A 72,089-nucleotide genomic window follows, 5' to 3' on the forward strand; every position below is an offset into this window, starting at 1 on the left:
GTAACGTTAAGGGATAAGAAATGAGCGGATCGGGCGAGGGAACAAACGCGAGTTAATGACATTTTATTTGAAATCAAGAAAAAAAATGGGGGGCATGGGCGGGACATGTAATGAGGAGAGGATAACCGACGGTCATTAAGGGTTACAGGCTGGATTCCAAGGGAAGGGAAGCGTAGCAGAGGGCGGCAGAAAGTGAGGTGGGCAGATGAGATTAAGAAGTTTGCCGGGACGACATGGCCACAATTAGTACAGGACCAAGGTAGTTGGAGAAGTATGGGAGAGGTCTTTGCCCTGCAGTGGCCGTAGCCAGGCTGCTGCTGCTGCTACTGCTGCTGCTGCTGCTGCTGCTGCTGATGATGATGATGATGATGATGATTTGAGACCTAGGCACCTTTACCTTGAAGACTGCCTCAAGCCCTTGGGCCCTGGCGGCATGTTCGGCCTGCTAGATTGCCTTCAGTTGATCTTCTGGTGCACAGCTGAGCAACGCGGTCTCCCACTGTCCTCTGGTCTTGTTTATTTTATTCGGTGTGGGTGTCCGAGGACAAGCCCAAACCATATGTTGTAGGTTCGCCCTTTCTTCACAGAATCTACATCTATACGTATAGAGGTCCGGGTAGTAGCGGTGGTAGGCCATCGGGTACGAATATGTATCTGTTTGTAAGAGGCGCGATGCCGTCGCTTGCCGTCTACTCAGGGAGGAGTGTGCCGGGGAAAAATGGGCCCTTCCCAATATATAGTGTTTGGTGATTTCATTAAAGTTGGTCATCCGGTCTCTCTCCGTTCCCAGTATTTGTTGCGTGTCACCTGCTCGGCCCGTCAGTTCTCGAGCCAGGTTGTGCGCAATTTCGTTCCCGGGAAAGGAGGAGTGTGCGGGTGCCCATATAATGTGAATGTCGCAATTTTCACGAAAGTTGTTTAAAATTCTCAGCGCTTCCTGCGAGATTCTTCATTTTGCATAGTTGTTCATGGCTGTCTTGAAGTCGCTTACTACTGTGTTAGCTTCCGTGGAGACTGCCAGTGCTAAGGCAGCCTCCTCCGCCACCTCCACCTTCCGTGTTTTTACCGTGCCACTAACTCAGCAGTCACCCTCTAGACTCGTAAGAACTATCGACATACTCTGTCTATTTGCGTACTCCGCTGCGTCCACATAGACCGCGTCCTTGGCAATACGGAATTTTTTTGTGTAGAGCTCTTGCTCTTGCGTTTCTTTGATCTTGGTGAAACTCCGGGTGCATGTTTCTGGGGATTGGGGGTACTGATAAACGTTCCCTTATTTTCCATGGTATGTCTAGCTGTACTCCGTGCTGTGCTTCGTAAGTTATTCCGATGACATCTAAGATGTGTCTCCCCGTCAAACTCTGTGTAAGCCTTTCATACTGCGCTACCCTCTGGGCCTCAATAAGTTTGTCTAGTGTGTTGCGCACGCCGAGCGCCAGGAATTTCTCATTTGACGTATTTGTCGGAAATATCAAGGCTTCCTTATACGCCCTTCTAATAATGCATTCTATGTTCGCTTTCTCCGCAGCGTAGAGCTGGAGGTAAGGGACCACCTAAACAATACGACTGATTACGAATGTTTCTAATAATCGGATGAGATTGTCCTCTTTCATTCCATAGTGCCTGTTGTATATCCGCTTTATTAGTCTGATTGTTTGTAGAACACTATTGTCAAGTAGTCTAATGGTTTCTCCGTTATGGCCATTTTCGGATATGAGGAGTATGAGTATTCTCAAGCTCTCCACTATCGGTATTGTGGTGCCTTCTACAGTGACCACAATGGCCGGCCTTTCCTTAATGCTTTTTCGACCACGGCATGTGCGTCTACAGAGCAGAAGTTCTGATTTTTGCGAGGAGCATCTCAGTCTCTTGTCTCTGATGTAGTGTTCGACCGTGTTTACTGCTGTTTGCAGGATCTCTTACACATGCCCATTGCTTCCACCCGCCACCCAAAGGTGATGACGTCCATGTATAGGCTGTGTCCGAGTCCTTCTATCTTTTCGAGTCTCGCAGGAAGACCGATCATTGCCACGTTCAATAGAAAGGGAGATAGGAGTGAACCCTACGGGGTACCCTTATAACCTAATTTGGGCACCTCCTATTTGGATTCTCCAATTGAAATCTTTGCGGTACGATCTGTCAACAAGTCTGATGCAAGCGTATGTTTTAAAGCGAAAGCTTTACTGGCCGCGCACTTGTGATTTGACCGTGGCCGGGCTCCGAGGTGGCACATGACGTCACGCCGCGTTCATCGCCACTCCGCGTTCCTCGTCGTTGCGTTCACCTCCGCTCGCTTCGCCAGCTGCGTCGCAGTCCTGATAACAAGGTCAGAGGATTGAAATGCAGAACTCGCGTGCGCCGCAACCACAGTTGAAGCGGCAGTATGGACGGCGACTATTTTGATAAACAGGAGGAGGCCTGGAATCGACATCAGAACGAGATGAAGAGGAAATGAATCCCCCAGGAAACAGACGAACAGTGCGCCGAACGACTGGCTAAACGCCGCAACATAGCTAGACAACCAGACCAACCTGGACTTGCAATGAAGATTAACCAAGGTTAACCACGCTATGCCTTAGCTTTTGCTATGGATATCCTGTCATAGCCCAGCTAAGCCACTGCCAATCTTTTACGTCCTACATCCAGCTTTTGGAAATATTGTAGTATTGCCTTGTGAGTGGCGGTGTCAAAGGCCTTACTTAGATCGAGACCTAGCATTGCCTTGGTGTCTAGAGTTTTCTCACCCGCATCTATGATCTGATATTTTAGAGCGCAGCTCTTTGGCGTCCGTTCCTGGGTTTCGCGTCGTCGTCGGCGTCGGCCTCGTAACCAGCTCCGCCCCCCTTTCATCCCCCCAGCGCTAGCAGCGACCGACTGATACCGCTGGATGCCGCTGACGCCGCTAGAGAGTCAAGATAACGTGACTGCATAGAACACCGTCGCCGCCATGCAGAAAGAGTATCAGTCAAAGGCATCAGTCAGTCGCTGCTATCTCTTCCCTCCTCCCTTTATCGTGTTGTCCGCTTGCTGCGCGCGCTTCTGCCCCCATCGTTTGCCGCTGGGTGTACACGCCGCCCCCCTCCGCTTCCGCTTACTGCTGGTTGCTCTCGACGGCGGCGATGAGCCTCCGCTTCGGCGGCGCGAACTGCAGGGTCTTCTCGGCGGCGGCGATGAGCTTCTGCTTCAGCCTCGCTTACTGCTGGTTGCTCTCGACGGCGGCAATGAGCCTCCGCTTCGGCGGCGCGAACGGCAGGGTCTTCTCGGCGGCGGCGCTTAGCCTCTGCTTCCCCCACGGCTGTGACAACCTCGCGAGGCACTTGTATAGATCTCGTCTTTGAGAATCAAGCATTGGTGTACCAAGTCGAACATATATCAGTCTATTTCTCCGACCACAAAGCTTCCTTCATGACTGTCAAGAACTGTTAGTGGAGTCTTTGTTAAAGGAATACGTGTGAAAAATAAAAAAAAAATTCTGTGATAGCGCATACATGTGTTGCTCGATTTCTTTGCCTCAATCTATCCAAAAGGTGAAACAGCTTATTTGCTGCGCTCAAATTTCGCATTAGGAAGTAACGTAATCGTCGGTGATTTTTTGTTTGAGCATAATATCCTGCGTCGATAATTTGGGTAGAAATCCAACCATGGTATGCGGGTAAAGTCCTCTATCATTCATGTATCTTGTGAGACGTGTGAGAACCACATATTTCATGAGTTTACCGACGGAGGTTGTTAGCTATATGGGCCTTAAGTTCGACAGTTGTGGTTTCTTTCCAGGCTTCGGCATTAAAATGATTTGGGCTGATTTTCATTGAATTGGAATGCCACCTTGCTCCCAGCTGTTATTCATGTAGTCCGTTAGATCTCGGATGCATGCATCGTCGAGGTTCCTAAGTGTTTTGTTGCATATTCCATCAGATCCTGGTGCAGATGTCGGGTTGAGCCTGCTAAGTTCATATCTGATTTCTGCCTCTGTAATACGGGTATCTTGATCAGGGTACTCTTTACCTAGGTAATCCGGGATACGTTCTCTTTCCGCATCTCCAACGTATATATTTTGGAGCTCTCGAAATAGCTTTTCTTCTGTACCGTCGTAGCTGTGTATAACCTTATCTATATTGTGTCTTTGTATGGTTTTTGTGCTGCCGGGGTCCAAGAGGCATCGGATAATCTTCCAGGTCTTGGACATTCCGATCTGCCTTTCCATCAAGTCGCACGTGACTTCCCACTTTTGTTGCGTCAATCTATTTGCATATATCTCAATTTCCTTCTTTAATTTCAGAATTTTTTTTCTTATTACCTATTATGTTTTTTGCTTTTTCCAACTTTTCAGCATACTACCATTCGCTTCCCACATGCGTAATAATCTAATATCCATCTCCTCTATCCCTGCCTCCTCCGGTACAGTTTTGGTAGCTCGCTTGATGCTTTCTTGTATTTTCTCGGCCCATTTCTCAATATTCGTTATAATGTCTTCCGCATCTTCTTGGCGCTGTTTGCGGAGAGAGTCCCATTCTATAAGTTTCAGTTCTCTACCGCTCTTTTTTTCTTGCACCTGCTTGTACCGTTGTGACGACGATGTAGTGGTAACTGCTTAAGCTTTCCTGCATGTTTGTCCGTTGAAAATTTCATACATTCTTCGTAAATGTGAGAGCTGGTGTGGTGTCGTTGGTTACGCTGTTTAATATTCTGGTTGGTGCCTGAGGGTCAGCTATCAGCGTTAGTCCTTCGTGATGAGCGTCTGCCCAAGGGCTTCGGTCCTTAATGTTCTCGATGCTGTATCCCCAAGCCGCGTGTGACGCATTAAAATCGCCGACCACGACTAGGGCCTGCTTGTGCGCTACTCTCAACACTTTGCCGAACAGTGGGCTGAATTTGGGCTTGTGTCGGGGTGGACCGTATATGTTAAAAATAAATAGACTTCCCTCTTCTTTACTTGAGGGGATTGTTTCAATCAGGACGTGATCTAGGCCGTGCATACCAGTATCGTGCTCGGCAGCCGAGAAGTTTTTGTGTATCAGCGTCGTGACGATTGCTTCCTCGCCGGAAGCACTGTGAGATTTATAACCCGATAATTTTGCCATCCTCCCGGTCTCCTGCAGGGCGATGAAATCTGGCGTCTTCTTACTTGTTACGAACTGTTGCGAATTTCCTCCCTTGCGACGATACCCGCGGCAGTTCCATTGCCAAATCGCGTATTGGTTACGCGGCGGCATGTTGATTTATCTGTTATTCCCCTGTGGCCTTGCTATTTTATACCGCATTCGGCATGCTATACAGTTTGATTTTTACCGGTCCTGCGCCTGCCGGGCGAATATCTTTTGGTGTGCTTTCTAGTGCCACTAGTATATTCTCTAATCCATCAAATCGTTGTTTAATCTCTTCATGCATGTTTGTGATTTGTTGCTGTAACCCATCGAACATTTCTTTAAACGTGGCCATAACCTCGCTGATTGCAAATACACTCTTTTCTTCAACCGATTCTTGCGTCCTCCTTTTGTGTGGCGGTGCTTCCCCGTTCGCTTGTGTGGGAACGGGTGTTGGAGTTCGACTAGTCGTTGACGTCGTACTGGCAGAGGGTGTGCTGCCATTTTTTTGTTGCTGAAGCTTCGTGTTTTCTGCGCTAAGCTGCTCGATCTCATCTTTAAGCGTTGCATTCTCTCGGGGAATCTGTTCCAACATGTTTCTAGTCTGTGTCATTTCCTGTTCTAGGGCGGACCCCTTAACTTTCGGCGGTTGAGTAGCAGTGCCGGAGACCGCGCTTGCCCAGCTCACCTGCGCTTTGCTCCCGTCTCTCCCTCGATTGGTTCTCGAACCGGACCTGGACCGGGAGCGTCCGCGACCGGCTTCCCCGGGTAGTCTCGGGAAGGAACCGGAGCGGTCTCTTCCATAGTTTTCCCTGCTTGTTTCTTCTTTGTCGGTGGAGGGCTGCTTGCTCGCTACAGTCGTATGGTTATTATTGTTGCTACCTCTGGTTTCTTTGTAGTTGTGGTAGTACTACTCTTACTCTTCTGCCTCTTCTCTTTCCTTCCTCCGTCGCTCCCAGCAGCATCTCCTGACCAGGTACGGCATCTTGTATCTTGCCTTGCACTACTTGCCTCCGGTGAGGTGGTCTTTGCCACAGAGTTGGCACTCCGCGTTGCAGTTGTGGTCCTGCTGTGGATTCGTGCACCCACACATCCTGCCCATCTTTTCTTCAGGGTTGCGGCATACGTCAGCCCCGTGCCCTGTTCTTCCACTTCCATAGAATATGTCGATGTGCTTTTTATACAAGGAGCATTGGATAAGCATCGCTCCATATCTCACATATCTTGGGACGTGAAAACCTTCAAATAAAACGATCACGTTGTCAGTGTTACCCATTCTCTTGGCGTGCAAGACTCCAGGATTGCGCGGCATGACCAGACTGGTCACTATGTCTTCCGGACTCTCCTCCTGGGATATTCCTCTGATGAGACCCTTGGATGTGTTATGAGGAGCTGCTCTGTAAGCACTTGCTTCGAATTCTTGTTCGCCAAGGCGGAGCTTATTGATAGCCCCATATTTCCTGACCCGGTCCTCAAAGGCGTGCTGAATACCTCCATATTTTGTTTGCTGTTTATGCATATGCTGTCTTCCTCCGCTGTCTCTTGGCCGATCCCGGCAGCATTGCGCAGGCAGCAGTAAATGCCATCCAGCTTGTAGTCCGATACCTTAAATCCGCCACCGCTGAGGTGGAGGCGTTCGAGGCGTTGGCGTTAGCGTAGACCTCCCGCCACGCGTAGCGAGAGGAAAGAATGATTGACGATCGAAAAACGGGCCACCTGGTAAAGAATGGCGTCCTGGAGGTTCTCGGCACTTGTCCTTTGATTATCAATGGATTTCTCCACAAGATGCGATTTTCCGTCGAGAATCATAAGAAAATGCGGAGCTGACGTGACGTGCATCCGCACTCCATCGCTTCTTCTTTTAGCCGGTGAGAGTCAAAATTTTTGGACGCCGAGGGGCGAGCCCTGGCCACCAGGTGAATCTCGTCGCCTGGACGCCAGTTTTAAGCTCCGGGTATTCCGGGCTTCAGGCGCCTGTTCCTGCGGCGAGCATTGACGCTAGCGAGCGAACAATCGCTGCGAAAGATGAAAAAGCGAACGCGAAGCCCAGTCAGGGCTGAAATACGCGAGGAGAAAAGCGGTGGACAGGAGCGTAGCCACGGCGAGGGGGTGGCTTATGGGGCTGCAGCACCCCCCCCCCCCGAAATTTTTTCGTGCTGTCCATGCACCGCCGACCAAAGCTCCCCGGCGCCGGAATTCATTCTGAATTTGGTCTATAATGTCTTTTTCACGCAACGGCGCAACAACGCATGGGCGCAACAACGCCCATGCACCGAGAGTTGCATAAGGCAAGCAGCCCCATCCAAGCACAATATTTCAAGGGCGTTTTGATGGCGAACGGGCTCGCCGCGGCATCTCGTCGAGGCCGCGCAATCTACGGAGCGCATGGATGTCAATTCCGAAAATTTATTGGTATAAACTTCTCATAAACTCTTGATGCGAAACGTGCATTGGCATTTCCAAAGTTGTGCTTTCGATTCTCAATTGCGGAACTTTGTTGGTTTAATGCTGTTATAAGCATTTGACGCCAAAGGTGTATTGACTTCTCTAAAGTCGTACAGCGGAACATACAACAAGGCAAGCCATATCAACACACTATCAGACAAGTTGACAAAGCATGCAGTGAGCTCCGATGAGACGAAGGGTTGTGGTGGTTCATTTGTGCCGCCATCTCACACAAAAAAAATATCACATTTTTTTTTTCGCCTACTCCAAAGCATCCATGTCAAGACACTAAGGCCCACAAAGTTAGCTACGCTCATATTTATTTTTTGTACTTTAACTTTTGTTCACGAGGAGACATTGAGCCTCCTGAATTTTTTTGTTCTCGCTACCCTACCAGCGGGGTGCCAGAGCTAGCCAGAGCGCATGCGTTTTTCTCGTGTTGCCCCGACCACCGCGCGGCGCAGTTCGTTGCGCGTTCGGTTTTCTCTGGCCGAGTGCACGTTCGCCTAGCAGAGTTTTGGACGCTTTCTAGATAGCATACGAGAAAAAGGAACAGTGGTCGCTCGCAGCCATCCCTGTGGGGAATCGACGGATTGCACCTCGTTCGCTTGAATGCAACGTTTCCGGAAAGTCTTGTCTAGCCGGTGTAGGATACCTGTAGCATGCGTATGGTTCTCGGTGGACCAAACGCCTCACGTTTTCTTCGATATTCCTTTGGTAGCCACATTAGGGGCCCAAAGTAGGTATTCGATTGTGGAGATACTTTCTTTTGCTTTTTTTTTACATTTCGGTGCCCCCGTCCCACAAAAGGAAAAAAAAAGTTGTGGCCCGGTGAAGTCTCGCTTGGTGAAAGTTCGATTTTGTTACTTCTTCTTTCGCGGAGAGGAAAGCAATGGTGCCACGGGACGTTTCACTTTCCAGATACTCTTATTATATTATTGCGATAGCAATTATACGGACACTACCGGCGCATTCCTGCCGTCGCCGTCGCGCTCTTGTTCCGTGTAAAGTCCAAGGGCGATGACATCGGGACCGCGCGCCGCATACTGTATGTGCGAGTGAAAGCGTAGGGGGGAGTGGGTGGCATGGGTTTGCCGATGATGGTGGCTCAGTCTTGTGTGCGCAAAGGAAAAAGCAGGGAGGAAGCGCGCCGTCTTCCGTCGTGCGCGATACATCGGGTCGAGTGGATGGAATAGGGGCGGAATCTAGGATTCGGGGAATCTGATTGCGCGACCTGTTTATTTGCCTTATTAGATGCATTCCACACGGTAACTTTTTCTTGGAAACGTAGATTTATTGGATACTTATACGTAGATTTAAATATGTTGTTGCGAGGTCTTGTGTATACGTGCAGCTAACTTTGTTTCCAGTGACACGTTTTTGCCCTTTTTCAATCTGTATCTTCGCATTTGCATATCCCATTGCATCTTCGCATTGGGACATTTCTAATGTACAAGGGCTAGTCAGATGAAAGTGAGTCTGCCCTCCACGCGCAATAATGGTTGGGCTGATTACCAGCGAGGTATGCGCGTAGCACCCAGGCATCTCTCGTTTACAAGAGTCACAAGCAGGTGTGAGGAAAAATGTTCTTTAATGCTCTCACACACTGGGTTGAACATGGTTGCGTGACTTAATGAACGCTCTAGAAGCTGAGCAGCGTGGCGCCGTGAGGTTTTTGACAGCTGAAGGTGTTTCCTAAGAAGAAATTAGTTGCCGTGTGGCTGCCATGTACCTTGAACATTGCATTTCATTGGCCACTGTGAAGAGCTGGAGCAAACGGTTCGGAGAAGGACTTGAAAGTTGAAAAGACGATGCAAGACCGGGCCAAAGCCACCGTGCAATCACCCCAACAAAAGTGCAAAAGTTGATGAGCTGATGAGACAAGAACGGAGGATAAGCATCGATGAACCTGCCTAGCGTGTAAACATTAATCACGGTGCTATTCACGCCATAATTCATGAACATCTCGGTTATCGGCGCTTGTACGCGCAATGGATGCCCAAGATTTTCAACCACCGCCAGAAGACGGAGAAGTTCGTCGCTGCGTTAACTCGATCATCTGATCCGGTACCACAATGAGGGTCACAACTTCTTGTCTGCAATTGTGATCGGGGACGAACCATGGTGCCACTACTACGAGCCTGAAAAACGACGGCAAAACTTACACTGGAAACATTCGAATTCACCACCCCTAAGAAAGCAAAGGTGGTCATTTCCGCCGGAAAGGTGTTGCTGACTTGTTTTTAGGTCGTCAGGAGCTATTATTGACAGAATTAGCTAAATATTGAGAGACTATCAATTCTTTCCGATATTATGAAACGCGGGATCCTACGTGTCTCCCTCAAGAACAAACGACGTGGAAAATTGACCAATGGGGTCATCTTGTTCCACGACAATGCTCGTCCCCACGTCGCTGATGTGGTTAATATAAAACTGGCGAAGTTCAAGTGTGAAACGCTGCAATATCCGCCATACAGCTAAGATCTGTCGCCTTGCGACTTCTACATTTTGGAGGAACAGAAAAAACAGTTCAAGGCAACCAGATTCTTGTCGGATGGTGACGTGAATGAGTCAGTTGCAGACTTTGTGGAGCAGCAACCCAAGGAGTTTTATGATAAGGGAATCACGGGACTCGTTAGTCAATGGGACAAATGTCTGATTGCTCATAGAAACTACCTTTAAATAAAGTACTCCGTTTCTCATATATTCGCATTGGATCACTTTCATTTGACTCGCCCTCGTATATTTTGCAGAACTACTGCTTTTTATACGTGGTCTCTGTTGCGACTGTAATTTCGGTGCAAATACTCACGATACTGGACCGGTGACAACTGCTCCAGCGTAATACACTGGAGCAAATAACATCGGCATTGAGATTTTTGACTGACCGTTGCATGTGTGCAAGAATGTAAACAAGGTTCTTGAATGACAAAGTTTCATTAAGATATTTGTCCTCAACTTGGTCATTTCATGGCCTTTACATTTTCTATATCGGCGGCATGCAATGCTTTGCTGCTTTCGATATAATATATTTGCAAAGTTCGTATGATATTTCCTTTACTTATTGAATAGACAAAAACATGGAAGCATCGATATCAGTTACTTTGGGCACAATTTTTGGCACATATAGGTATATTTTTTATAAAGAACTTAATATTTTACTTCTTCGGACAGTGCTTAGCATTCAAGAATTCGTTTACAGCATCTTTGGAAATGGCAATGCAGTTATTATTCATGTATTTTAACCCTCGACAAATTGTTTAAGAAGAAGCTTTAGCTCGGGCCCAACTTCGACGCGATCTATTCAGATATATGTGCAACGCAGAAACGATTTTCTGAGATAACTCCTGGATCGCTTCTAACTAAATTTGTTGCATTTGAGACAGAAAGTTGTATTATAGTGTCTGTTAGAAGCGGAATTTTAATTTAAGGCCTGAATTTTGTTTAAACCATCTTGAAAAATTCGGAAGTTCAAAAAATATAGAAGCACGATCTTCAGAAACTAATAGGTCTGCATCACGAACAGATATCGCCTTTCCGCAAACGGCATTTAGTATAACAGTCAAAGCGGACAAATTTGGTATGTCGGTTTGTATCTTACGTGAATTAGTTACGTTGTGCACAAAGATTCTGCAAAAGCCGTTTTTCCATAATACTAAATTTTTTTAGATTCATGTGTCACATACCAATTTCGTCCGCTGTAGGTGCACTATTAGGTGCAATTAACAGAATTGTGATATAATTTTTTCATTGTTGAGTTAGAGTTTTAAACGTGGGAGTTTCGTTTTTTGAAAATTTGTAATTTTCGCCAATTTTTAACACAGAATTGACAACCTAAATAAAAAATCTTTACACAAAGACACAGTACAATTTAAGCTTTGTTTAATGCAATAAACCTCGTCAAATTTGTTGCAGTGGCTGCCGAGAAACACGAATTCTCCTTCTGCATGTATTTAGATAGGAGCACCCGAGCTAAAGCTTCCTCCTGAGGAGGCCGAACTGCGACGTGAGCCGAACTGCAACGTGCCGCACACGACAGATTGTCTGATGGGGGCGAGCTCCACCGCTGGAAAAGTTGGCGCCACCATAGGCGAGACATGGCACGAGGAATCACGTGGACACAGCGGCCGCGTCGGCTGCTTTGAAAGCGCCGAAGCGAATTCAAAACGAAAGTATAACGTGTCACCTGCACTGCGGTTCTGATGAAGTGGTGAGCTTTTCCCGCCTTGGGTGTCTGCTTGACAACACTTGGAAAAACTAGAATAGCTAGTGGCTGCTTGGAGGCGTGCAGCATGGTAGGCTGCTGCTGGGTGCCGCAATGCCGGACGTACGCCGGGGAGCCTGGTTTCAGCCTTATTCACACGTAGCCCCAGGACAAGAAGCTGCTTGAAGCTTGGCTTGCGAAACGTGGAACCGGAAAACAGCCACCGGCTACAACTCGGGTATGCAGCAAGCACAGCCGCGAGGAAGATTTCTGATACGGCGCCGGGACTGCGTTGTTCGGTGAGTAGCAGAAAAGGAGCACTGAGACGCTCGGCCGCGCCCGCTGCCCGGCTAGTGTCATCACGGTTTGGTCTATGAACTTGTTGATGCTAGATACTGGCAAGTTCACTGGAATGGATGGGGACCGTTAAGAAGCACATTAAAAAAAAGGCGTGGAACATGGTGATGTTTGTGTTATGAATTGTTGTACTGGATTACAAAAAGGAAGCAGCGGGAAATTGCACTTTGGGAAGGCCGATAATCATACAGTGCGACGCAACTTGAGGAATAATATTGAAATGCCGAAGAATTTAGAAAAAAAATGAAAAGATTGAATCGTCGCGACAGCCCACCACACTCGCCGCACGGCGTCGAATTCTCTATAATGAAATTATTTTTGAACAGCTGTGATAGCGTCCGCGCAACAATGGTTGCTTCTGTACTGTCAAACGATCATATTATGCGGCCTAAAGCTCACGGCATGCTGCGAAAACACACTCGCAGTGAAAGCAAAACGTTGTACTCGGACATGCATGCAGACGCGTAGTCGGTCGCTGCGAATCCGTGCGATCGCTGAATTGAGGCTTCATTCTGGTATGCTCCGTTCGGTTATGCAGACAGCCCACTATAAGAACATATTTCGCTTATTTTGCTCTCAGCGTTTGCCTACCTTTCATGCAAGAAGCCGGTTCTGGAGGCTCCATTGTAGCGACCACGCTCAGTGGCGCTCAAAGTACATAGTATTCGGTAAAGAGATAGCGTCTGTAAATGATTCTGTGCTTTCAGTTGGCCCAAGATGACTATTTTGACAATAAAAACTTCACTCGTTGTGCGAGTACTTACAGAAATCTCCAGGAGGGCTGTCGCGTGGAGTTTTTATTGAGCGCCGTAAGCCAAAGCAATGAGGACGGCGCCGCGTTATCCTTAATACAACGCAAGGGAGGCGATTCTGACAGATGGCGACTCTGTAAGTCTTCGCCCCTAATATCGCTAAATTAAACCACGCATACAGCGGCGTTCAAATTTAGCATTCGGGAGTACCGTAACTGCCCATGAATTTTTTTCACAGGCACGTTAGACAGATGCCACAGACTTTTTACGGAAGTACGTCCGATGTTTCTCGTTGGCTTTTCCCTGTTTCACATTACGATACGTCGGGCATACTCGCACTGAAGAGCTAAACACATGCTTCGCTCGCGTCAGCACTTATTCTGTGTATGTTGCGGTGCAGCGTACCGGTTTCGTCACACCCACGAAGGTTGGCGTGCTCATCATTGCCGTAACAACCGCCACACATTCTTCCATAACGTTGACGGGGCTTTCACCGTAAGAAAATGGATTCTGTTCTCTACCCTTCGACGTGACGCTATGACAATGTGTATTCATCGCAAATAAAGCAATGCTGCAAATACGCTTTGCTACCAATTCACTACGTGACTGCTGGAAATCGGTTCGTGTTGCAGCATATGACAAATACGAAGATGTAATCAAAACTGCAATTCAGATTTAACAGAATTGTTAACTAACGAAAGCAGCGAAGCGCAACTCTTCTGTGTGCAATTAGCTCCGCGGGCCGCACTTCAAGTCGCGTATAAGTTGTCGTTCGTGAACAGGCACGAGTGACCCTCGGCGTGCCGTTGGCTTCATCGCTCAAAGCAGTTTTTTTTTTTTTTCTGGCGCTCCTTCGGATGACTGCTCTAATAATACTACAAGGCAGACGACTATCGAAAACCTAAAAACTGGTACTGTGATTTACGGTGGCGTATAAGATGTGGTTCTACATAAGTTTAGGAGTTTTCGGCCATTTCACTACAATATACACAATTATACATTGATTTACCTTCGCTTACTTAATATACTGAATACTTTATAGATGGCAGTCCGGTGGTTAGAGGGGTAGTAGGGATCAAGCAAGCGTGATCAAGTAGAGGCGTACAATAAGTAATTCGTACAGTAATCGTTGCCAAAGGGGCTGGGGGCTTCTTAATTAGTTTTTAGAAATGCCCAAGTCTGCGGAAATGATGCAGCATAAATATGAACAATTTGCAGTCAGTTGTTGATATTACAACTACAAAAACTCTCCGACTTGTCAATTTTTTCAGCGTTGCAGTATAATCCCCGGTTGCGGCACTGCGTACCGGGTTTGCAGATGAATTTACACATTTTTTTCGCACTTTTTTCCCCTTTGGCAGTTTGCCTGAACGTCGTAAGGGTCTTGGTGTCATTTACATCCGACAAAGCAAGATGACACGAAAAATTCGCCATCACAGCAGCGCGACCGCCACACGCATCCGACCGCTGGGTCATGCATTTGAGCAAACTTTTTGCGACATTATTGCATCCGCTACAGTGCACATGTAAAAACAACGAAATAAACGAATTGCAGAAACAACACAATGAGCGCAATTATGCGCATGATTTGACGATGCGTTATATCTGGCTGTGCAGCGAGCGTGAGGACACGTTGCTCGCTGTCATTTGCCCTTGTCAGATCTAAGTGGGCGAACTGTTTTGGCAACATTGGATACACTGTTGAAAGGAAAAAGGAGTCCAAAGAAATGGAACACGAAAACATTTGAACGCTGGACCGCAGCGTAGCAGACAGGCACGTTAACTCTACGCCACCGCTAAGTTACTTTTTTGTTGCGTGAAAATATGAGTAAGGTTATAGGGAAATTATTTACATTACATTTATACATGCACGAAGAAGGAACAAACACATGATGCGCAGTCCAATTAAAGTTCAGAAATCGGGCAAGCAAAGACAAGCGTCCAGATACGAAATCCTTTCAGAAGCGGGTTTAATGTTCAAACGACACTACGCGATTGAGCAGCGTCTTCTCAAAAGAGGCACCTAGTTGAGTGAGGTGGCTGGGCATCTCTGTCAATCATGCGGCTTTTATATTATTAATAAAGTCGTAATACCATAAACAAATCATAAGGTGTATTACTGTATGTCTATTTGCAAGGAAGGAACCGGATAGCGTACAATGTGAGAGGAAGCTCTCTTTTGACAGTTCTTTGTGAGCCATCCCAAAAAGTGCACCGACAATTACTATACTCCCTAGTGCAATATTTGAGCGCAGCTCTATACGTGCTTTCATTTCGCGATGTACGGGCTTGCGAGTTCAATCTGTCTCGTGCGGCACGTTGCAGACGGAGCGAACTGTGGCGCGACTGCGTTGCTTATCTGTAGGTCGCGAGAGGCAGCGCTTAGGTGACGCGTGGGCGCCATTCGCAGCAGCACCGCGGACACACCTCCCCGACTATGCGCGCTGCTCTGGCGCCATCTCGTAGCCATCTTCACCGCATTATGCTTTTCCTCTCAAATTTGCGCCATGATCTCCTCCTTCGCTTTCCGTATCATGACTCCGCTGCACTTACCTTGTCCGCTTTCCTCCTCGCGCATTCAATTTCCCACTGCGCTCCGCTTTTGCTCTTTCATCCTTGGCTCGGTTACGCGGACGCCGTCGCTCGCCGCAAAAACGGGCTCCTAAAAGATGTGCTCTACAATCAAAATGCCTGGCGACAAAGAATTAAACAGTGCACTATGGTCTCGGGCTGGCTGCAAAGTGTACAATTTGCATTCCGGGGTCCATACGCTCCTTTTTCATGATGCCATGCATGAACTCGTAAGGTGCAAGCGCGCAGCCTAAAGAAAAATATCTTCACTGATGGCGATATACACATCCTACGGTCACGGCGAACAACATCTTGACCAACTATACACGAATACCGCTTTCGATATATCGGTTCAGGGGAAAGGTTGTGCACAACTGCTACATTTAAAAGCGTTCTATCAACGTTCTATCAAAACAATGATTGCAGACTGAATTTGGATTTAAATCGAAATAATATCTACAAGTTCTTTTAAGAAGCCCCTGAGTGCAATCTTTGAGCGACGTTTGTAGAGGTAAAAAGAAAAGTAACGTGTGAAGCAAGACGTGTTCAATAAACCACAAGAAAGAGTGAATGACGTTAGCTGTCGAAGTAAAATAATCGCATGAACAGTTGTCGCACGAACAAATACACAATCCGGAGGTCTCCCTTCTCAAGTGCAAGAGAAAGATTGTCCCGCTCATGGCTTGCCGCGGCGAACGCTGAATAAAACGTGCACATATTCTGCGAAGTGCGCGAACGTAGACACGAAAGTACAGCGAGAGCTGCAGAACATAAAGGAGGTTAGAAGCAAGAAATATATTGCATGCCTTAGCTTTCGCAAAAATGGAGGGGTAACGTCCCTGCCAAGTTGTCACCTTACGACAGGCGGTGGTTATCTCAGACTTCCAATTAGGTCCACTATTACGGAAACTGTCAAGAAGCACACAACGGTATCGCAGTTGAGACTGATGCCAACGAATGAAACTAGAGAACGAGCTAGAGCCCACATGCATTGCCATAACGCCGTCTTTATCAAAATTCACACTAGCTCCTGCAGTTTCACAGAAACGCAGGGTAGCATTTGTGCTATAGTAATACTGGTCTTATCGACGCAAATGCAGGCAATGTCGTCCGCATGAGCTAGAACTTTAATTTCCTCATCCGCGTGTTTGTATCCCATAATACGTGACTTAAAAATCACGCTAAAATAATGCGGTTCCAAGTATGTAGCAAAAGGTAAAGGCGAAAGGAGACAGCACTGACCGATGACTGTATCTCTATTATATTTGAGATGGTACAGGTCACCATTACCTTTGTGGTGCACTGTTCATAACAAAGTGCTATGCCATTGCATAATAAATCTCCTAACCGAAGATGACACAACTGTCTGACCAAAAAACCATGCTCAACCTTATCAAAGGCTTCGGCGAAGTCAGTCTGAGGAAGAGCTACTTCATCAATACTGCCGTCTAGGCACTCAAAGACTCTATGTGCGATATGAATACTGGTCTGTATAGAGCGTCTTCGGATTCCGCATGATTGATGATGATCTAATAATTACGTAATCATTGTCGTTAACCTATTTGTAAGTACACTTGTTAATATTTTATAATCGAAATTACATAACGAAGTCGCCCTATATTGGTTTAATCCCTTTATTACTTCATGATCGGCGCTCATTGGCACTAGCGTTGAGTGACTCTGATAGGAAAATGGAGGAAGCTCGCCATGTTTTCAGGCTTTTTAAGAAAAGCTGCTCAAGAAAAGGACACAGCATTTCTTGAATTTTTTTATAATATTCTGAACTATGGCTATCTGGGACAGGCCTATTGATTTTCTGCTGAGTTGCAACTGCAAACTCAATTTCTTCCCCAGTTTTTGGCCCGTCATCGCTGAGCTGATGATCTTGTTTTAATTGTGGCACAAGGTAAATAAGCTCATCAGCTTTTTCTTCGTATCCACTCTAAAGTTTAGGTGTGTGAAAAAATTTATAATTACCTTCAATGTCTCGTGCTTTTCGTCGCCGCGAGCCCTTTGTTTGGACTTCTCGTCTGCGAAACGAGTGCGAAACACGTTTACGCAGTGGTGCGCAAACGCACCTTAGCCCTGTGTACACTTCTGTCGCATATTTGTGCATTTGCGCTCGGAATGCGATTACCTAATCGCAATGCAAACCTGACTACTCGCATCTGAAAGCGTGCAGTGTGTAAAGTATATCATAAAGGTGACGTTCTTATGCATTTTCTTTTTGTTGAGAACAATTCACACGAAGCAGGAATCGCCTCATTTCTTACCCTCTTTTTCAATATTTCCCATTCAGCAAACAGTGAACTCTGTCCACATTGTGTTATTTACAGCAGTAATTCGTGTACTTTGTTCACAAAATTTTGCTCTTGTAAAGGTTGTGTGATAAATTTGCATACTTCCCAATTTGGAGAAAACTTTCAAGGACCCCATAAAAGAGCTACTTAACAATGGTCTGTGAAAAATAAATGATGCAAGGCTTACTTGTGAATGTGGCACCGAAGTGTCACGATCACTTTAACCTTGAGAGACGACCTGCAAGTGCATAAACCGCATCCGAGAAGGCATGTACGCTCCCATGTCAATTGGATTGTGGTCATCCGCTATATGCTCAAGCAAAACAGCACTTGCATTACAACAATTCGTTATGTAGGAGTGATTTCTAGAATCACAAACGCAGTTGAAATCTCCCAACACTACAAAATATCTGTCAGTTTTGGGAGAGGAGCAGAATAAAGGAAGATCGCCTTCCTGTCATTCGCTTTGAGGGAGCATAGAATCAAATGAACTGGCAGTTACGGGAATGAAAACAGAGGTCAGAACATAGAATGCGACCTTCCCCATCAACATTTAACGATAATGAAGAATGATTTAACTGCTCTTGAACTAACGCATCCAGCAGAAGCACAAAATGCTTGGATAATGCCCACATCGTAATCTGGTCGAAAAGCTGGCAGTGCAATGTTGGCATTGCTAGTAAGCGAAACCTTGTTCTCGTGAACTGCAACAGCATCAATTTCATGCTGCCTAAGCAGGTGTAGTAGCTGCTGCTGAAGTCTTAATGACACGTGTACTTATTTATCATTCTGGCAGCAGCGGCGACGGCGTATGGACTGGACCTAACTAGCTTCCTGCAATTTTTCAGGTTGGAGGCTCGTGCTTCTCAAGTGAGCTGCCAGCTACCAACACCGTGTTGCTGCCGGCTCGAGGATCGGGCGTTGATCATCAACGCATCGCAGACTTGCCTTCTGCACGATGACTTCGCCGTGACTGAATCGACACGCCTGCCATCTACGCAAGATTAAAGCAGTCAGCGGACTGTTATCGCTTCCTCTGGGGGCGGTGCGTTCGTCGGAATATTTTGGCCATTCTGGCAGCAGCGGCGCCGGCGTTCGGACCGGAGCTAACTAGATTCCTGCAATTTTTGAGGTTGGTTGAAATCTTCTTATAAAGCTTCCTAATACAACACTGACAGTCTCGTCGCTGCTGCTGCCACGGGTGTCCACTTTGATGTCGTACAATTTTCTTCGGTGTGCTGTTTTAGCTGTTGGTTTTCGCCATTCGGCAATCTCGGCAACTGAGCAGAGTGCCCTAGGAGCTGTTGCAAAGGCTCTGGAAAAGCAACCTAGCACTATCAAAGAAGTTGTGAAGGTACTCACCGAGCTCGCAGTCAAGCTAGATGCATTCGCCATGGAAATAAAAAAAGATGTATCCAAGCTTGATGCTTCAAGTACTGAAATCCACACTGAACTTGGTGGCATTTGTAGCTCCTTTAGATTTATAAATGAAGGTTTTGAAGAATTTAAGAGGGATATTGAGCGTTACAGGGAGGAACATGCTGAAATGAAGGCCGAAGCTGCGGAATGTCACGCGGCGAACGAAGAGTTGAAGGAGGAGCTTAAACAGGCATGGAAGGAGATAATAGGGTTGAAACAATATAGTAGAAACATGAACCTTGAAATTCAGGGACTTCCGGTTGCAGCTACTGAGAGCCTAGACAAGGCTGTTGCGGACATTGCAAAATGTCTGGGCATAAGTGTTACTGACGGTGACATTGATGTAGTTCATCGTGTGCCTTCGAAAAATAAGGAGAAACGTAATGTTGTGGTAAAGTTCGTTTTAAGAACTGCTCGTGGAAAGTTGCTGTCAGCTGCTCGGAAGAAAACTCTGAAAGCAGATAGTTTGGAATTTGACACAAGTGACCTCGTCTACATTAATGAGCATTTGTTTGTCGAGAACAAGATGCTCAAAAGGTCAAAAAGTAGAAAAATTGGAAATATGTGTGAGTATCACAAGGAAAGATTTTAACGTGCAAAAGTGAGAACTCTTCAATCCTGCATGTTGCCTGTGAGGCTGACCTGGCAAAGGTCGCTTAAGCGTTTTTACTATCAGCACATGGAGCCCCAAAACATAATCTTACTTGACAAGTATAACAACTCGAAACATATGAATATGACTTCTCTTGTTTGTGTTCGTCGGTATAAATATTTTGACACTTTGACATTTAGAACAGCAATTTAGTGCTTCGTCATCTTATCCCTTGTTTCTGCCAGCGATGCTAGACTAACCCATAATGAGGTTTGTAAATACCTGTGTGATGGCTGTACTGAGAGAGTCTGTAGTGCCTTCTTCCTCGATGTAGATTTAAAATTTACTGACTTTTATGCCGTGCCCGTTAAAGTGGACAACTTGTGCACAGACGTCGTAAAAAAAATAGTTTCTGTGCCATGCTATAAGTATGCCCATTGCACTTTACAATGGCATTATTTTTGAAAGGTTCGTTTTTTAAACTCTATTAGCTTCTTCGCACGGCTATCGTTAATATATTGCAACATACCGTGTCTCCGAGATCATGGCATCAGTGAACGCTTCAAGCTATGATTTCTTGACATCTTACGAGCTGAGCACACATTATCAGACAAAAAGAGCTATCATTTTGTTTCTGCATCTGAATGCTGGATCAGCGCCAAACAAAAGCGATGATATATGTGCCTTTCTTTCCAGCTTTAGCGTTACGTTTGACGTTGTCATGATCTCTGAGACATGGTACGAAAGCCACTCTGCTGTTCTTAATCTATCTGAATACTCCACATTTTTCCTTAACCGGAGCTCTAAGAGAGGTGGGGAGGTTGCGAGGCTGTCGAAAACGCTTTTAAAATGCGCGTACTTGACAATTTCTGTGTTGTAACCGATGACTACGAGGTGCTTACCCTAAAATCTCATTCCTTGCTTTTTACTGTCACATACCGCCCACCCAGGGGAAGCAGTAAAAAATTTCTCCATTTTATGGACGAGTACTTCAGCTGGGTAAATGATCATAAGTACACACCCATATTAGGCGGGGACTTGAACATAAACTTGCTTTAAAAGTCAATACTTTAACAAGAGTTCTATACTACACTAGAGACCAACGCATTTTTCAATATCATAAATCAACAAACACGCATTATGCCCGAAATATCAACGTTGCTAGACACCTCCATTACTAATGTATGTGATTAATTGTCAATATCTGGTGCACTGGCAGCTGATCTTAGTGATCACCTACCAATTTATTTAATTACAAATCTCACAGTTCTCCCTAACAAACCTACAAAAAGGTTTGCTATGCGTGTTCAAGACATAAACAAGACTACTTTACAAACGTTTTATGATAAACTGTCGCAAGTCCACTGGAGCAGCGTCTATGAGGAAACCAATGTTGAATCTTATGGTACTTTTATTTCCACCTATAAGCAGCTGTATTGTGAGTCTTTTCCATACAAAACAAGAGTGCGAGCTTCGAAGGCGCGTAAGCCGTGGATAACTAAGGAATGCCTAAAGGCTACACGAATTAAAAACATACTTTTTAAGGGCTTTCTAAAAACAAAAGATATTGACGATTTGAAGAAGTTTAAGTAAAGCACTCCGATATTGTTTGGGGGAGGCTCAATAATTTCCTAAACTTAAAAAAGAAGACTGTAGTAGATGAAATAGTCACACATGGCACTCACTTGTCCGGTTCTCAACTAGCAGATGCTTTCAATGATTTCTTCGTGCCCATTGCAGACGGCACGCAGCCCAACCAATACCTCAACAGCATGAGTCAAAAGGTTAGCGAAACCGCGTTTTTAACCCCTGTTACAGCTAACAAAGTTCTGTCGGTCCTACAGTCACTGAAAAATAGTAAAAGTAAGGGCATTGATGACTTCCAAATATTGCCAATGAAGTACACATCCCACATACTTGCCCCAATATTAGAATACATAATAAACTTGGCATTTTCCTCAGGAAGTTTGCCAAAAAAAGCTACAGGTTGCCAAGATTACCATAATTTTTAAAGGAGGAGACGAAAATAATTTCTCCAACTGCCGACCTATATCGATCATGCCAGGCTTTTCGAAATGTTTTGAAAAGCTTTTACAAATGCGCGTTAAAAGCTTTATTAACAAACACAAAGTGATATCAGCTTCCCAGTTTGGTTTTGTCGCAGGAAAATCAACAGAAACAGCATCATTAATCATGAAGGAAATTATATTAGAATCATTTGAAGAAGAAGAACTAACTCTCGGGGTTTTCGCGGATTTTTGCAAAGCATTGGACTCCATAAATCACAAAATATCATTCCTTAAACTTGAGCATTATGTAGTTCGCGGCACATCCCCTTCAGCTTTTAATAACATAATTGGAACACCGCCAGCAACGGGTTGTAATTAACAATTCTTCATCGCACTTTAGATCCATTCATTCTGCCGTGCCACAAGGCAGCATTCTTGGACCTACACTCTTTAGCATCTGTATTAACGACATTGAGAACATTGACAACAGCGCTAATTGTATAGCGTATGCAGATGATGTTAGCATACTGTTTACGGCTAAAAAACTTAATGAGTTACATTAAGCGATAATGAAACTCTGCGCAAATTGGTCGAATGGAGCACTGAGTCCTCATAGAAATTTAACGCTACCAAAACTAGAGCTGTACTTTTTAGACCTAAGAACAAACCACTAGAACAGTTACTGACACTAACGCTTGGTTTTCAAAGCAGTGAAATAGCGGGGTCAGTAAAGTGTCTAGGTGGTGTAAGTGTGACACTACAGTGTAATCTTTCATGGGACATACTTATCGACAATCAGGATAAAAAACTTGCTAAATGCACAGGCATGTTATACAAAGTCTGCTCTCTAATACCTCTGAGTGTTAGACTTTTAGTTTATAATGCACTATTTTGTCTAATCTTTCAGATTGTCATCTGGTGTGGGTACAACAACATGGTCGAATACATAAAGGTTACAGAAAATACAGAAAAGGGTCATTCGTATCATTGCGAACGCCCCGTTTACTGCTCACACTCAACCTCTTTTCGCATCATTAAAGGTAACTCCAATTAATGACATATATAACTTATTGCTAAGTAACCAACATGAAAGAAAGCCTTGAGAGCTATGCAAAGGGGGAAGGCAGCTGTAGAGGATCAGGTAACAGCAGATTTGTTGAAGGATGGTGGGCAGACTGTTCTAGAAAAACTGGCCATCTTGTATACGCAATGCCTCATGAATACGAGCGTACCGGAATCTTCGAAAAACGCTACCATAATCCTAATCCATAACAAAGGGCACGCCAAAGACGTGAAAAATTATAGACCTATCTGCTTACTGTCCGTTGCCTACAAAGTATTTATTAAGGTAATTGCAAATAGAATCAGGAACACCTATACTTCCGTCAAACAAAGGACCAGGCAGGATTCTGTAAAGGCTACTCAACAATAGACCATATTCACACTATCGATCAGGTGATAGAGAAATGTGCGGAATATAACCAACCCTTATATATAGCTTTCATTGATTACGAGAAAGCGTTTGATTCTGTCGAAACCTCAGCAGTCATGGAGGAATTACGGAATCAGGGTGTAGATGAGCCATATGTAAAGATACTGGAAGATATCTATAGCGGCTCCACAGCCACCGTAGTCCTCCACAAAGAAAGCAACAAAATCCCAATAAAGAAAGGCGTGAGGGAGGGAGATACGATCTCTCAAATGCTATTCACAGCGTGCTTACAGAAAGTATTCAGAGACCTGCATTGGGAAGAATTAGGGATAAGAGTTAATGGAGAATACCTTAGTGACTTGTGTTTCGCGGATGATATTGCCTTGCTTAGTAACTCAGGGGACCAATTACAATACATGTTCACTGACCAGGAGAGGCAAAACAGAAGAGTGGGTCTAAAAATTAATCTGCAGAAAACTGAAGTAATGTTTAAGAGTCTCGGAAGAGAACAACAGTTTACGATAGGTAGCGAGGCACTGGAAGTGGTAAGGGAATACATCTACTTAGGGCAGGTAGTGACCGCGGATCCGGATCATGAGACTGAAAGAATCAGAAGAATAAGAAGGGGCTGGGGTGCGTTTGGCAGGCATTCTCAGATCATGAACAGCAGGTTACGTTTATCTCTCAAGCGAAAAGTGTATAATAGCTGTGTCTTAGCAGTACTTACGTACGGGGCAGAAACCTGGAGACTTACGCAAAGCGTTCTACTTAAACTGAGGACGATGCAACGGGCTATGGAAAGAAGAATGATGGGTGTAACGTTAAGGGATAAGAAAAGAGCAGATTGGGTGAGGGAACAAACGCGAGTTAATGATATCTTAGTTGAAATCAAGAAAAAAGAAATGGGCATGGGCAGGACATGTAATGAGGAGGGAAGATAACCGATGTTCATTAAGGCTTAGGGACTGGATTCCAAGGGAAGGGAAGCGTAGCAGAGGGCGGCATAAAATTAGGCGGGCGGCTGAGACTAAGAAGCTTGCAGGGACAACATGGCCACAATTAGTACATTACCGGGGTAGGTGGAGAAGTATGGGAGACGCCTTTGCCCTGCAGTGCTCCTAACGAGGCTGATAACGATGATGATGAAACGATATGAAAGAAAGCAGAAAAATCATGGCGCATTCTCTGATGACACAGCTAACTTACGGTCCAAAGCTAATTACTACCCAACACGTTACAATGACGTATGGTATCTGCCACCCTTTCGTACTAATTACGGTCGTCAAATGCTCCACCATATAATTCCAACTTTTCTTAATCGGCGCAATGATCACTGGGGACCAAACGATACGGTCTTTTTTTTTTACTGCAAGTTTGCGCCTCCTTTCTCCCCTTTTCTTTTCTTATTGTTATTGTTCGTTTTGCATTCTTCAGTGTTCTTGAGCGTTTCGTGTTAATTCTGCCGTCTTCACTTTTTTGTTATTGCAAGAGGATATTCACAAATTTTTATTGAATAAGAGGTTTACCTATGCACTGTAGTCTTTTTTTCATTGTTCTGTACGTGTTCTGTTGCTGTTGGTTTATATGTGCAGGGCTGCGTCGCTCTGTCAAGCCAGTCATAGGCTTTTTAGGTGCACCTCTAACATCCCTGATGTTGAAATAAAGGTATTTGTATTTGTATTTCTATTTGTATTTTTCTGTGCACTGCACTTCACCCTGTAAGAACTTAGTGTTATTTGGAACTTACTCGAATGTTGTTGTTCATTCTATCTTTTGCGGATGTTCTCCCCGATCCTGGTTTATTCAGATTTTATGTGCAACACGGATTCCTGAGCAATTTCTAGAAGGCGCGCGGGCAGCAGCAATTACGCTGGAACATTCCGCGAGTCATGTGCAAAAGCCGACGTGCTTGAGCGTCAGATTTTCGATGATCGCTTGCATTGCTTTGCCACTATGGTTCTTGAGTGTCACTTGTTTCCCTGGGCACAAGTTCCCCCAATAGATAGTTAAATTTATAACTCGCAGTTCTGACACTGCGGCGTACTTCACCGTCACTACAACATGACATCCGGCGGAGGTGCTTCTGAGTTCAGATACCGGATGGCCCCTGAAAGCCATGATCCATGACAGGCTCAACGTCGCCCCAGACCATCGAGCTACCATCCGTCTACAAAACCTGCCTCCGGAGTTCAGATTTGTAGCCGTGACGACAAGGAAGAAAAAAACCAAGTCGGAAGCTACAATGACGCCCCAAGTATCGTCAGCAATCATCGTACTTCCACAACCCAAGCAGCTACCCACTTTCCGTAGGTCATCGTTTCAAGAGACTAAAGCCTGGCTGAGGACATACGAGAGGACCGCGACATTCAACAGCTGGAGCAGCGAGGACAAACTGTGCTATTTCTATTTTTCTTTGGATGACTATGCTCGAACCTGGTTCCAGCACAGGGAGACAACCTTAACGACGTGGGACATATTTAATGAGAACTTCTTGAAGACATTCATAAGTAACGTACGCCAGGGAAGGACCGAAGCCGAACGAGATCATCGGGTTATTCACGGAGGACATGTCTCGCCTCTTACGCCACACTGACCCCGCCATGTCTGAAGAAAGTGAAGTTCGGTTCGTTATGCGGGTGTGAAAGAACAGCTATACACAACCCACTCACGAGTGTGTCCGAGTTTCTTTCGGAGGCCACAACAATGGAGACGACACTTGGAATGTGTCCCAGGCAATACAACCGTAGTGCGCTGAGACAAAAAACTACGCTGGAGCTCAAGAGCTAGGCACCGACGACTTGTGCCGGACAATCGGAGTGGTCGTACGGGTAGAGCTGCAGAAATCGATACCAAGGTCGGAGCCCAAGGAGGCCTCCATCGCTGACACAATCAACGAAGTTCAGTGATCACTGGAAGTAAGAGAACTTCCCGCATCACAGCGGCTCCGGCCGGTATTGATGACCGTCGCCGGCCGTCAAGGTCCCCCACATCCGCCGTCCACCGCCATCGCTGCTAAGGGCAACTACCCAAACAAGACAGATGTATGGTGCGCTCGAGAGCACCTCCCTTTCTGCTATCACTGCGGTGAAGCCGACGATGTCTATCACCGAAGTCCATGCCGCGACGTGGGACTGCGAGGGCTTGTCGTGAACGCGGAACGTCCACAGCAACGTTAACTGCCTCGTGAAATCGCGACTACCTCGCCGCCGCTGAGTGGAGTCCTCACTGAACCTCTCGTTCGCCGTCACGAGGCCGCGATCTATCACCGCAGTGCCAACCGCACATTGGCCTATCTCGTCACAGGTCCGTTAGCCCTTACCCGGAAAACAAAAGTAGCAACAGGTGGAGGTGCGGTTGCTGTACATCGAAATGCCGAAGATCAATCGCAGCCGCCGATGAGGCTTCAAGATCTTTCTCGACGATGTAGGAATGACCCGCGGAACCTCGAAGCAAAGAATACGCCAGCAGAAGACCTGACGAAGTGACGCACCAGCCACACTTTCACGCGATGCAGCCGTGATCCGACGCCGAGATGTGTCTACAATGCAAGGCTAATAAATACCGACCTTGCTGTTTTGATTGCTGACCAAAACATCAGTGCTCTAGTAGACACAGGAGCCGACTACCCTGTCCTCAGTGGACCCTTGCCCGCCAAGTATAGGCGATTCAAGACTTCTTCAGAAGGCCCTGAAATCCGGATTCATGGAGAACACATCATAACGCCGACCGCAATATGCACGGCAGGTTCATGACCCAACTTACCCTGACACCATCATCATCCTGCAACAATGCTCACAGGACGTAATTCTTGCCATGGACTTCCTGAGCCGACATGGCCTGGTCGTCGACTTAAAGCCCAAGTCGATAACTATATCCACAAATCAGGCGATACCACCGGAAGGGACCCTGAGTCATCGTTCCCTAATGTATCTAGGATAAAGTTGGTATCGCGCCTCACACCAGCATCATTATTTCCGTCGCCGCAGAAGCACCGGTGACATCGAAGTCATCGTGGAGAACGACTGCACTAGTAAAGATGACACATTTCATCTAGGATTATAAACGCCTCAACAAGGGAGCGAAGATCCATGCATGGAAGAAGTTACAGCAGTCATCCATGTGCTTGTCCTCTCGAATTCCGCCGAAGCCATAATGATAGTGCATGCTCCTGAACCACTTATCGATATCATACGGTCTCTTCCCAGCCATAAGCAGGAACAGCTGAAGGATCTCCTTCAGCAATACAAGGAATGCATTTTGCCGTCATCAAACAATTGACAAAGACGAGTTGCTAAGCATTGCATATTAGCCGAAGAATCCACGAGACCTATTCCTGAATCCCCACAATACTGACACGCATATCGAATGATCGGGCTGTCGAAGGAACTCTGTGATAGTACTCACGCAGGGCACGTCTGACCACATGTTCAAGGACCTCACGTGACCTAACGTAAGTTTCCAAAGCTCACATGAAATTCGCAAGCACATGGACATGGGTGTCAAACTAACGGTAATCGCAGAACTTGTGCAATCGTACACACGTAGCATAACGACAAGCCACGTCGGAAAGGTTGTCACGTGACCTCACGTATCTTTCGCTAGTGCATGCGTGATTCCCAACAATATGGACATAGAAATTAAACGATCCGGCTTCGAAGAACCACTGCGATGATCCGCACGGCACGCACATTAAACCATGAGGAAAAGCTTGTGAGGTGTGATCACTTAATTTTCAATAGGGGAAGCGCCAATAGTGACGACCCAGAAGAAGGAATACAGACAGGACAAGGCGCCTATTGAAAGCTATGCACCAACTAGCCCCACAACGGGTTTTACTGTGATCACCTAACTATCTACAGGCCCATAGGTCATTCTCAGTCATGCTGACATGGATGGGAAACGAATGGCAATCGCAAACGCTATGAGATGGTACCGGCGTAGCGAACGTCAAATAACGAGGGAAATATGTTACGTCACATCTCGTATCTTAGGCTAGCCCATACGTGATTCCTTACCTTACTTACATAGATAGCAGGCCAATTCACTTCGAATAAGGTCGCGCAATAGTATCATTTTTACTTACAGTGCGCACTACAAACATGGACAAAGAACACATGCTTAGCTAGCTACCGAACTACAGGGCAATGGTACGCACGCTGTCGGACCACGTCGTAAAGAGTTTCACGTTACATTACGCAACTTTCGCCAGGCTCATCGGTCGTTCCTAATCATACTGATATAGATATCAAACAAACGGTCTTGGAAGAGGCTTGACAGCGGCACACACGCAAAACACGTCAGACCACGTGGTAAAGGGTGTTATCAAGATTCCGTAACTTCCAAAACCCACAGGTGATTCACAAACACACTAACATGGGTATCAAACGAATGAGAATTGGAAAAGCTACGTGACGGTACGCACGTAGCGAAGGTCAAACCAAATGGAAACGGCACTCTGTTTCTTTGTATTACAGGCACGTAGATTTATGGAGCAACGTGATTCAAATGAGCCTCGTGTGTTGTAGCGAAGCGCCGCGATGCAGAGGAGAAGGCCCTTGGCTCGTATGTTGTGCGCCATGAGATGACTTGCTGTTTCCGCAGCTCGAACAGATCGCGCGCAAGTTGATAAATATGGCGAGGTGAAATATTAGAAAAAAATTCGTAAATTTATAGTACAACGCCGCTCTAGTTCAAGAAATGGCAGTATTATAATTCTCATTCATCTTTATTCTGTTCACCTATTTCGCAATTCTTGGAACAATTTCAGCTAACCTTTAGCGCTATCATGTTGACGGAAACATGGGGAAGAAATTATGATCAGGCATTCAGTTTGGACGGTTACAATTTATTTTCCCTAAATCGTCCAAATAAACGAGGTGGGGGTGTGGTCCTGCTCATTACAACAAAAAAGGATTGCCATATGGTCCCTCAATTTTCTGTACTAACTGATGATTATAAAATACTAACAGTTCAGTGTAAGCTTGAGCTGTTTTCTGTACTGTATCGACCCCCAGGTGGAAGTATCGCCAATTTCTTGCAGTTCTTTGAAACTTTTTTGGAATATGTTTGCAATAACAGCTTAGACCTGGTTTCTGCAGGAGATTTCAATATTAATATGATCGAAGAAACCAATGTCACCGGTGAACTAAACACCCTGTTAAATTCCACTGGATTTACTAACTTAATTACGACGCCCACTCGTATTACATGCTCCACAGCATCGGCTTTAGATCTTATCGTGACAAATATTGACACTATTGTCTACAGCGCAGGCACTATTGTATCTGATATTAGTGACCACTGTCCTGTCTTTCTAAATTACGATAACGAACCACTAAATAAAAATTTACACCAGGAGCAACTGATGATTCAACAAATAACAGCTGAGTGTATTGAATTATTCAAAAACGACATAATGAATCAAAGCTGCACCACTGTAAAGGAGAAGAAAAATGCAAATGATGCTTATGATGATTTCATTAAAAATTTTATACGTATCTACGCGAAACCTTTTCCTTTCAAAACTTTTAAACCTATAAAAAAGTCTAAAAAATTTGGGTCACCCGTGAGCATCTGAAATTGATAAAAAGTAAAAATATCTGTTATCATTCATTCTTGCGCACACGCTCTATGGACGTTTTGAAAGAAATTAAGAAACTTCGGAATGGACTAAATGCCGAACTCAGACGTGCTAAAGAAGCCTATTATCATCGTATTCTTGAAAATGCTGGTCGACGACGATGTAACGCCACTTGGAAGCTCATCCATAATATACTTGGGCGTGAAAATAAACATGCTCTGCCTGAATCCTTAACACTTGGCGGCCGAGATTTAACTGGCACATCACTCGCAAATCACTTCAACAACCACTTCCTAAACGCAGTAACTCCATGTAATGAACATATGGAATTGGCTACACGACGCGGTAATATGAAGCAGAACACCTTTCTTGATCCAAGAGATAAAAATTACGTGTGCCGTACTGTTATGTGCTTAAATATTACTAAATCACTCGATGCCGATAATTTGCAGATCTCTCCTATAAAACACGTTATATATTTCATCACAGAAGTTCTTGCACATATCTTTAACTTAATTATCGAATCTGGAGTTTTTCCAGAAGCTATGAAAAGAGCCAGAGTATCAGTCATGTTTAAGGCAGGAGATCGGAACATGGAAAGTAATTACAGACCTATTTCGGTCCTTCCTGTCTTCTGTAAGTGCCTAGAAAAAAGTATCTTTGTTCGAATTACGCGGTACTTCAATCAATTTGATGTTCTAACAGACGCGCAGTTTGGCTTGTGAAGCGGCAGGTCTATTGAAACTGCACTGCTGGCACTCAAAGAAACTATCATCATCATCAGCCTTGTTACGCCCACTGCAGGACAAAGGCCTCTCCTATACTTCTCCAACTACCCCGGTCATGTACTAATTGTGGCCATGTTGTCCCTGCAAACTTCTTAATATCATCCGCCCACCTAACTTTCTGCGGCCCTCTGCTACGCTTCCCTTACCTTGGAATCTATTCCGTAACTCTTAATGACCATCGGTTATCTTCCCTCCTCATTACGTGTCCTGCCCACGCCCATTCCTTGATTTCAACTAAGATATCATTAACTCGCGTTTGTTCCCTCACCCAATCTGCCTTTTTCTTATTCCTTAACGTTACACCTATCCTTCTTCTTTAAAAAAATAAATTATGGGGTTTTACGTGCCAAAACCACTTTCTGATTATGGGGCACGCCGTAGTGGAGGACTCTGGAAATTTTGACCACCTGGAGTTCTTTAACGTGCATCTAAATCTAAGTACACGGGTGTTTTCGCATTTCGCCCCCATCGAAATGCGGCCGCCATGGCCGGGATTCGATCCCGCGACCTCGTGCTCAGCAGCCCAACACCATAGCCACTGAGCAATCACGGCGGGTTATCCTTCTTCTTTCCATAGCTCGTTGCGTCATCCTCAATTTAAGTAGAACCTTTTTCATAAGCCACCAGGTTTCTCCCCGTCCGTTAGTACTGGTAAAACACAGCTGTTATATACTTTTCTCTTGAGGGATAATGGCAACCTGCTGTTCATGATCTGAGAATGCCTGCCAAACGCACCCCAGCCCGTTCTTATTCTTCTGATTATTTCAGTCTCATGATCCGGATCCGCAGTCACTACCTGTCCTAAGTATATGTGTTCCCTTAGCACTTCCAGTGCCTCACTACCTATCATAAACTGCTGTTCTCTTCCGAGACTGTTAAACATTACTTTAGTTTTCTGCAGATTAATTTTTAGACCCACCCTTCGGGTTTGCCTCTCCAGGTCAGTGAGCATGCATTGCAGTTGGTCCCCTTAGTTACTAAGCAAGGCAATATCGTCAGCGAATCGCAAGTTACTAATGTATTCTCCCTTAACTCTTATCCCCAATTCTTCCCAATCCATGTCTGTGAATACGTCCTGTAAACACGCTGTGAATAGCATTAGGGAGATCGTATCTCCCTGCCTGATGCCTTTCTTTATTGGGATTTTGTTGCTTTCTTTATGGAGCACTACCATGGCTGTGGAGCCGCTATAGATATCTTTCAGTATATTTACATATGGCTCGTCTACACCCTGATTCCGCAATGCCTCCATGACTGCTGAAGTTTCGACTGAATCAAACGCTTTCTCCTAATCAATGAAAGCTATATATAAAAGTTGGTTATATTTCGCACATTTTTCTATCACCTGATTGATAGTGTGAATATGATCTATTGTTGAGTAGCCTTTACGGAAGCCTGCCTGGTCCTTTGCTTGGCAGAAGTCTAAGATGTTCCTGATTCAATTTGCGATTGCCTTAGTAAATGGTTTGTAGGCAACGGACAGTAAGCTGATCGGTCTATAATTTTTCAAGTCTTTGGCATCCCCTTTCTTATGGATTAGGCTTATGTTAGCGCTTTTCCAAGATTTCGGTACGCTCGAAGTCATGAGGCATTGCGTATACAGGGTGGCCAGTTTCTCTAGAACAGTCTGCCCACCATCCTTCAACAAATCTGCTGTTCGCTGATCCTCCCCAGCTGCCTTCCCCCTTTGCATAGCTCCCAAGGCTTTCTTTACTTCTTCCGGCGTTACCTCCGGGATTTCGAATTCCTCTAGACTATTCTCTCTTCCATTATCCTCGTGGGTGCCGCTGGTACTGTATAAATCTCTATAGAACTCCTCAGCCACTTGAACTATCTCATCCATATTACTAATGATATTGCCGGCTTTCTCTCTTAACACATACATCTGATTCTTGCCAATTCCTAGTTTCTTCTTCACTGCTTTTAGGCTTCCTCCGTTCCTGAGAGCATATTCAATTCTATCAGCTGTCTTACGCTTGTTCATTAACTTCGAAGGTTCTGCCAGTTCTATTCTAACTGTAGGGTTAGAGGCTTTCATACATTTACGTTTCTTGATCAGATCTTTCGTCTCCTGCGATAGTTTGCTGGTATCCTGCCTAACGGAGTTACCACCGACTTCCATTGCACACTCCATAATGATGCCCACAAGATTGTCGTTCATTGCTTCAATACTAATGCCCTCTTCCGGAGTTAAAGCCGAATACCTGTTCTGTAGCTTGATCTGGAATTGCTCTATTTTCCCTCTTACCGCTAACTCATTACTCGGCTTTTTATGTACCAGTTTCTTCCGTTCACTCCTCAGGTCTAGGCTAATTCGAGTTCTTACAATCTTATGGTCACTGCAGCGCACCTTGCTGAGCACGTCCACATCTTGTATGATACCAGGGTTAGCGCAGAGTATGAAGTCTATTTCATTTCTAGCCTCACCGCTCGGGCTCCTCCACGTCCACTTTCGGCTATCCCGCTTGCGCAAGAAGGTATTCATTATCCGCATATTATTCTGTTCCGCAAACTCTACTCTCCCCTCCTATTCCTAGTGCCTATGCTATATTCCCCCACTGCTTTGTCTCCAGCCTGCTTCTTGTCTACCTTGGCATTGAAGTCGCCCATCAGCGTAGTGTATTTCGTTTTGACTTTACGCATCACCGATTCCACGTCTTCATAGAAGCTTTCGACTTCCAGTTCATCATGACTGGGTGTACAGGCGTAGACCTGGACAACCTTCATTTTGTAGCTCTTATTGAGTTTCACAAGACCTGCCACCCTCTCGTTTATGCTATAGAATTGCTGTATGTTACCAGCTATATTCTTATTAATCAGGAATGCGATTCCTAGTTCTTGTCTCTCCGCTAAGCCCCGGTAGCACAGGACGTGGCCGCTTTTTAGCACTGTATATGCTTCTTTTGGCCTCCTAACTTCACTGAGCACTATCATATCCCATTTACTGCCCTCTAATTCCTCCAATAGCACTGCTAGACTCGCCTCACTAGACAACGTTCTAGCGTGAAACGTTGCCAGGTTCATATTCCAATGGCGGCCTGTCCGGAGCCAGGGATTGTTAGCACCCTCTGCTGCGTCATAGGTCTGACCGCCGCCGTGGTCAGTTGTTTCGCAGCTGCTGGGGACTGAGGGCCGGGGTTCGATTGTTGTGTTCATATAGGAGGTTGTGGACAAGTACTGCACCAGGGTAGCCAATCCTGCTCTGGTGAGGGAGTGCGTTACCGGTACTGGTCACCGGGATCAGGCCACACTCCAGGCCTGTTTATGCAATTTTATCATCGCGCGGATTTCTTTTCTTTTCTTTTTTTTTAATCCGGTGGAAAATTGCGCAGCACCGGGATTCGAACCACGGACCTCTTGCACGCGAGGCAGGTTTTCTACCTCTACGCCACCGCTGCATCGCGTTGAAAAAAAAACGAATTCACACTCGGTATTTTTTTAGATTTCATCAAGGCCGATGATTCCCTCAACCACAGCATTCTTTTGCACAAACCAGAATCAAATGGCAGTTGTGGTAGTAGCTTATCTTTGCTAGAATCTTATCTTCAAAATATATTCCAAAGTGTACAGATTAATAAATGTAGCTCGTCATTCTTACCTTTCGCTTGCGGGAGTATTCTGGGTCCCCTGATGTTCAATGTTTATATCAACGATATCGTGAACATGGACACAACAGTTAAATACGTAATATACGCAGATAATTCAACGATACTTATCTCTGACATTAACCTGCCTCATCTAATATCCAGAGCTAACGACGTACTTTCGAAGATTTCCTCGTGGTCAAAAATCAATAGACTAAAGATTAATCCAAACAAAACTAAAGCTGTTATATTTCATGCTAAATATAAAATAGTGCCTACTCACCAGACATTCATTCTTGATTCACAGCAAATGATATTGTTGATACGCATAAAATAATTGCGGTTTACTTTTCATCGAACAGAAGTTGGGATGCTCACGTTAACTACCTATGTAGGAAAATCTCATCTGTAACAGGAGTCTTGTCTCGCTGCCGTAGTCTGCTGCCACTCAGGGCCAAACTTCAAATATATCACGCGTTATTTACCTCACATTTAAAATATTTTACGTTGATTTGGGGCTCAACAACAAAATGAAACAAATAAAATGCTTGTTCGACAAAAAAGGATAATTCGCTACGTTGGAAACATTGAACGTCTGGGAACCACATGCAAATCATTTGAAAAGTTCAGTATAGTTAGGGTTGACTACATTTACTCATACCGCTTCTTGAACACACTCTACTTTTCAAACAGAGAACTCTCGGACTTTACTGCAGCCTTATCATGTCTAGAGCGTCGTGTTATTACAGTGCCTAAAAGAAACACCCATATATGGTCTATACCTCGATTTCGTACAACTTATAAGTATCGAACTTTGGCATACAACGTCCCAACAAAACTGAACACATATGAAAACACAACTAGTTGCAGTAAAAACAGTTACGTTCTTTCTTTTGTTCTATTGTTTGTTAGTAAAAGATTCAGTATCTATAAATATCTACTATATATAATATATATGGTGCTTGCAAATCGGTTATTAAAAACGTTAAATCTTTCTTTTTGCAGCATTTTTATTGTGTTTGTGTGAGTGGTAAATATGCGGTACTATGTGTCGAAATTTGCACATGCATTTTCATGTGCATCGTATTTCAAGTGTATTTGTGTGATTTATGAATGTTATATTATGCATTGTAATCTGCATCTTTTTCATTTTTGCCTTTGTGACGGCGTATCTTAGTCCTTTTCCTCTGCACCTTGTATAGCCGTTGCCATGTAACGGCTACCTGTGCCCCGTCAAGCCGTTTTTACGGCTTTTAGCCCAGCGGACCTTCCAGCATATTGTCTGGTAAATAAACTTAAATTTGCATTTGAATTTGGAATCTACCCAAAGCGGGCGCGTGACTTGTTCTAGCTAATGTCCTAAGTCAAGAATTGAACAAGGAAAATAAAGAATTGACCATTATTATTTATTAGACCTAGTCATGTCAATGCCCATCCAGGGTTGGGAAAGGCACGCAGCTCTTTTCACATACAAAGAAAGGTCGTACATTTCGCATTTAGTCGTGTAGAAATTCAAAGCTATTAACTAGATTTACGCACTACATGCATGTGCTGTCTCAGTGCTCAACATAAAAAATTGTACAATTGCATGTTAGCAACATCGTGAGCGTACTCCTGGTTATATTATGTGCACTTACGGCAATATGTTTTAACATCCCTGCTGCAGAAGCGCAGTTTGAATCCTCACGAAAAGGTGGTTATAACGCCATTTATGGAAGGCGTGACTAAACGACATAAATACGCATGTTATTAAAAGCGCGTACACTCCAGACGATCAAAAAAATTATTTGTTTGAGCTATTGTTATTGATTTATTGATTCATTTCTTTAGGCTGCGCATTAATATTACGTTGCTGCATTGCATGGAAGTTTGGTAGATGGAGGAGAGAGCCGTGTCTAAAATTGCTGCACATCATGTGGTTCTATTATAATGTGGGAACATTCTAAAAATTGTAATGCGTCATTCCTTTTAGCACCAGCAATAAGAAGTCCTAAAACGCACTTGATGTGAAACAATGTTCAGATACTCATCACTTTGTCTGCGGTAGTTGAGCACCAGGCTGAGTGGATTGTGAGCGTAGGTTTTGAGTTCGCACATTCCTAGCTTTTACCATGTGAAAATACAGGTTCTTTTTTAGTGCTAGCCATGGTATTGATGTTCTCGCTGAGCTACTTCCACGTGGCGAAGGCGAAAACGCGCGTAAGTTTGGAGCTACAGCATGAATTTCAACTAACTGCTCAAAACAAGAAGAATGCATAGACAAAATACTCGTTGTTGTATTGTTGTATACTTGTTGTATTGTTAGTCAACGGTAAAAAAAAGCTGGTGCCTACTGAGACGGTGGTTACTGAGACGGAGCAGACCATAGCTCATGCGTCATTTAATTTCAGGCGACAGCTTCTGGTTGTTATCGTCGCGCGTGCAGAGTACACAGCTTTTCGCTGTCTTCTGTACGCAGGATGTTTCTTGAATTTTCTTTTGCTTTCTTTTTTTGATGATGAGTGATTTCTGTGAAAAATTGTTTTTGCTATCTTTCAGTGAACAAAAAGTGCAGACAGGCATGGATTGTTTAGAAAACTCTTTCATAGTAAAATTGGCAAGCAGACGGCCGGTGCGGAGTAAGGAAAGCAGTTTTTTTTTCAGAAGCCATGGTTTCTCACCAAAGTGCTGCAGTACCTTTCGCCGGCACATACTGGCAAAATTTTTGCCGCGAATTCCTGCTAATGAACAACGTTCAGAACCTCTGCTCTGTCAGTATGGGTGGGGCAAACACCCGACGGCATCGTCGACCCCGGAAAGCACTTGGCGAAGAGAAAGTGAAGTACCGATCAGTCTCTCACGAGGGAGTGTTGTTGAAATATCTAGACAGGGAGGGAAACACAAGCATTTGGCAGCTACCATTGGGATTAACATCGAAACTGTGCGCTCCATTTCAGCTACAGATAGGGACCACGCATGTAAGTGCGGGGGATCTTCAAAAAGATTGGTCCAGACGAAAAAGTATGGGCCAGTGCAGTTTGCCATGTCGTGGACGAAAATTCGGCATTTACGTTTAAGCAAATACGGTAAACACTATCAGAAATGCACCAAGGACTTCTAGTAAGCGCGTCGACCATAGACTGACTGCTCGATGGTGACTGCTGCACACTGAAGCTTGTCACTCGCAGAACTGGTGATCTTAACCGGAGCGACGGGAAGTGCGGCCGCAGAGATTACGTGCAAATGGCGCGAAGAAAAAAAAACTCCCATCTCTCCCGAATTTATGTCAACGAAACGCATTTCAATAGGTGGTGTGCCAGAAGCTTCGGCAATGCATAAGGCGGAACACCAGCAGTACGGACGGTGCCTCACACGGAAGGTGCAAATATAAACGTTACAGCCTGTATGTCGGCAGTTGATTTAATTCTCTAGAAGGCAGTAGATAAAGTTCACTCGATAGTGTTAAATTCATTTCTCGCTGAAGCCCCAAAGCAATTTCAACAGAAGGACCCCACTAGCCACGCCATATTCATTTTAACAATACACCCGCTCACCGTTGCGCTGGAAACGACAAACTGGCAATCACGACACCCTCTGTGGAACTGACGTACCAACTAGTTCTCGAGTAAGGGGGGGGGCTAATAAATCTGATCACCCTCTTTCTCTCTCTCTCTCTCTCTCTCTCTCTCTCTCTCTCTCTATATATATATATATATATATATATATATATATATATATATATATATATATTTCCAGCCGTGTTCGTCTTGGCAGCATGCGCACGGCGTCTGGAAAAGGGCCACTAATACAAAGCAGCCGCGGCCCAAAATACCGACAGAGGGAGACACACGAACGTCAAACTCCTTCCTCTGCGCTGGCACAGAACTGGCGCCGAAGAGCTCCGGTACGATATATATATATATATATATATATATATATATATATATATATATATATATATATATATATATATATATATTTATATCTGCAGTGGACCTACATAAAGTTTCTATGAATTGTGTATATATATATATATATATATATATATATATATATATATATATATAAATTTCTGTGATGTGTGGAATGTTGTGTTACTTCTCTACGCGTAGCTACTCACTTTTCACTTAGTGCTTCTCCAGCATTCTTGCAAAACTGTATTTTTGTATTGTCAAAAACACGTCGCAGCTCCGTGCTGCCCATAGTCTGGCGTTAATAGGGGGCGGGTAGTTTTTTCAAGCTGCACTTGCAGTTTTTCTTTCCTACCTCCCGCAATATGTTGGAAATAAAGATGTATTCATATTGAATGTTCAGCTGTCTTTTGAGCTGATACCATCGATCGTAGCCCAGTTAAACCACAAGCGGTCGCACACTTCACAACTGGAGCCAAAGTTCCGTTCGAGAAATTCTCGGCGGAAGCTGGCGGTGGCTCCGGCGAATGCGCTCTCGCCAATTTGCTGGGTGGTGGTGGTGGTGAAAACGTTTATTTCCTCTGAAAAGAGGGAGTTACATGGAGGGTGCTCTGGAGTCAGGCTTAGTGCCCTTCCCCTCACAAACACTAGGTGGAGTCCCTAGTACGGGACCCCAGTGGCTTCCGCTGCCGCCATAGCTCGTTCGACCATCGCCTTTTGGGCTTTCAGGTCGCAACAGGCGAGTAGGGTCGCCTCCCAGTCCTCCCGGGTGGGGTTTGGGTGTGGAGTAAAAGCAGGGTTGGAGGGGCACGCCCACACCATGTGGTAGAGGTCCGAGGACCTCTCCCCACAGTGCGGGCACTCCCCGGAAAAGGCAGGGTCAAAGTGCGTTAGCGAGGCCGGGCACATCATGGTGTTCGTGACAAGGCGGAGGAACAGGCGTTCCTCCGCTCTCGTTAATCCTTTACACGGGTGGGGGTACAGTTTATGTCTATCTTTGTATAATTGTGTTATTTCCTTGTAAGTGTAGGTCGGCGTGGCTTCCGCTACTTCTTCAGAGGAGGCGGGGGACGAGGTTGCCCGGTTAGAGAGCGCGCGGGCGGCTGCATCTGCTGCCTCGTTTCCTCCTAGCCCCGAGTGGGCCGGAGCCCAGACTATGAAGCGGTGGGATGGACCTCCTACGTACGAGCTATTTTGCAGTAGCCGGTAGGCCAGGTACGGGACCCAGCCCTGTTGGACGTTCCGACACGCCCCTCGCGAGTCGGTTATGATTGTCTTGGAATCGGAGTGTGTTGCCGCTAAAGCGATGGCGACTTCCTCTGCTTGAGTGACGCTTCGGGCTTTGAAGGTGAGCCCGTTCACCGTTTTGGACTCGTGGATCACTGCCGCCGTGTACCACCCGCCATGGTGCGGGCCGGATGCGTCCACATAGTATACCCCGGGTTTCCTTCCGTAGTGGTGAGCTAAGGCCTCTGCCCTGGCCCTGCGTCTACCCTCGTGGTCGTCCCTGGACATCTTAATTGGGAGTGGTCTTACGTGCAGGGCGTAACGCCATTCCTGAGAGAGTCTTACTCTCTCCTCGGTGAGAGTCGTGTGTTCTATGTGCAGACGGGCCAAAAGGCGGCGTCCTGACGGCGTCTGCGATAATCGCGTGTATTGACCTGTGAGGTGGGCTTCTCTAAGTTCATCGAAGGAGTTCGTCATACCCAGACCTTGGAGTCTCAGGTTAGACGTGGTTATCGGGAGGTCGAGGGCCTTCTTCGCCATTTTGCGTATTATCACCTCGATGATGTTCTGGTCGTGTTTGTTCAGGCGGAGATAGGGGGTCGAGTACAGGATTCTGCTTGTTACAAAGGCATTGGCCAGCCGCAAGGCGTCTTTGCTTCGCAGTCCCCCTTTCTTGTTCGAGACTCTGCGGACCGTTCGGCCCACCTGATCTCCCACCTTCTTTAGTTTGTCGAGCGTGGTCGTCGCCAGCCGACGCTGGTGGATGAAAAGACCTAGGACTCTAATTTCTTTTCTTTCGGGTATCGGTTCCGATCCAAGTCCCAATTCTATCTTGTTTGTGCATTTTTTGTTGGGGCGAATGTGCACGAATTCGGATTTTTGAGGGGAGCAATGAAGGCCACATCTTTTCGCGTACTCGTTCGCCGCGGTGGCCGCCTCCTGCAGGCTGGCCTCCATTTCACCGAGAGAGCCCTGCGTGGCCCAAATGGAGATGTCGTCCGCGTACAGCGCGTGTTGCACACCCGGGACTTTCTCCAAGTGGACCGGCAGGTTCTTCACTGCCAAGTTGAAAAGCAAGGGGGATAGCACCGCTCCCTGTGGCGTCCCTCTCGTGCCTAATAGAAAGGGGCCGTGTTCCGCGTTCTGGATCTTCACGTAGGCCTGTCTGTCCGTGAGGAAGCGTTTTATATACTCGAAAGCGTTCCTGCCGCATCCCGTCTCTGATAGGTGTGTGAGGATCGCCTCGTGTGTCACATTATCGAAGGCTCCCTTCAGATCTAGGGCCAGCACTATCTTATCCCCGTTCGGATGTTCGATCGGGTTTAGTACCTCCCTGCTGAGCTGCAGCAGGATGTCCTGAGCCGATTTATTTGGCCTGAAGCCGTACATCGAGTCGGCGAAGACTCGCTTGTTTTCTAGGTACTCAGATAGTCTGTCTCTGACCATAGCTTCCATCAGTTTGCCCACGCACGAGGTGAGAGAAATAGGTCTTAGGTTATCCGTATTTATGGCCTTGCCCGCCTTGGGGATGAAAGTTATCAGCGCCGTCTTCCACTCCGTGGGAAATGGAGCTTCGCCCACCCAAATCGAATTAAAGTGTTCTAGGAGGGATTCGTATGTGCGGTCCGGCAGATTGGCTAGGAGTTTTACCGAGATCCCGTCCCTTCCTGGCGCGGTCCCGCGTTTCATCCTCGCTAGAGCGGCTTTGAGTTCGTATATTTTGAAAGGTTCGTCCAGCTCAGCATTTTGGGCTCCATTGTATCTGTAAGCGTCTCCCCTTGGATCTTGGGTTGTGGTCAGGTACTGGTCCCGAAGCTTCAGTGCAAGCTGGGCCGTATTTCCTTGAAATGCATGTACCGCTCTCTGCAGGTGCTTGTGCGTCTCGGTGCGCGTCTGGTTGGGATCTATGAGTGCCCGGAAGAGGCGCCATGTGTTCTTGCTAGACATCTGCCCAGCGGCCGCGTTGCACCTATCTACCCAGTTCGCGTCCGCGAGTTGCGCCGCGTACTCCGCCGCTTCTTTAGTGATTGCCGCGATCCGAGCTCTTAGCTTTCGGTTATGCTTCTGTCTACGCCATCTTTTGACCATGCTGCGTCTGGCTGCCCAGAGGTGGAGGAGGTGGGTGTCCACGTCCGTCACCGCCTCTGAGAGCTTTACCTGCGTTTCCGTCGAACGCAGGTTGATCAGCAGCTGTTTTGTCCAGGCTTGATATCCCTGCTCCTGGATGGAGCTTACCTCGTATTCCTTTCTAAATTTCGTCCAGTCCGGCAGCATAGTGTGCCCCGTAGGCCTGGTAAGGGGTTTCGTACGGATCGTTATGGTGATCAGGCAGTGGTCACTACCGAGAGTTTCCTCCGTATTCGTCCACTCCACTCGCCTCGCGTTTTTCGTGAAGGTTAAGTCGGGACACGTGTCCCTCTGCACCGAGTTCTCTATCCGCGTGGGGCACGCCGGGTCAGTGTGTAGGGTTAGACCTAACGCGGACGCCGCCTCCGCTAGCTTCCGTCCTCGTATGTCCTCTCGATGATAGCCCCATGAGGGACTCTGCGCGTTGAAATCTCCCATTACTAGTAACGGGTCTCGTCCTGCTTCCCTGATAGCTCTGCTCAGGAGTGTGGAGAAGGTTACGTTTTTTGCTTTAGGTGGGCAGTACACGTTCAGGATGTGTAGCGGCGAATCCTCCTTTTTCAGTGGCAGAAGAGTCACCATCACGTGCGAAAAGCTGGTTTGTAACTCTAGATCTACCAAATTTGCAGTGTAGTTTTTGTGCACAAAGATGCACGTTAGGGGGTCGAGTTGGAACGTTTTGTAGTTTGTGAGGCTCACGTTCCCGCCAGGTTCCTGTACGGCCACCACTGCCGGAGTATGCTCGTACGTAGACAGGTGCATCCTAAGATCCGCTCTCTTAGTCCTCGATTTCAAGCCTCGACTATTCCACTGCGTTAATGTTATGGGACTCTTTTTAGTTTGTCTCGCCATGTTGTATCTGGAGATTGTTGTTATTCTGGAGGGGAAAGTGCTCCTGGTGGTCTTCCTCCTCGTCCTCGCTTATCACCCTACGCATCCTGTAGGCTCGGGGAGTCTGGAGTCTCCTCGTGTTAGCGTATTTGCGAACCGTCATCGCTTTCGCTATCTGTTGTGAGACTATGGTGGGAATGGATTCTTGGACCCTTCGCATCATAGCTTCTAGTTTATTTTCAAGACTAGGGTCTGTGTCGCTTTCCATCGTCTCCTCTTGTTGAGGTGGCTGGGGTTTAGCTAGCGCACTTTCTAGTTTGCTCGTTAGCACCGCGATCTGCGCTTTTAGGGCTGCTATCTGGTTTCGTAACTCTGTTTCTACTGGGTTGGGTGTGGGTGGAGAGGAAGGTTCGGGAGGAGGAGGAGGAGAGGCGGTCCCACTCACCTGCCGCATCCCGTTCTGGACTATGCTGGCCCAGGTCTTCTTTTGCTTGGGTTGATCAGAAGTCGACTCCCTGCTAGGTGGAGGGGGCGGGCGATTCCCGCTTCCTCCCTTCTTCGTCTTCTTGTTTTTTTTCTTCTTTTTCCTCCTCCTTTTCTCCTGATTGCTGGGTTGTTGCTGCGCGTTCGTGCGAAATTTCGCAGTGCAGTCTCTGGAGTTCGTGGCGTGTGCGCCGCCACACACCGCACATTTTGGGTTGCACAGGTGAGGGGACCGCACCCCCTCCACAAACGGGGCTAGCGTTCCGCAGAGTCCGCAGTTTTCTTGTCTCGGTGTCGGGCAGGTATCTGGCCTATGCCCCACCGTGCCGCACAAGTTACACGCTGGTATGGTGCGGCGGTACCTTGCTACCGGTATGACTTGCGCGTTGTACAGTACAGCTCTGGGCTTGTACTTGCCTTCGAAGGTGATTCTGGCTTTGTTAGAAGTTCCGAACTTTCGGATCTCCAGGATGGTGCTTTCTCCGTGAAAGCTTTTCACCTTCCCTCGCAGGGACTCGGTGGTTTCCAGATTGGCCACTGTGATGACTCCGTGAATCACGTTGTCTTCGCTCTGTTTTACGTGCCCGTGCAAATGGAGGTCTGCTCCTTCTTGGATTTTTATCGCAAAGGCCCCGACCAGTTTGTCTGCCGCGTGGATGCTCGACGTGCCCACGATGATCAGGTTTTGGTCCGGGGATATTGTGAAGTAAAAGTTGTCCGCTTCGGCCTCCCCGACTCGCTGTCGTAGGGCTAGGCCTAGCTCACCGTGTTGTAAGTTCTTCAAGCTTGTCGCCGTTAATGGTTTGATGATTAGCACCACATCGTCTGGTCTAAATCTGCAGAGAAACTTGGGTTTCCATGCAGCTTTGACTTGCCTTGGGCCTCCGGCTGCGCGCTCATCGGATGCCTTGTCGGGTTGCGCATGGTGGCCTCCGTGAGCTGACGTGGCCTTCCCTTGTGCGCAGGCTTGGAGTTTCTGGGCTCTTGTTTCAAAGGCCCGGATCACATTAGCGTTGCAGGCTTGGTCCCGACTGGTCTGCGGCACAGTTGTCCATGCCATGCCTTCCGGGTCGTAGCCGCGTTGCTGGTTTGCGCTTGCCATGTTGGCTTGGAGCGGCCTCCCCGCCGCCGAACGCCGGCGTTCAGCCTTGAGGCTGCGTCGCGGCGCTATGGCGGATGGGAGGAAAAACGCTTAAAAAGGTCAACAAATCGGCCCACCGGATTGGGAGTGGTCTCCCTGCGTGCCGGCTGACCTGCTGGTCCTGTCAAGTCCAAAATTGTCGGGATCAAACGCGTTGGGCCGCCGCCACGGTCGAAAATCGCCGGAGCCGATGTCCCATGCGTCCGCTCGCTACGCGCGCTGGTAGCGTCTCAATTTGCTGCTGCCGCGTTGCTCTACCGCGCGGACCGGCAACCCGACGTCGTCGCCTGCCGTTGTCGTTTGAGGTCGGTGTCACGTTGTCGCTCGGCCTCCCGGTTTGAAGTGTCGGGCCGCCATTGCTGCTTGCGCTCTAGTTCTCCACTCGGCCCTGCTTTTTGTTGGCTAGATGCAGCCGTGAATAATAATAATAATAATAATAATAATAATAATAATAATAATAATAATAATAATAATAATAATAATAATAATAATAATAATAATAATAATAATAATAAGTTTATTTGACCATAACGTCATACATGATAAATGATGATGCAGGGGGACCGAAGTAAAAGCTGGCTTTCAACAGCTTGACAGAACAACGGCCCCCCTTTTTTTGGCAGTAGCATACAAAGTGACATAAAAAGAACATATACAAAAAGAAATACTGCTCACGGCTGTCACATTGCACGACACAACAACATATAAACACGTTACATGAAGACTGCATCTAGCACATAAATTTTTTAAAAAAGAATTAGGCCGTACACACATGGCAAAAGAAATGAAAGATTCTAATAGTTTACACAATGCAATGACATGGCAAAGACACTTTAACAGAAAAACATAGATATCACATCCAGTAGCACCATAATCCTGTAAAGCGATTGGCCTTTCGTTGCATCAAGAAAGAACCAAGAAAATTTAGGAAAGAAAGTAAGCCAAGAGTGTCCGAAATGTGACACATTAGGGTGTTATATACTGTCTTAAGAGGTAATTAAGAAGTCGTGGAAGCTGGTGTTCTAACGTTCGTAGGCTATATGTGGTTCGAAATGTTTCAATTTCCCACATGGCCTTATTTCTTGAAGTTTCGTTCGCGCCTTCTCAGGCCTGAAAGAGTATAGATCAAAGATGTTTTATTCAAATGTTCTTGTTTAAGTGTTCGATTGAAGCGATATTCATAGATTATTGTTACTGGAACAATTTTGTGTTCAAAAAATATTTGTCTTGTGGGATGTAACCTCGGTAATTCCTTAACAATCTGCATTGCTTTTTTATAATACAAGTAATTTGTTCAGGTTTGCCTGTGTTGTAGTTCCCCAGATAAGGCTACAATAGTTAAGGCGAGAATGAAATGAAGAGTAATAAACTAACATCATAACATAAGACGGTAAGATTTCACGGTTGCGATAGAGCAGACCAATTCTTTCACGGCGGCACGGCCGTCACAATGTCACCAAACGTACCTCTACCTGTGCAGGTTTTCGCTGGCTGCTTGCTCTTCGTTTCTGGCGGATCGGCATCGTTCCCTGCTGAAGGATGCTGCCTGCTCCTTGACGGAATCAACGCTGCGAAATGGCCCCATGGATACAGCTCGTTCTGCGCATCTTCATCCGGCTTCGACATTTTCCGCCTCCCACACGTGGATAAGGACTACGGCGCACTATCTTCGGGCACGCTGACGTCACCACACCATCACGGGACAGCAAGACCAGTGCGCATAAAAGGCGCTCCTGCAAGCTCCTGCTTCAGTGGACACGGCGGCACGGCCGCGACAATGTCACCAAACGTACCTCTACCTGTGCAGGTTGGTGATGAAAAGTATGGCTTCCGTAGTGAAAACCCGCGCCGTGTCCACGCGGGTTTTTCAGTTATGTGTGTGACTGTTTTTCGATTTCACTTCTTTTACTCAAGCTGTCTGGAGACATTGAATCCAATCGCGACCCTGTTACTGAAAAAATGTTTACTGAACTAATCAGCACACAGAAAGAAATTTTGTCCAAAATATCGGAAATTCAGCAAAACCAAACATCGTCTGAGTCACGCATTCTTGAAATACAAACCAGGCTTCAGGCTATTGAAAACAAACTGCAGAGCCTTGACGGAACGCACAAAAGGCTTGACGACTTAGAAACTGCTACGGAAGGTCACGGCTTGACAATGAATAGTATCTTCACGCAGCTTGACGATCTAGAAAACCGATCTCGTCGCAACAAACTCATAATTCGAGGTGTAAAAGAGGAAGGGCGCGAATCTGAAGAGATCTTGCTGAAGAAGGTAAATGGCAATATATTCGGGGACAAACTCGGACACAAACTTAACTCTATCGAAAGAATCCATAAACTAGGAAGAAAACGCCGGGCAAGGACCGTCCTGTTATTTTGAAGCTAAATAATTTTAGAGATAAGATGAAAATTTTGCAGAACTGCCACAAGCTCAAAGGTAGTCAAACAAGCATATCAGAGGACTATTCTAAAGGAGTTGTTGATATCCGCAAAAAGCTGTGGAATTCGTCAGATGTGGAGAGGAGCAATGGCCTGAAAGTTAAATTACTTTTCGATAAGATTAAAATTGGCGACGACCTTTACATCTGGTATGACGTAACCGCTCAGAGAGTGAAGTGTCATACCCCTGCAGAAAACGATCAAGTGTGACTCAATAATTCTCCCAACGCAGGCTTTAAGGCGACAAATATAAATGCCAGAAGCTTTGTAAACAAAGCAACCGCCATTGAAAGCATTATCTTGGAACACGAACCACACATACTAGTAATAACTGAAACTTGGCTTCATCAAGATGTATCGGGCGAGGAAGTGACGCCGCCAAATTATGTAATAGTAAGAAGAGATCGGATGGAAAGAGGGAGTGGAATGGCAATAATGGTCAAAAGCGGTAGAGTATTTTCTGTTTTAGATGGTCCAAGTAGCATTGAATCAGTATGGATAAAAGTTAGGTTAAATAACCGCTCGGTGAGAGTAGGTGGTGTGTACATAGCCCCAAACTCCCCTGTAGACATGCTTGTTAGCTTAAGAAATTTCATGGACAGGAATATAAAACAGGACGACTCAATCCTACTCTTAGGTGATTTTAACTTGCCCGGAATTGACTGGAATACACTCTCCTTTACTGCAACGGATATGCCTAGCTGTGAAGAACTAATTGAGCTTGCATTTTGTTATAACCTAACTCAAGTTGTAGAAGGTTACACCAGAGTATGCGAAAAAACATCATCACTTATAGACCTAGTCTTTATATCCTCAGAACTGCTACCACATCTCTGTGATTGCGAACCCTGCGAAGGTATATCTGATCACAAAATTGTAATAATGGTTTTAGATGTGGTGCCAGATCGTTTTCATAGTAAACGTAAGACGTTTCTAAACTTTGCAGCCGCTGACGACGTTGGTGTGTTGGAATGCCTCGAGGGTTCATTTGATGATTTTATGCATCTTGCCGATAATGGTGCTACCGTAGACAAATTATGGGCCTACTTTTCAAACATGGTGGAACATTGTATTACGCACTTTATTCCCAAGCTTGCAAAATGTACAAGGAAGAAGAATCCCTGGATAACAAGAGAAATCATACACATGAAGCGGAAATTAAAAAGAAAACGGAGGCCAAACAGGATTAAGTCTGTTCCTGGCGATAGCAGTGCCATTAGCCAAATGAGTAAGCAACTCAAGCATCTTGTCAAGGTGGCTAAGGATAAGTTCTAAAATGTAACTCTAAAAAAAATTTTAATAGAGGCACCTACCAAATTTTGGCGCTATGTTACTCCTTCAAAGCCTCGAAAAAATGGAGACAAAATAATGCAGAAAGAGCTGAAAACCTTAACTCGTTTTCTTTATCCGTCTTCACTTCTGACGACGGCTTGTCACCAAAAGTAGCAGACGCGCCTGGCTGCCCTCCAGTTCAAGACTTAGAAGTCACAGACCAAGGAGTTCTTAACTTGCTGCTTCAATTGTCTTTAAAGAAAAGCCCAGGCCCTGATGGAATCCCCAATGAATTCCTGCTTGCCAAATACGTCACAAAAATTTTTCAAATATCCATTACCTCGAGTTCTTTCCCGTCCGCTTGGAAATATGCCAAAGTTATTCCGGTCCATAAGAGTGGTTCTTCATCGGTTGTCAATAATTTCCGACCAACTTCTCTCCTTTGTACATGTTCTAAGTTGCTTGAGCATATTGTATTTAAACACCTTATGGAATATCTTCAAATAATAACATACTTCATCCTTCTCAACATGGGTTCCGAAAAGGCCTTTCTACAATTACCCAGCTCATAGAAACCGCTCACGATCTTTCCGAGGGAATAAACAGCCGTGGCCAAACTGAAATATTATTCTTGGACTTTTCCAAAGCATTCGATAAGGTATCCCATCCAAAGTTGCTGCTAAAGATTAATGCTATATTCAGGAACTCTAATATAACACACTGGTTTTCTTCTTACCTCACCTCCCGTGAGAAGTTTGTACACCTCGAAGGTTTTCAATCGTCTTCTTCCCCTGTGGTTTCAGGTGTTCCACAGGGAAGTGTCTTGGGCCCCCTTTTATTTCTGGTTTTCATAAATGACCTCCCAAAAGCTATCACGGTCCCAATCAGACTTTTCGCTGATGACTGTGTCGTATACAAAACAATTAGGACCCCAACTGATCAAGAAGAACTGAACGCTAATCTGCATGCAATAGAACATTGGTGCGCTAAGTAGCAGATGGTGCTTAACTCTGACAAATCCGTAATTATGTCTGTTACTAGAAAGAAAAATATAATGATATACCCTTACTCCATTGCAGGTAGGCCAGTTAATAGAGTCCATCTGCATAAGTATCTCGGCTTAACCTTCACTTCTGATCTATACTGGAATACACACTTAGATAATGTATGCTCCAAGGCACGCAAAGCAATTTGGGCACTAAGACGCAAAATCCGTAATGCAACTCCCGATGTAAAAACACTCACTTACAACACCCCTGTAAAATCTGTAATTGAATACGGCAAAATTGTTTGGGATCCTTACACTGCGTTTAACAAATTAAAAATTGAGAAAGTTCATAAACTTGCTTCCCGTTTTATTTTCAATAAATATCGCCGAACTTTCACATTAGCAAACCTTAAAAGTTTAGAATACTGCACTAAGGTAGATAGGCTGAAGTTTCTTTACCTTTTAATTCATGGCCACTTGAATATCAACACATCACCATATCTTACAATACACCCTAATGAGACATCAAGACATCGCCATTCCATGTACATTCCTGTGCCGCGTTCTTATAACGATTGTTTTAAGTACAGTTTTTTTCCTCGTGTTATTAAAGAATGGAACATGCTGCCTGATTCCGTTGTAAATATTAACTCCCCCGATGCCTTTCTAGAATGCCTGAAATCTTACCTGGACCGTAGTACACCAATGTAATAGTTGTGCCTCAGCACTTGCATGCGTTTTCTTATCTACTGTTTGATTTTTTCATTTGTTTTTGTGTCAATATCGTAGTTGTGAAATGTGTGTAGCTTGTGTAGAATGTGAATTTATTAGATTTTCCACTCCTGTAATAGCCTGAGAAAGGCTGACAGTATCAATAAATAAATGAATGAATGAATGAATGAATGAATGAAATGTGACAACATGGAAGTAATGTGGGCCAATTGATCGTCCCAGGACACCTGCTGGTGAAACAAAATGCCCAGAGTTTTGAACTGTGGTGCTATTTCCAGCGGACAAAATTTCGAGTATATTTGTTTTGTCAAAGTAACTTGTTTATTCATGGCCCGAATAAACAAGTGCATTTTTTTGTTAAAATTAATTTGCAATGCATTTTTGTGTCCATTTGTCTAGGTGTTTGAGCATGCGGTTTGCTGTACCTATTTGATGATGGCATTTTTGCCAGATGAGAATATGCTCGTATCATTTGCGTATATAATAAATTTTGCGCGGTGAAATACATTGACGATATGATTGATATAAAGATTGAAGAGGAAGGGACCGCGTTTACTTCCTTGCGGAACACCGCAGTGGACAGGGAGAGTTTGTGAGATGAAGCCATTTACCCTTACCGCTTGTCGGCGACATTCCAGATATACGATTTGACTATTGATGCTGCATTCCCACGATTACCGTATTTTTCAAGCTTCCGGAGAATTGATTCATTCATGATTTATAAGGTCAAACGCTTTTGTAAAATCAACGAAAATACCCAAGACTATACTGTTTTGTTCAAATTGTTTTAGTATGTGTTCCTTCTGCTCTAAGAGTGCGAATTCTGTTGAAAGGTACTTTCTAAACCCATATTGTGATTTGGTGAGTATATTTCGCGTGCGATGCTCTACCAATTGAGCTACCGCGGTAGCTCAATTGGTAGAGCATCGCACGCGAAATGCGAAGGCTGTGGGTTCGGTTCCCACCTGCGGCAAGTTGTTTTTTCATCCACTTTAATTTCCTTTAATTCTTCGTTTCTTTATTTTCATTTATTAAGCACAAGTAATTTCCCCTATGTTGTCCTTGGTGTCAATGTTTGTTGGCTTCTTATGATATGACTAATAAAATCGGGTCCCTCGGTTAACCCCCTTTCTTCTCGGCAGTTCTGTAATGTGTCATTCACCTCGTTCCTCCCATTATCATCCCCCATTGTGACCCTTTTTCTTCCCCTCTTCCCCTTCCCTTACGAAGAGTAGCAGGCCAGATGCTCCATTATCCGGCCGACCTCTCTACATTTTCCAATCATTAAAATACTTCATCTTCTTATAGCTTTTGTGAATTTGTTACAATGTCTGCAAAAACTTTGCGAAAGCCATATTCAGGAGTTAGTGGTGTATTTCAGGGTGCCATATGATATATCATTTTTGTCCTCATTAAATGAAATATTAGGTGCAGCGTACAGAATTCGGATATCGTTTTTAGTTGCTGAGGTACAGAGTCGCATAATTCGACGATTGTTTCTTAAAATTTCGCATTTTTTTAGAATTCGAGAAAGTGGAAGCTAAATAAAAGATCGCTTTCTTAAATCTCATTTTACCTCTTCCAAGTTCAACATAGCTCATGAATTGCGGTGCAGTGGTTGTAAGATGAAAGGATTGCCGATTTACCATGTAGGAGCTAAAGCTTCCCGTTAAGTTAGGTTTAGAATAATATTTTTGCTGAGAGAAGAAGCAAGACGGGTAGCCTATATACATTATGGCGGCCGCACTTCGATGGGGGCGAGAGAGAGAGAGAGGGAGGAAAGGAGAAAGACAGGGAGGTTAACCAGAGAAAAAAGATTCGGTTGGCAACCCTACGCTGGGGAGAGAGGGGAGGGGGAGGTAAAGTGGTAACAAAGTAGAGATAAGGAAAGGAAAGAGCATAGACACACAATCACAATCAGTCACTGTCACCGAATACTGTCACCGCACAGCACAGTGACACTTGCAGCTCTATCAACATCTGTTCAGGCTACAGCCGCCTGTCCAATTCTGTCGTCCTCAAAAACCGCAACAGTGCCCTCGTCGCCCTCTGCTGCGATGGCTTATGATGGTGGTATTTTAAAATAAGTTCCTCTGTGAGAGCTCTTTGGTCAAAGCGCGCTATCGCGGTTGCGAGTGATTGTCTCTGTAAATTATATCGAGGACAGTCACAAAGAAGGTGTTGAAAATTCTCCTCGTTACCACAGTCCTCACACGAGGCGTCGTCGACCCATCCAATTCGGTAAGCGAAAGACTTGGTGAAAGCCACCCCTAGCCATAGTCGACAAAGCAGGGTAGCTTCGCGATGGCAGAGTCCAGCTGGAATACAAAGGCGTAGAGAGGAGTCAAGACTGTGGAGTCGGTAGTCGTGAAAACTTCCAGCGTTCCACAAGGAGAACGTTATGTCACGGCTGATCATTGGAAGTTTTCGAGCGGCATCTGTCCTTGATAACGGTATGGGCTCCTCTTCGTCCCCTTGAAGAGCCGACCGAGCAGCGTTATCAGCGTGTTCGTTCCCTATGACTCCGCAGTGACTTGGAAGCCACTGAAATGTCACGTGGTGTCCTTTCTCAGTTAAGGTATGAATGAGTTCTCTAATCTCAAATACCAGTTGTTCGTGTGGTCCGCGCCGCAGGGCCAATAGCAAAGATTGCAGTGAAGCCTTCGAGTCATTGAATATTGACCATCTTCGAGGTTGTTCTTGGCCGACGAGACGATGTGCAGCGCGAAGGGCTGCAAGTTCCGCGACCATCGGTGTCGTTGGGTGACATGTCTTGAAACTGACGGTGGTGGCTTTCGCTGGGAAGACCACGGCTCCAGAGGAACACTGGAATGGGGGAGAAACGCGAAGACACACGTATACTTAGATTTAGGAGTACGTTAAAGATGCCCAGTTGGTCGAAATTTTTTTCCAAATTCTCCCACTATGCCGTGCCTCATAATCAGATCGTGGTCTTGGCACGTAAAATCCCATAATTCATTTTTTTTTAATTTACATGATGTACAGTAATTTACAGTAATCGATGAAGCCAAGCCTACAGCAGGCTAGTCGTTGAAGCGTTCACTTCTCCAGACCTAAGCTCGTGCTCATCTTCCTCAGCTTTGTGCAGAGCAGCGCAAAAAATCTCCGCTTGGCGTGGGAGCGCCGTCCCGCCGCTTTTTAGGCAGAAAAGGACTGGTAGCGTTTTAGGCGGCTGACCTGAACGACGTGATGGGAAGTCTGGATGGAGCGTGTAGTAGGTGTGACCCGAGACCTCTCGTAGGTTGCGTTCGTTACCTGAAAAGGACTCGATAAGGGCCGGAGTAGCGGGACATCAGTTTTTCCGAGAGGCCCTAACGGCGGGGGGGAGATCATAGAGGAACAAGATTGTGCGGCCGAGATCGAGTATTGCTTTTTAATACAATACTATACCCACCGCTCAAGAGTCCGTGTCTCAGTATACAGGGGATGTCATTGCTCGAGCCCAAGAAACACGCCAAGTTGCTTACCATCGCCTTCGTGCTTCTCAGAACAAGCAGAAAAGCATATGTAAGAGTACTCACCGAGCACCAGATTATGGGTTCGGTTCCCGCTTGCGGCAAGTTGTTTTTTTTTATTCCCTTTTATTTCCATTAATTTATCGTTTCCTTTCTTTCATTTATTACGCACAAGTAATTTCCCCTCTGTTGTCCTCGGTGTCAGTGTTTGTTGGCTTCTTATGATAATCTGATTATGAGGCACACCGTAGTGGCAGACTCCGGAAATTTTGACCCCCTTTGACAGAATGGGCTGGGATGCGTTTGGCAGGCATTCCCAAATCATGAACAGCGGGTTGCCATTATCCCTCAAGAGAAAAGTATATAATAGCTGTGTCTTACCAGTACTCACCTACGGGGCAGAAACCTGGAGGCTTACGAAAAGGGTTCTACTCAAATTGAGGACGACACAACGAGCTATGGAAAGAAGAATGATAGGTGTAACGTTAAGGGATAAGAAAAGAGCAGATTGGGTGAGGGAACAAACGCGAGTTAATGACATCTTAGTTGAAATCAAGAAAAAGAAATGGGCATGGGCAGGACATGTAATGAGGAGGAAAGATAACCGATGGTCACGAAGGGTTACGGACTGGATCCCAAGGGAAGGGAAGCGTAGCAGGGAGCGGCAGAAAGTTAGGTGGGCGGATGAGATTAAGAAGTTTGCAGGGACGGCATGGCAACAATTAGTACATGACCGGGGTTGTTGGGGAAGCCTGGGAGAGGCCTTTGCCCTGCAGTGGGCGCAACCAGGCTGATGATGATGATGATGATGATGATGATGATGATGATGATGATGATGATGATGATGATGATGATGATGGGGCTCTTTAACTTGCACCTATATCTAAGTACACGGGCGTTTTCGCATACCGCCCCCAACGAAATGCGGCCGCCGTGGCCAGGATTTGATCCCGCGAACTCGTGCTTAACTGCCCAACACCACAGACACTAAGCAAGCACGGCGCGGATATAAAGTTTACTTGAATCTTATTTATATCCACAGAGACATGAACGAATGTCACTACCTTTATACCATTATCACTTTCTGAAAGCGAAACCGACGCAAAAGAAAGAAAAATATTAGGAGTAATTCTATTCTGTGAAGATGGAAGCTGTGGCACATCATACAGGATTAGACGAGGGGTCATGTATTTATTTTCACCATTTGGTATTGTAGTGACGATAGCCTTGTGATTCCTGTGATATATACGGGTTGGTCCAGTTACAACCTTAGACAGAATGTTGGCCAAAGTAGAATCTATGCACGACCGCTGTTACTTAATTGAGTTACTTCGACTGGTGTAGCACTTCAAACCAAAATTTTCTTGCACGAACTGAATGAACCATTTCTTTTCTGGTTTTGAAATGCCCGCATTAAAGTCTCCCATGGTGATCACAAGGGTAGTATCATCGCGGCTAACCTATGGAAAGTGCGCGGTCATGAACTTCTCAATACCACATTTGAGTGTGCCTGAATATATATAGACAATGGATATCATAATTCGGTCTTTCGTCTGTACCGCACAGACAACCCCACAGTCAGTGCCCCTCTCCTCTTACGATTCATGTTGTATGGTTGTACATACATTTCCTCCTCTGCATATACGGCAATGATTTCTGCGCGTGACGCCATGCGCGGTTTACAAATGATTCCAGCATACCCATCGACGTGCAACAATGCATCTTTATTATTATTATTATTATTATTATTGGCGGAGCACTTGAAGCCTGCTTCACCTCCGCCGCATGACAGCCCGATTCTTCGCAACCTACAGGATCGGCCAAAATTCTTGCTCCTTGACACGACAAATGCATTTCGGGGCAGAGTTACACAGCTTCGCTGTGAAAGCGCCAGTACCGTCAGTATTGTCGCCCTGTATTTTGTCTCGATGGCACCATCACCATCGGCACGATCCCGCGAGGAGCTACTAGCGGTTCGCGTTCGTTATCTTCCTTGCCTCTCGACGGCGATGACGCGCTATATCTGCACCATCACTGCGTCGTACATCCCTCCTTCGACCAAGCAAGATTTCGGCGGCACACGTTCGCTGTTGTATAGAAATTAAAGCTTTAAACTGCTTGATTTCGAAAAAAAAACTAATGTACTACATCGAAGGCGGACTGGCTGCAAGGAACGTACTCACGGAGCGATGCCATTGATCACATTATCACAAAAGACTGAGCTCGGTCAGGTCGCCCTTAAAGACGTTCTTTTCTAGCGTCAGTTATGCTTTCACAGTTTATCTGCAAAACATTTGTGCAAAACAAAAGCAAGTTTAATAATTATTCGCTCAGCTAGGTAATCTTGAGAACTGGCTCCAAGCGACTCATGTCCGTTAGCTGCCTAAGATCAATTATTCACCATTTATTTATCGTACCTTCGTTTATTACGCAAGCAACCGCTCAACTTACTCCGTATCTAGAGGCTAGCAATTTCAACACTCGAATGATATTAATGACAGGAAGATTTATATCGCTCTATTAAAGTTTGGCGCCGTTAAAAAATAACTGCCTGGATATTCATGGTTCAGTACGCTTGTTAAAAAGCAGGTGCGATTGCTTCGACAGGTTTTCTTAGCGCAATTCAAGTTCATAAACTTAAGCACATGTGCCCAACACTGCTTTTACGACGGACTCTCCTACGTTCTACAAGAAGCACTTCAGCGCTACGGTATATCACACAAGGTGTGCGAGAACATTTTGCGCGCTCCCGATTACATATATGAGCGTTGGTGACATCAGGCTCGGTTTCCTGGCGTCATTAAGAATAAAAACAGCTGCCTGGCGGAAATCAATGCAAAATTATTATGGTACATTGTATCAAATGCAGTAGCGCGCACGTGTGTTTTAGGACAAAAAAGTACTCAAGTATTGGGATGAGTGCTTTGTGGAACATATTTTAACCGGATATTGTTAACACGTAAAGAAAAAAATACCGCGATTTTTTTTCTAGAATTATTGCTGATATACGTATGCAGTCAATGGAAACATGAGTTCCGACCTGGTGCCCGTGGTGGAAGCAGCCCCAAACCGCAAGGGTACATTGGCAAACGAGATATTGGTTGATTAGGGCGAAAGTCTGAAGTGGCTAGTTGCAATGGCTCATACCCGAAAGAAGAACGACATAATGAGGAATGGCTCATACCCTCGTAAGCAAACAAATATGCAATGGCTGAATATGAATTAAGAAACAAAAGAAAAAAACAACGAAGGAAAGAAAGAAAGAAAGAAAGAAAGCAAGAAAAGAAGAAAGAAAGAGAGAAATCTTATTTTGCTGTTGCGCAAGCTGAACAAGGACAACAGAAAGGCACATCTGAGACACACAGCGCTAACTTTCAACAACAGATATATTTCCCGTGCTCGTCGCTATATATACACCCTCGAAACGTCATATAGCCCGTGTGTTGTCCTTGTTCAGCTTGCGCTACAATAAAATAAGATATCCCGTACCAACAAGCCGCTATAGCTATCCTCATCGACAGAGAGAAAGTAAAAAAAATCATGAGCCATTCCACTCCGTGAAGGTGGTTGACCAGCGAAGATGTTTAGCACAGGAGACGGAGGTGACACACAATTTTGAACAAAAAGTACAAACTCATTTATTGTCTTAACGGGTCGTTATTATTTCCCTCGCAACTGTAGTCACATTCTTTGATAATGTCATATCGATGCACGTACGCCGCTGTGTTGTCGATTGGGCCGGATCAGTGTGGCATCGCAAGGGATATGTCTGCAACACGGAACGCGGAACCGCTCCCTTTTCGGTACCCACACATACACATTGAAATCACCGACGACAGCAGAGATAGTGTCATAGCAGCTAATTCACTCAAAATGAATAGCAGTGAACCTTACGGGACTATGAGTCATTGCATTTTTGCTTGCTTACTGAGGTATGAGCCATTGCTCGCGGGGGTATGAGTCATTGATGATGACATTTTTCGACATGCTGTTCTGTATGTTATATGTGTGTTTAGAAAGAATTTAAGCACTGTTCGCTTCACTTTGCTGAGTGTTTGTAGCCTATGCCTTACGGGGCTATGAGGCATTGCATTCTTTGCTTGATCGGGAGTTTTCATGTTACTATACAATTTTCTCATGGACATTTTCGCCTAATTATAATATTAGGGAAGTTGAATAATTGACTAAGGCTAATTATGTAATGAAACCGAAATTTAAAAGAATATCTGAGTATCTCCAAACGTTCGCAAACAACATTACCTTGAGCCTGTTCAGCTACGTTGCATTTGCATATTTTTAATGTTTGGCTCAAGTTATGTGGGACACCCTGTATATACGCCTAGGTATATACGTTGTTTGACTATGCGTATGACTTGCTGTTGAATTGACACCATGTAATTATTCGTATTTTCATTAAACATCATAATTCCCGATTTCTATGTTCTCAACTGAACGCCTAGGTTTGTCGCTGCGTTGCCACAAATCTGCGCAAGTGTGTAAATCACATGCATTGTCCGCTAGTAGCAGACTGTCCTCATCATCAGTAGCAGACTGTTGTCAATTAGTCATGCAAGATAAACCAGACCCTAAATTACTGTTCTCCAGTCGCCCCTCCCCCCCCCCCCCCCGACGACAGTGCCGCTGTGAAGTGATCGCACATCCTGACAAGTTCGGAGAGGCCGGTTTTCACGCCTCTCAGTTCTAGCCACCGTAAAGCAGTGACTTTGGCGTTGCGCCGCTAAGCCCGAGGGTGTGAGTTGGAATGCCAGCCGGGGCGGCCCAATTTCCTTGGCGACGAAATACAAGAAGTCTAGCGTACCGTGCATTGTGTGGAAGTTGAATGCACGCTTAGGTGGTCAAAATTAATCGGGAGCCCGCCTCTACGACGTGCCTCATAGTAATATCGTCGTTTTTGCTCGTAAAACCTAAGGATTAATTATAATTCACCGTATACAATCAATTTGCAGCAAAGCACTCATCTTAAAATTTCGATATTTTCCATCCCAAGCCAGATCTAATCGGGTCCGCACTGCCCCATCTGTTACGAATGACGGAAAAAAAAGTTTCCACTGCTTTCCCCCAGACAGTTGTTATTAAGGTAAATAGAATGATTTGCCTATACTTCAGCCATTATCTATCTATCTATCTATCTATCTATCTATCTATCTATCTATCTATCTATCTATCTATCTATCTATCTATCTATCTATCTATCTATCTATCTATCTATCTATCTATCTATATCTATCTATCTATCTATCTATCTATCTATCTATCTATCTATCTATCTATAATCTTACGCCGACCTAGTGGCGGAAGCTTGGACCCCTAGGTACGTGCTCCTTTCATTCCTGATGACACCAGGAAACCAAGCCAGACGCCACGAACGCTCAGAAATCTATTAGAGAGAGCAAATAATGCTCCCGCACACCTTTTGTGATGTACTGTGGCGCTGAGGCGTTTCTTGTACAATGTAGGAGAATGCATTGCAAAGACAGAGGTGCACGGTTGGGTGCATGTGTTCCAAGTTCATCAACTTGAATTGCATCAAGAAAGCCTGTCCGAGCATTCGCAAATGCTTTATTAGATGCCTACTGCACTATCAATATATAGGCGCTCTTCTTTAATGGCACCAAATTTTAAGAAATACATCAATGTAAATCTTCCTGACATTGTTATCATTCGAGTGTTCACATAGTAACCTCCGGATACGGAGCAAGTTGAGCAGTTGTGTGCGTAATTCACGAATGCATGTTAATTATCTTTAAATAATTGATCTTGGGTGGCTAAAGCAAATGAGTAGTTTGAAGCCTGTCTTCGACATTGTGTAGTTGAGCAAATATATGCTTATTAAACATGCTCCTGTAAGAGCTAAGAACAAATATTTTGCAATTAAGCGCTCTCTGAAAGCCTAACTGACGCGGAAAAAGATCGTAGGTAGCATCGAACTGACCGCTTCCAGCCTTTTGAGATATTCTCATGAATGGCACGGCTCCGTGAGCAGGTTCCTTGAGGCCAGGTGACTGTCGATTTTTATTCACATTGTTTTTCCGAAGGCAAGCCGTTTAAAGTTGAAATGTCAATGTAGCAACGAACGTGCGTTGTCGAAAGCTTGATTGGTCACGGAAACGATACACGATTGAATGATAGTGCAGATTTAGCGTGTCATTGCCTTCAAGACATTGCGCTGCCACCGACGGAAGCAAGATAACGAAGTTGAACAGCTGTGCAACTTCTTACGGGACCGTGCCAGCCAAGAGCGGCAATACTGACGTCACAGGCGCTTTTTTTTATGTCGGTTTTGCTTTAGGAAAGAGATAATGCTACAGATGCAGTGTCATTCATTCTTGTCCTTTAAACGCGGGTTTTAGTGGTCTCCACACCGTCTCTGTTTCCAAGAGTAGGTGCAAGCTGTAAAATGTTTGCTCCCACCCGCAAGCACACAAACGCCGTCGCAAGCACACACACGCACTTTCTCCCTCGCAAGAGCACACACTCTGTTCCTCAGAGGCATTCACACGCTCTTCAGCGCACGCATCACACGCACAGATATCCATGCGTACGCACAAACACCGAAAGCATGCATGCTGAAACACGAGCACGCACGGTCGCAGACGCACATTCACACGCCGCCATGCATGCGCAGCAACCAGGCAAGCGCACACACACATGCACTAACACGCAGATGTAGGCATGCACACGCGCCGCGAACGCTCACAGACGCATACCCATAGTCGCATGCAAGCATATGAAATACGGAGACACTAGCACGCGCACACAAGCACACACTCTCTCTCCCTCGCGCATGCACACGCTCTCGCTCCCTCGCAAACACACACTCTCTGTCTCCCTCGCACACAAACGCGCTCTCCCTCACACGCACGTACTCTCTCTCCATCCGTCATACGCAAGCACACGCACAGAATTACACACTATACGCATACACATACATCCATGCATACACAAACACGTACACATTTGTTCGCAGCCGTTCATGCTTAAACTCGAAAAACACACGTTAGCACGCGTACACGTTCACACGCACCTACGCATGCACCGCAGGGGCGCGCACACGCGCACACAAACGCAGGCACGCACACACGCCGCGAACAGTCACAGACGCATATCCACAGTCGCATGCAAGCATATCCAAATACGGAGACACTAGCACGCGCACACACTCTCTCCTGGTACGCACACACACGCACTCTCTCTCTTTCCCTCGCGCATACACACGCTCTCTCACTCACACGCACGTACTCTATCTCCATCCGTGATACGCACGCACACGCATACACACTATGCGCACGCACAGACATCCATGCGCACACAAACACGTACACATTTGTTCGCAATCGTGCATGCTGAAACTCAAAAAACACACGTTGGCACTTGTACACGTTCACACGGGCCCACGCATGCGCCGCTGGGGCGCGCACACGCGCAGGCACGCACACACGCCGCGAACGCTCGCATACGTCTCAATGCGACTGTAATAAATCGCTTTATGGTTTAAATTTGCTGCTCTTCAACCAATGTGCCCTCTGGCGACAGGGTGCAAAACGATTTTCTCCTGTCGTGGGACTTCACCGCCCCTCTCTGACCTGCTTTAAAGGTTACCAATGCACGACCAATGTTGCCACTAACTGCCAAAAGGTATATGTTGTTCGAAGGGACTACCCTCTTGTTGTAGTCAGTTGAAACTTTTTGACCCTCGGCCGATATTCTGAAATATAATTTAGAAAGAAAGTTTTCCCATTGAGTTACACTTGTGCGTTGCTGTGAAGTTACGAAGGAGAATGTCCAGAATTCCTGGACATGCAAACAAGCTCACTTTCCTTAAATACAACCGTTGCATTCGCACCGTCCGTCTTTCTGATAAACATTTTGCCATTGTAGTGCCAGACATACTTATACCCTGCACTCTTCGCCCATTCCTCAAAAGTTCGCGATTTCGCTTCGTCAAGTTTTCAAGGATCCGTATTTCTTCATTGGCACTGCTTTGTAAACAACATTGGCACGTTGTCGCTCGGCCTCCCGGTTTTAAGCGTCGGTCCGCCATTGGTGCTTGCCCTCTACTTCTTACCTGGGCCCTGCTTGTTGTCTAGATGTAGCCATGCGTTGTCGCTTACATTCCCTCTTGCGCTGTAGCATGGCTTCGAAGGCTTTCGGCTCCTCGCTGCGCAGTTACCACTTGCGTTAGGCTGCTTGAGATTGTTCTTGTGCACGGGCACGTCGGAGACGAGCGCACTCGCGGCTTTGTTCCTGGCGTCTTTCTTCGTACGCCGCTTGCTCTTGGGATCCCCGGACTGCCCATGGCGATGTTGGAGAGGCCCTCGGCTGCGACGGAGAACGACGACGTCATTGTAGCCCACAGTGTTGCCATCTCGGATATGGCGGCGTAGCCCAAATCTAGAGAACTGTAGCCCAAAGGTAGCCAAACACAAAAATAAACAAAAATAATTTTTGCCAAATATAGCCGTTCTTATTTTCTGTAGAGACGTTTCTTTTGATTTCGATGACGACGGAGAGCTTTTGTGAACCATGGCTTAGATTTGTCATTTGAGATAGAGATCAAGGGAACATATTTGTGTACTAGATTAATTATCATGTCCTTAAAAACCATCCAGTTGTGTTCAACAGACTGGTCAGAAAATGAGGGCAAGAACGTATGAATGAAAAAGTCATTAAGCCTATTATTCATTTCTTAATAACCGGCACTATTATAATCGCGAATTTGCCTGGTTGTAGTACTTTAAAGTGCTAACGGGAAATTAAGCTCTAAATGGCTCTCTTAACTACTACACGCAGAGACAAAGAAACAGCACGCGCTTTAGATCCTATAGATGAGATGAATATTTACAATTATTACTAGGGTTATAATTATATTCGAGTGCTGATTGCCGTGTTATAGTTTGTTAACGAAGCTTCCCCTCAAGTCTAAATATTGTAAGGCAGTTTGTCGTGTGCGTATAATGGACACGCATGCTTATATCGCCTTCCGTTTCCCTACCACGGTTGCGCTTTAAAACCAAGGCGCTGCAATATTCCTTCCCTCTCCTTCCTTCTTCTCCGCCCTTAAACTGGCTCTATTAGTCCTATTAGGGTTATTATAATTACACGAAGGTATTTCGCCCTCGCCAGCAGCAGTACTTGAGATAGCTATTCCGGCGGCTAGCTTCCCACGCTATGCGTGCCGCCCTCGCACCTGTTTAAGCTCTTTCCTAGACGCTAGAGCTATACAATGTCCGCGCAACCTTGAGCGATCGGAAAGCGCGTTTTCCACCCTTGGCCGGCGGAGAGGGGAGGCTTCGTTCCGGCCGCGAAGCTCTCCACATCTCAAAAGCGTGGCAGTTTGGGCGAGTTGGTATGTCATAACTGTTTAAGGCTTAAGGCATAACTGTTTAAGGCCTCTGATTACCCCTACCTCTTTCCTTTTTTGCACGTCCTGAGCTGCGCTAATAGCCTTTAACAGTCTCCACATCTCAGCAAGGTGCCTGGTGGTGGTCTCGTGCCGACGATGCCCTCTCGGTGAGCGCATATTTCCCCCCCTCATCTTTTAAGAGATTCAATACATACAAGCATTTGTCTCGCAAAGCAGATTTATTTCAAGGGAATTTTCCTCGTCTCAAGAATTTCTGTCGTCGTATTCGAGTGCTGATTACCGTGTTAGAGTTTGTTAACGGAGCTTTCCCTCAAGTTTAAATATTTTAAGGCAGTTTGTCGTGTACGTATCATGGCCACGCACGCTTATATCGCCTTTCCGTTTCTCTACCACGGTTGCGCTTTAAAACCACGGCGCTGCAAGTTTGCTTCAAAGACTTTCCTTTCCTTCCCTCTTCTCCGCCCTTAAACTGGCTCTCTTAACTACTACACGCAGAGACAAAGAAACAGCACGCGCTTTAGATCCTATAGATGAGATGAATATTTACAATTATTATTAGGGTTATAATTATATTCGAGTGCTGATTGCCGTGTTATAGTTTGTTAACGAAGCTTCCCCTCAAGTCTAAATATTGTAAGGCAGTTTGTCGTGTGCGTTTCATGGACACGCATGCTTATATCGCCTTCCGTTTCCCTACCACGGTTGCGCTTTAAAACCAAGGCGCTGCAATATTGCTTCCCTCTCCTTCCTTCTTTTCCACCCTTAAACTGGCTCTATTAGTCCTATTAGGGTTATTATAATTACACGAAGGTATCTCGCCCTCGCCAGCAGCAGTACTTGAGATAGCTATTCCGGCGGCTAGCTTCCCACGCTATGCGTGCCGCCCTCGCACCTGTTTAAGCTCTTTCCTAGACGCTAGAGCTATACAATGTCCGCGCAACCGTGAGCGATCGGAAAGCGCGTTTTCCACCCTTGGCCGGCGGAGAGGGGAGGCTTCGTTCCGGCCGCGAAGCTCTCCACATCTCAAAAGCGTGGCAGTTTGGGCGAGTTGGTATGTCATAACTGTTTAAGGCTTAAGGCATAACTGTTTAAGGCCTTTGATTAGCCCTACCTCTTTCCTTTTTTGCTCGTCCTGAGCTGCGCTAATAGCCTTTAACAGTCTCCACATCTCAGCAAGGTGCCTGGTGGTGGTCTCGTGCCGACGATGCCCTCTCGGTGAGCGCATATTTCCCCCCCCCCTCATATTTTAAGAGATTCAATACATACAAGCATTTGTCTCGCAAACCAGATTTATTTCAAGGGAATTTTCCTCGTCTCAATAATTTCTCTCGTCGTATTCGAGTGCTGATTGCCGTGTTATAGTTTGTTAACGGAGCTTTCCCTCAAGTTTAAATATTTTAAGGCAGTTTGTCGTGTACGTATCATGGCGACGCACGCTTATATCGCCTTTCCGTTTCTCTACCACGGTTGCGCTTTAAAACCACGGCGCTGCAAGTTTGCTTCAAAGACTTTCCTTTCCTTCCCTCTTCTCCGCCCTTAAACTGGCTCTCTTAACTACTACACGCAGAGACAAAGGAACAGCACGCGCTTTAGATCCTATTGATGAGATGAATATTTACAATTATTACTAGGGTTATAATTATATTCGAGTGCTGATTGCCGTGTTATAGTTTGTTAACGAAGCTTCCCCTCAAGTCTAAATATTGTAAGGCAGTTTGTCGTGTGCGTATCATGGACACGCATGCTTATATCGCCTTCCGTTTCCCTACCACGGTTGCGCTTTAAAACCAAGGCGCTGCAATATTGCTTCCCTCTGCTTCCTTCTTTTCCACCCTTAAACTGGCTCTATTAGTCCTATTAGGGTTATTATATTTACACGAAGGTATTTCGCCCTCGCCAGCAGCAGTACTTGAGATAGCTATTCCGGCGGCTAGCTTCCCACGCTATGCGTGCCGCCCTCGCACCTGTTTAAGCTCTTTCCTAGACGCTAGAGCTATACAATGTCCGCGCAACCGTGAGCGATCGGAAAGCGCGTTTTCCACCCTTGGCCGGCGGAGAGGGGAGGCTTCGTTCCGGCCGCGAAGCTCTCCACATCTCAAAAGCGTGGCAGTTTGGGCGAGTTGGTATGTCATAACTGTTTAAGGTTTAAGGCATAACTGTTTAAGGCCTTTGATTACCCCTACCTCTTTCCTTTTTTGCTCGTCCTGAGCTGCGCTAATAGCCTTTAACAGTCTCCACATCTCAGCAAGGTGCCTGGTGGTGGTCTCGTGGCGACGATGCCCTCTCGGTGAGCGCATATTTCCCCCCCTCATCTTTTAAGAGATTATACATACAAGCATTTGTCTCGCAAACCAGATTTATTTCAAGGGAATTTTCCTCGTCTCAATAATTTCTCTCGTCGTATTCGAGTGCTGATTGCCGTGTTATAGTTTGTTAACGGAGCTTTCCCTCAAGTTTAAATATTTTAAGGCAGTTTGTCGTGTACGTATCATGGCCACGCACGCTTATATCGCCTTTCCGTTTCTCTACCACGGTTGCGCTTTAAAACCACGGCGCTGCAAGTTTGCTTCAAAGACTTTCCTTTCCTTCCCTCTTCTCCGCCCTTAAACTGGCTCTCTTAACTACTACACGCAGAGACAAAGAAACAGCACGCGCTTTAGATCCTATAGATGAGATGAATATTTACAATTATTATTAGGGTTATAATTATATTCGAGTGCTGATTGCCGTGTTATAGTTTGTTAACGAAGCTTCCCCTCAAGTCTAAATATTGTAAGGCAGTTTGTCGTGTGCGTATCATGGACACGCATGCTTATATCGCCTTCCGTTTCCCTACCACGCTTGCGCTTTAAAACCAAGGCGCTGCAATATTGCTTCCCTCTGCTTCCTTCTTTTCCGCCCTTAAACTGGCTCTATTAGTCCTATTAGGGTTATTATATTTACACGAAGGTATTTCGCCCTCGCCAGCAGCAGTACTTGAGATAGCTATTCCGGCGGCTAGCTTCCCACGCTATGCGTGCCGCCCTCGCACCTGTTTAAGTTCTTTCCTAGACGCTAGAGCTATACAATGTCCGCGCAACCGTGAGCGATCGGAAAGCGCGTTTTCCACCCTTGGCCGGCGGAGAGGGGAGGCTTCGTTCCGGCCGCGAAGCTCTCCACATCTCAAAAGCGTGGCAGTTTGAGCGAGTTGGTATGTCATAACTGTTTAAGGCTTAAGGCATAACTGTTTAAGGCCTCTGATTACCCCTACCTCTTTCCTTTTTTGCACGTCCTGAGCTGCGCTAATAGCCTTTAACAGTCTCCACATCTCAGCAAGGTGCCTGGTGGTGGTCTCGTGCCGACGATGCCCTCTCGGTGAGCGCATATTTCCCCCCCTCATCTTTTAAGAGATTCAATACATACAAGCATTTGTCTCGCAAACCAGATTTATTTCAAGGGAATTTTCCTCGTCTCAATAATTTCTCTCGTCGTATTCGAGTGCTGATTGCCGTGTTATAGTTTGTTAACGGAGCTTTCCCTCAAGTTTAAATATTTTAAGGCAGTTTGTCGTGTACGTATCATGGTCACGCACGCTTATATCGCCTTTCCGTTTCTCTACCACGGTTGCGCTTTAAAACCACGGCGCTGCAAGTTTGCTTCAAAGACTTTCCTTTCCTTCCATCTTCTCCGCCCTTAAACTGGCTCTCTTAACTACTACACGCAGAGACAAAGAAACAGCACGCGCTTTAGATCCTATAGATGAGATGAATATTTACAATTATTATTAGGGTTATAATTATATTCGAGTGCTGATTGCCGTGTTATAGTTTGTTAACGAAGCTTCCCCTCAAGTCTAAATATTGTAAGGCAGTTTGTCGTGTGCGTATCATGGACACGCATGCTTATATTGCCTTCCGTTTCCCTACCACGGTTGCGCTTTAAAACCAAGGCGCTGCAATATTGCTTCCCTCTGCTTCCTTCTTTTCCGCCCTTAAACTGGCTCTATTAGTCCTATTAGGGTTATTATATTTACACGAAGGTATTTCGCCCTCGCCAGCAGCAGTACTTGAGATAGCTATTCCGGCGGCTAGCTTCCCACGCTATGCGTGCCGCCCTCGCACCTGTTTAAGTTCTTTCCTAGACGCTAGAGCTATACAATGTCCGCGCAACCGTGAGCGATCGGAAAGCGCGTTTTCCACCCTTGGCCGGCGGAGAGGGGAGGCTTCGTTCCGGCCGCGAAGCTCTCCACATCTCAAAAGCGTGGCAGTTTGAGCGAGTTGGTATGTCATAACTGTTTAAGGCTTAAGGCATAACTGTTTAAGGCCTCTGATTACCCCTACCTCTTTCCTTTTTTGCTCGTCCTGAGCTGCGCTAATAGCCTTTAACAGTCTCCACATCTCAGCAAGGTGCCTGGTGGTGGTCTCGTGCCGACGATGCCCTCTCGGTGAGCGCATATTTCCCCCCCTCATCTTTTAAGAGATTCAATACATACAAGCATTTGTCTCGCAAACCAGATTTATTTCAAGGGAATTTTCCTCGTCTCAATAATTTCTCTCGTCGTATTCGAGTGCTGATTGCCGTGTTATAGTTTGTTAACGGAGCTTTCCCTCAAGTTTAAATATTTTAAGGCAGTTTGTCGTGTACGTATCATGGTCACGCACGCTTATATCGCCTTTCCGTTTCTCTACCACGGTTGCGCTTTAAAACCACGGCGCTGCAAGTTTGCTTCAAAGACTTTCCTTTCCTTCCATCTTCTCCGCCCTTAAACTGGCTCTCTTAACTACTACACGCAGAGACAAAGAAACAGCACGCGCTTTAGATCCTATAGATGAGATGAATATTTACAATTATTATTAGGGTTATAATTATATTCGAGTGCTGATTGCCGTGTTATAGTTTGTTAACGAAGCTTCCCCTCAAGTCTAAATATTGTAAGGCAGTTTGTCGTGTGCGTATCATGGACACGCATGCTTATATCGCCTTCCGTTTCCCTACCACGCTTGCGCTTTAAAACCAAGGCGCTGCAATATTGCTTCCCTCTGCTTCCTTCTTTTCCGCCCTTAAACTGGCTCTATTAGTCCTATTAGGGTTATTATATTTACACGAAGGTATTTCGCCCTCGCCAGCAGCAGTACTTGAGATAGCTATTCCGGCGGCTAGCTTCCCACGCTATGCGTGCCGCCCTCGCACCTGTTTAAGTTCTTTCCTAGACGCTAGAGCTATACAATGTCCGCGCAACCGTGAGCGATCGGAAAGCGCGTTTTCCACCCTTGGCCGGCGGAGAGGGGAGGCTTCGTTCCGGCCGCGAAGCTCTCCACATCTCAAAAGCGTGGCAGTTTGAGCGAGTTGGTATGTCATAACTGTTTAAGGTTTAAGGCATAACTGTTTAAGGCCTTTGATTACCCCTACCTCTTTCCTTTTTTGCTCGTCCTGAGCTGCGCTAATAGCCTTTAACAGTCTCCACATCTCAGCAAGGTGCCTGGTGGTGGTCTCGTGCCGACGATGCCCTCTCGGTGAGCGCATATTTCCCCCCCTCATCTTTTAAGAGATTCAATACATACAAGCATTTGTCTCGCAAACCAGATTTATTTCAAGGGAATTTTCCTCGTCTCAATAATTTCTCTCGTCGTATTCGAGTGCTGATTGCCGTGTTATAGTTTGTTAACGGAGCTTTCCCTCAAGTTTAAATATTTTAAGGCAGTTTGTCGTGTACGTATCATGGTCACGCACGCTTATATCGCCTTTCCGTTTCTCTACCACGGTTGCGCTTTAAAACCACGGCGCTGCAAGTTTGCTTCAAAGACTTTCCTTTCCTTCCATCTTCTCCGCCCTTAAACTGGCTCTCTTAACTACTACACGCAGAGACAAAGAAACAGCACGCGCTTTAGATCCTATAGATGAGATGAATATTTACAATTATTATTAGGGTTATAATTATATTCGAGTGCTGATTGCCGTGTTATAGTTTGTTAACGAAGCTTCCCCTCAAGTCTAAATATTGTAAGGCAGTTTGTCGTGTGCGTATCATGGACACGCATGCTTATATTGCCTTCCGTTTCCCTACCACGGTTGCGCTTTAAAACCAAGGCGCTGCAATATTGCTTCCCTCTGCTTCCTTCTTTTGCGCCCTTAAACTGGCTCTATTAGTCCTATTAGGGTTATTATATTTACACGAAGGTATTTCGCCCTCGCCAGCAGCAGTACTTGAGATAGCTATTCCGGCGGCTAGCTTCCCACGCTATGCGTGCCGCCCTCGCACCTGTTTAAGCTCTTTCCTAGACGCTAGAGCTATACAATGTCCGCGCAACCGTGAGCGATCGGAAAGCGCGTTTTCCACCCTTGGCCGGCGGAGAGGGGAGGCTTCGTTCCGGCCGCGAAGCTCTCCACATCTCAAAAGCGTGGCAGTTTGGGCGAGTTGGTATGTCATAACTGTTTAAGGCTTAAGGCATAACTGTTTAAGGCCTTTGATTACCCCTACCTCTTTCCTTTTTTGCTCGTCCTGAGCTGCGCTAATACCCTTTAACAGTCTCCACATCTCAGCAAGGTGCCTGGTGGTGGTCTTGTGGCGACGATGCCCTCTCGGTGAGCGCATATTTCACCCCCTCATCTTTTAAGAGATTCAATACATACAAGCATTTGTCTCGCAAACCAGATTTATTTCAAGGGAATTTTCCTCGTCTCAATAATTTCTCTCGTCGTATTCGAGTGCTGATTGCCGTGTTATAGTTTGTTAACGGAGCTTTCCCTCAAGTTTAAATATTTTAAGGCAGTTTGTCGTGTACGTATCATGGCCACGCACGCTTATATCGCCTTTCCGTTTCTCTACCACGGTTGCGCTTTAAAACCACGGCGCTGCAAGTTTGCTTCAAAGACTTTCCTTTCCTTCCCTCTTCTCCGCCCTTAAACTGGCTCTCTTAACTACTACACGCAGAGACAAAGAAACAGCACGCGCTTTAGATCCTATAGATGAGATGAATATTTACAATTATTATTAGGGTTATAATTATATTCGAGTGCTGATTGCCGTGTTATAGTTTGTTAACGAAGCTTCCCCTCAAGTCTAAATATTGTAAGGCAGTTTGTCGTGTGCGTATCATGGACACGCATGCTTATATCGCCTTCCGTTTCCCTACCACGGTTGCGCTTTAAAACCAAGGCGCTGCAATATTGCTTCCCTCTGCTTCCTTCTTTTCCGCCCTTAAACTGGCTCTATTAGTCCTATTAGGGTTATTATATTTACACGAAGGTATTTCGCCCTCGCCAGCAGCAGTACTTGAGATAGCTATTCCGGCGGCTAGCTTCCCACGCTATGCGTGCCGCCCTCGCACCTGTTTAAGTTCTTTCCTAGACGCTACAGCTATACAATGTCCGCGCAACCTTGAGCGATCGGAAAGCGCGTTTTCCACCCTTGGCCGGCGGAGAGGGGAGGCTTCGTTCCGGCCGCGAAGCTCTCCACATCTCAAAAGCGTGGCAGTTTGGGCGAGTTGGTATGTCATAACTGTTTAAGGCTTAAGGCATAACTGTTTAAGGCCTTTGATTACCCCTACCTCTTTCCTTTTTTGCTCGTCCTGAGCTGCGCTAATAGCCTTTAACAGTCTCCACATCTCAGCAAGGTGCCTGGTGGTGGTCTCGTGGCGACGATGCCCTCTCGGTGAGCGCATATTTCCCCCCCTCATCTTTTAAGAGATTCAATACATACAAGCATTTGTCTCGCAAACCAGATTTATTTCAAGGGAATTTTCCTCGTCTCAATAATTTCTCTCGTCGTATTCGAGTGCTGATTGCCGTGTTATAGTTTGTTAACGGAGCTTTCCCTCAAGTTTAAATATTTTAAGGCAGTTTGTCGTGTACGTATCATGGCCACGCACGCTTATATCGCCTTTCCGTTTCTCTACCACGGTTGCGCTTTAAAACCACGGCGCTGCAAGTTTGCTTCAAAGACTTTCCTTTCCTTCCCTCTTCTCCGCCCTTAAACTGGCTCTCTTAACTACTACACGCAGAGACAAAGAAACAGCACGCGCTTTAGATCCTATAGATGAGATGAATATTTACAATTATTATTAGGGTTATAATTATATTCGAGTGCTGATTGCCGTGTTATAGTTTGTTAACGAAGCTTCCCCTCAAGTCTAAATATTGTAAGGCAGTTTGTCGTGTGCGTTTCATGGACACGCATGCTTATATCGCCTTCCGTTTCCCTACCACGGTTGCGCTTTAAAACCAAGGCGCTGCAATATTGCTTCCCTCTCCTTCCTTCTTCTCCGCCCTTAAACTGGCTCTATTAGTCCTATTAGGGTTATTATAATTACACGAAGGTATTTCGCCCTCACCAGCAGCAGTACTTGAGATAGCTATTCCGGCGGCTAGCTTCCCAAGCTATGCGTGCCATCTCAGTAAGGTGCCTGGAGGTGCTCTCGTGCTGACGATGCCCTCTCGGTGAGCGCATATTTTCCCCCCCATCTTTAAAGAGATTCAATACATACAAGCATTTGTCTCGCAAAGCAGATTTATTTCAAGGGAATTTTCGACGTGCCTAGTGCTGATTGCCGTGTTATAGTTTGTTAACGAAGCTTCCCCTCAAGTCTAAATCTTTTAAGGCAGTTTTCCTAGTCTCTAAAGCCGCTCGAGTTCACGCTGCTCCTCTGGCGGCCATTTTTCCAAGAAATTATGCCTGTCGCGGACCACATCAGTCCCTTTCCACATAAGTATGAGACTCGGAGCAGGAGCTATAGCGCTTGAAAGTAACCGTTGGCTTGACGAACCAACCTACTGAGCTACCTTTCCGGGCAACATTGAAGGATCACGAATTCAAATCACATGTTATGGTCCTTTTTTCCCCCCCCTTTTTTTCTTTCTATTTATTGTCTTTTCCTTCATTTTAGCACTGTACGGAAACCCTCCTAAAAAAAACATTATATATCCTCAATTATGTGTGGCCCCACATGTGCAGGTCATAAATACCAGGTTCTCTAGCCGAGTTCCATCCATGCGGTATAACGGAGCTTAGGTTGGTCCACCTTGACTGATCAAATAGGGCACCACTGTAGGTTAAATGAGGCGCACAACTCCTTCGGGACCCGCCGTGGTTGCTCAGTGGTTATGGTGTTAGACTGCTGAGCACGAGGTCGCGGGATCGGACCCCGGCCACGGCGGCCGCATTTCGATGGGGGCGAAATGCGAAAACACCCGTGTACTTAGAATTAAGTGCACGTTAAAGAACCCCAGGTGGTCGAAATTTTCGGAGTCCTCCACTACGGCGTGCATAATCAGAAAGTGGTTTTGTCACGCAAAACCCCATTATTCAATTTTTAAGTTAACTCCTGCGGGGACGGTAGAGTATCCGTCTCCAGTGCGAGAGGACCGTGATTCAAATCCCGGTGCCGCGCAATTCTCCACCGGAAAATACAAAAAAAACCGTGTGTTGAGAAAATTGCACAAACAGGCCTGGAGTGCGGCCTGATCCCGGTGACAAGAACCGGTAACGCACTCTCTCACCAGAGCAGGATTGGCCACCCTGGTGCAGTACTTGGCCTCAACCTCCTACATGAATACAACAATCAAACCCCGGCCCTCAGTCCCCAGCAGCCGCGAAGCAACTGACCAAGGCGGCGGTCAGATCTGTGACGCTGCAGAGGGTGCTAAGAATACCTGGCTCCGGACAGGCCGCCATTGGAATCTGAACCTGGCAACGTTTAACGTTAGAACGCTATCTAGTGAGGCGAGTCTAGCAGTGTTATTGGATGAATTAGAGGGTAGTAAATGGGATATAATAGGGCTCAGTGAGGTTAGGAGGACAAAAGAAGCATATGCAGTGCTAAAAAGCGGGCATGTACTGTGTTACCGGGGCTTAGCAGAGAGACGAGAACTAGGAGTCGGATTCCTGATTAATAAGGAAATAGCTGGTAATATACAGGAATTCTATAGCATTAACGAGAGGGTGGCAGGTCTTGTTGTGAAACTTAATAAGAGGTACAAATTGAAGGTGGTACAAGTCTAT

The sequence above is a fragment of the Dermacentor variabilis genome, chromosome 3, assembly GCF_050947875.1.
Source record: "Dermacentor variabilis isolate Ectoservices chromosome 3, ASM5094787v1, whole genome shotgun sequence".
Taxonomy (NCBI): Eukaryota; Metazoa; Arthropoda; class Arachnida; order Ixodida; family Ixodidae; genus Dermacentor; species Dermacentor variabilis.